The sequence below is a fragment of the Labeo rohita genome, chromosome 19, assembly GCF_022985175.1.
Source record: "Labeo rohita strain BAU-BD-2019 chromosome 19, IGBB_LRoh.1.0, whole genome shotgun sequence".
Lineage (NCBI taxonomy): Eukaryota > Metazoa > Chordata > Actinopteri > Cypriniformes > Cyprinidae > Labeo > Labeo rohita.
In genome coordinates, this window is record NC_066887.1 from 21,935,822 (window position 1) to 21,991,806 (window position 55,985).

At 35.1% G+C, this 55,985-nt stretch overlaps 3 protein-coding genes across 6 annotated transcripts in view; 1 reads left to right on the top strand and 2 right to left on the bottom strand.

Annotated features, from left to right (window-relative positions):
• The first annotated feature begins 7,707 nt into the window (after nucleotides 1–7,707).
• Nucleotides 7,708–11,584, top strand: cckb (cholecystokinin b). Its single transcript, XM_051136162.1, has 3 exons — nucleotides 7,708–7,741; nucleotides 8,999–9,249; nucleotides 11,136–11,584. The coding sequence occupies exons 2-3, from the start codon at nucleotides 9,000–9,002 to the stop codon at nucleotides 11,264–11,266; spliced, it is 381 nt and encodes a 126-aa protein (XP_050992119.1). The 5' UTR covers nucleotides 7,708–7,741; nucleotide 8,999; the 3' UTR covers nucleotides 11,267–11,584.
• A 3,756-nt stretch (nucleotides 11,585–15,340) lies between these two features.
• trak1b (trafficking protein, kinesin binding 1b) lies at nucleotides 15,341–35,900 on the bottom strand. Of its 2 annotated transcripts, XM_051137211.1 has the most exons (16): nucleotides 35,735–35,900; nucleotides 35,454–35,648; nucleotides 29,710–29,786; nucleotides 28,515–28,631; nucleotides 28,207–28,304; nucleotides 27,850–27,958; nucleotides 25,614–25,692; nucleotides 25,391–25,521; nucleotides 25,218–25,292; nucleotides 24,955–25,092; nucleotides 23,009–23,085; nucleotides 22,713–22,919; nucleotides 20,503–20,756; nucleotides 19,332–19,619; nucleotides 17,616–17,718; nucleotides 15,342–17,541 (listed from the first exon to the last, which is right to left on the bottom strand). In XM_051137211.1, exons 3-16 carry the CDS (start codon nucleotides 29,758–29,760, stop codon nucleotides 16,764–16,766), a joined length of 2,505 nt encoding a protein of 834 aa, XP_050993168.1. In that variant the 5' UTR covers nucleotides 29,761–29,786; nucleotides 35,454–35,648; nucleotides 35,735–35,900; the 3' UTR covers nucleotides 15,342–16,763. The 2 variants fall into 2 exon arrangements, with proteins under 2 accessions (XP_050993166.1, XP_050993168.1); XM_051137209.1 differs by lacking the exons at nucleotides 35,454–35,648; nucleotides 35,735–35,900 and adding an exon at nucleotides 30,708–30,889 and having other exon boundaries at nucleotides 15,341–17,541.
• Nucleotides 35,901–39,125: 3,225 nt separating this feature from the next.
• Nucleotides 39,126–55,985, bottom strand: part of LOC127182420 (cilia- and flagella-associated protein 44) — a 20,019-nt gene continuing 3,159 nt past the window's right edge. Inside the window, exons 6-33 of one of the 3 annotated variants that reach the window (XM_051137725.1) lie at nucleotides 55,206–55,320; nucleotides 54,942–55,106; nucleotides 54,703–54,858; nucleotides 54,563–54,610; nucleotides 53,016–53,115; nucleotides 52,819–52,913; nucleotides 52,234–52,443; nucleotides 52,041–52,151; nucleotides 50,900–51,052; nucleotides 50,300–50,536; nucleotides 49,520–49,662; nucleotides 49,137–49,416; nucleotides 49,002–49,057; nucleotides 47,764–47,926; nucleotides 47,535–47,665; nucleotides 47,213–47,418; nucleotides 46,958–47,117; nucleotides 46,710–46,887; nucleotides 44,388–44,855; nucleotides 44,103–44,306; nucleotides 43,833–44,028; nucleotides 43,173–43,301; nucleotides 41,606–41,736; nucleotides 41,393–41,509; nucleotides 41,089–41,290; nucleotides 40,837–40,997; nucleotides 39,699–39,833; nucleotides 39,126–39,495 (exon numbers count right to left, since the gene is read on the bottom strand). In XM_051137725.1, the coding sequence (XP_050993682.1) occupies nucleotides 39,247–39,495; nucleotides 39,699–39,833; nucleotides 40,837–40,997; nucleotides 41,089–41,290; nucleotides 41,393–41,509; nucleotides 41,606–41,736; nucleotides 43,173–43,301; nucleotides 43,833–44,028; nucleotides 44,103–44,306; nucleotides 44,388–44,855; nucleotides 46,710–46,887; nucleotides 46,958–47,117; nucleotides 47,213–47,418; nucleotides 47,535–47,665; nucleotides 47,764–47,926; nucleotides 49,002–49,057; nucleotides 49,137–49,416; nucleotides 49,520–49,662; nucleotides 50,300–50,536; nucleotides 50,900–51,052; nucleotides 52,041–52,151; nucleotides 52,234–52,443; nucleotides 52,819–52,913; nucleotides 53,016–53,115; nucleotides 54,563–54,610; nucleotides 54,703–54,858; nucleotides 54,942–55,106; nucleotides 55,206–55,320 (4,699 nt within the window). In that variant the 3' untranslated portion in view covers nucleotides 39,126–39,246. Of the gene's footprint in view, nucleotides 39,496–39,698; nucleotides 39,834–40,836; nucleotides 40,998–41,088; nucleotides 41,291–41,392; nucleotides 41,510–41,605; nucleotides 41,737–43,172; nucleotides 43,302–43,832; nucleotides 44,029–44,102; nucleotides 44,307–44,387; nucleotides 44,856–46,709; nucleotides 46,888–46,957; nucleotides 47,121–47,212; nucleotides 47,419–47,534; nucleotides 47,666–47,763; nucleotides 47,927–49,001; nucleotides 49,058–49,136; nucleotides 49,417–49,519; nucleotides 49,663–50,299; nucleotides 50,537–50,899; nucleotides 51,053–52,040; nucleotides 52,152–52,233; nucleotides 52,444–52,818; nucleotides 52,914–53,015; nucleotides 53,116–54,562; nucleotides 54,611–54,702; nucleotides 54,859–54,941; nucleotides 55,107–55,205; nucleotides 55,321–55,985 lie in introns of all 3 variants that reach the window. The other 2 variants (XM_051137726.1, XM_051137724.1) reach the window with 2 other exon arrangements.

Consider the following 55,985-nt stretch of genomic DNA (forward strand, 5'->3'; position numbering starts at 1 on the left):
CCAGAGGCTTCAATCAATATCATTGACTTCCTGCACCTGTTAAAGATGACTTAACACATATTAGCACCTCCTAAGATAATGGTTTTAATTAGATTCAGCCGACATCCTAACAATATATAAAACATACAGGCTGAGTGATAAGGAGAAAAATCTTTAAAGAAATGCTCTTTGCAGAGAAGGGAAAATCTGTAACGTGTTTTGTATGGGTGGTGGTGCTCAGCATTATTAAATATTCATAGATTGATAGATAGGGATACTTTATGAATCCCTTAAGGCAAACTCATGCAACCTTTCAGCTGGATAGGAAAACAAAGAGTAATAGTCATTGCAGAGATTTGTCATTATTCTCAACTCAAAAAAACTAGCAAAAGATATGAATTCAACCACGGCGAGTTCATAAAAAAGGTTTGTAAAAGGCCAGTGAAGTTCAAACTGCCTTTATGAGCTTTGAGATTTAAAGGTATCAGTGCTGTTTTTGATGTTTTAAAGGGATAGTTCACCCAAAAATGAAATATTTTGTAATTTGTCATTTGTCGTTTCAAACTTGTTAGACCTTCGTTCATAGTCCATGCGACATCAGTGGTTCAACCGTAATTTTATGAAGCTACAAGAATACTTTTTGTATGCAAAGAAAACAAAAATAAGAACTTTATTCAGCCATTTCCGTCTCAGTCTTCGGCGTGTTCAAGAAAGTAACATGACCCATGCGTCTGGGCCTTAAACGTGTCAGTTGCATTGCTGTCTATGCAGAGTCAGAAAGCTCTTGGATTACATCAAAAATAACTTAATTTGTGTTCCGAAGATGAACAAAGGTCTCAAAGGTTTGGAACGACATGAGGGTGAGTAATTAATGACAGAATTTTCATTTTGGGGTGAACTATCCCTTTAATGTTAACTTTGAAAAGTAAAGATAATAAAATAATACCCTCCCCCCACGAAGTCAGTACTCTTCTTACCAAAAATACAGCCAATACACGCAAGCAGCCTCGTGGGGACCCGATTTGATAATTGTCAATCTATCCTCTCGTTAACTTGCTCTTTGCAATGCCGATGAGGAGGAGGACAGGTGCCTCTTTCAGCACAACCCAGCTGGCTCTTCAGTCCTAATTCATCCTGCTTCAAGTGTTATTGGCCAAGCTAGAGGTAAATCACAGAATAAAACACTGCAAAATAGGATGCCGTTCCTTATACAGCACCCTACACAAAGATAATAACAGTGGTGTCACAGTAATGCTGGGGCGATTCCCATTGGACCAAAATGGTGATTGGAGACAAAAGTGAACTAAATGAGATTGTTCCTATTATCAGTGCAGACTTCATTATCACAAGCACGTGCTTTGACCATTTAAAAATTAAAGATGAATGAAGCACAGCCGCCATGAAGTATCATGACAATCAAGGAATTCGTAGGGTCCGTAAACAGAAAGGTGATATATTTTTCTCATTTAAATCTCAGTGGGATTGTAAAGGTGACAGAGAGCTGCACATAAAACATACATTTGTTTAGTTGTGAATTATTTAGTGTTTACCAAAAGACGTTGTTTATGGTTTATCACTGTGGCATCTGGCAGTGTGTGTGTTTCATTGTCATATTAAACTGTCATATTAAACTTCCACAATGCAGTTTAAATGCAGCTTCAAATGATCCCAAATGCGGTTGTAAGCCGAGGAAGAAGGGTCTTATCTAGCGAAAGAATCGGTTATTTTCATTAAAAAAAAAAAAAATATATATATATATATATATATATATATACAATTCAAGTACTTTTTAATCTCAAATGCTCATTTTGTCTTGTTCTGCCTGAACTCTGTTCTGGCTCAAGATAGTTAGGGTATGTCGAAAAACTCCAATCGTATTTTCTCCCTCAACTTCAAAAATCATTTCAAAATCATCCTACATCACTGCAGAAGTACCGACCCAGTCTATGCAATGTGAACATGCAAAGAAGATCAAACACCCTTAACAAAAAAGGTACACAGCGATATAGGGCGATTTTGAAGTTGAGGGAAAACTATGGGAGTTTTTTGACATACCCTAACGGTCATGAACCAGAAAAAAAGTCCAGGTAGCGTAAGACGAGACAAGCGTTTGAGATTAAAAAGTATATAAATTCAATTATTTGTATAAAAATAATCAATAGATAAGACCCTTCTTCCTTGGCTGGGATCGTTTACAGCCACATTTAAACTGCATTTTGGAAGTTCAAACTCGGGGGGAACCATAGAAGTCCACTATATGGAGAAAAATGCTTAATTTTTTTCCTCAAAAAACAATTTCTATACCATTGAAGAAAGAAAGACATGAACATCTTGGATAACAAGGAGGTGAGTACATTATCTGTAAATCTTTGTTCTGGAACTTCTACTTTAATTCTGAACACACTGGTTTGTAGTGCAAATAGTTTTAAGGTTTACTGCAGGTTTTTCTCATTTTTACTCTATAGCGGCTAATGAACCGGAACTCTCGTCCACATGCTTACTTCCGCATTGAATATTAAGGTGGATATACAAAGACGGTGCACTCATATTACTTATAAAAGGGGGCGAAAGTGCAACACGCAGTATGGTGGAATAGTCCCACTTTCAAAATAATCTGTAAAGTCATCGTGTCACTCCACCAGCCGTTAAAAGCTCCGTTTGCTTATAGCGTTCTGAAACGCGCGCTTAAGACTGCACATGCGCATTGGCCGGTCTAGCCTGAAAAACAAGCTTTTTAACGCTATTTAAGCATAAGAAACGAAATTCATGAGACAGTTGTTGTCAGACTTCATTAATGATTTTAAAAATGACTTTTAATCTTAAACTTAGTGAACTGTTTTGGATAATTTGATGTTTCCCCATTCAAAGAGATAGAAGCTGTACTTACATGACTGAAATTTCAATGATGACCACGGATTAAATGACTTGCCTTAAAAGAACTTTGATGTTTTTTAGATAAAAGCATCTGCTGAGTCAGTGGATTACTTTCTTTTTGTTTATTAATGTCTCCATAGTCACACTTGAAAACACGAATAACCCATTAAATGCCTTGAGGAGCACAGTTTTCTTTCTTGTATTAATGTATTCCATGTTGGAACAGGATATTTAGGAGGGATATGAAAGAACTTGTCATAAACAAAAGCCAAAACACTTTGTATTTCACTGCCATTACGTGCTACTGCTAGTTAGAAGTAGATGGGATAGTGGGTTTGCACTTATATCACAATTTGGTCACGTACCTGGATGCATGGTCATATTGGCAATACTCAGATGTAAACAACAGCATTGACTGCACGGTTAATGTACAACTGAATACATTGTTCTGCTAATTTATGTTGTCTAAACCATGGAAAAATGTGTGGAAGCTGCTAAATAATGTAGAGAAGAACTTAGACAAACCAAAGTTAACAGGTGGTAAAGATAAGTATGTGCGGTATTAATTAAGATAGTAGCCTAATATTTCACCTGCCTGACCAGAAATGATAAGAACACACATAAATGTTGTCAAGATTCTTGCCCTGGAAATCTGGTTCAGTTTGGCCAACGACAAAAACACATTTGTTCGTCAGACACATCGTGAAAACACTATTGAGGAAGGGACTTTCCCATTCTGTTTGTATTTGACTGGACAATTCTAAATGAGAGTGCTACAGTCAGCAATATTTTTGGTCCATTTTCACTGAGAGGAAAGAATGTAGATGTTAAATCTGCTAGATGTTCATTTAGTTAACTTTCAGGAGTACACTAGCATATGTATGCTTACCAAACTCTTTGATTTCATAAGGTCTTGCATAAGACATAAGTCTGTCAATTTTACTTGGTCTCCTCCCTTTCCAGCTACCATCTGTAAGTAACATGGACATTTTACTTGGTCTTTTCTGGTCTGAAATGTGGTAATTAAGTGTCATTAATTGACATGCCCCCCCAGTATGTAATTACAGACAGAAAGAGGGACAGCAGCAGCAAAGAGAGAAACAGCTTTAAATGACTCATTCATGTGTGCAGTGGAAAGTTTAGCCGTCTTGTAAGAAGCATAGATTTACATAGGTCATCCTCAATTACTCTGGAATGATCTTTGGTAATGGCGCTGGTTTCATTTCTTTCCAGAAGACTGTGAGGTGAGCACAATTACATCTGCCGTTTAACCTCCTAGCCCTCGATTTAGAGTTGACCCTGTCATGACAGACACCGATCGGAATAAAACACGATGAGCATCAGTTAATGCGACAGGCGGAATTTCTGCATGGACTGCGGTAATTGTTGCAAACGAGCCCGTTCGGAGAGAGATTGAAGTAATGATTTGCATAGCGCTTAGTTTGACACGACTTTTTGGCAAGATTTTTTAACATTCTTATGTATGTTTTTTTTTTTTTTTTTTTTTTTTTTTTTTAAAATAAGTGTTATGCTCTAAAAGGTAACATTTGCTTGATCAAATATACAGTAAAAACTGAAAACTGAAATTTTATTACAATTTAAAATAACTGTTTTCTACTTTAACATACACTACCAGTCAAAAGTTTTTGAACAGCAAGATTTTTACTTTTTTAAAGAAGTCTCTTCTGCTCACCAAGCCTGCATTTATTTGATCCAAAGTACAGCAAAAACAGTAAAAATTTGAACTATTTTTACAATTCAAAATAACTGTTTTAGATTTTAATATATTTTAAAATGTAATTTATACCTGTGATCAAAGCTAGATTTTCAGCATCATTACTCCAGTCTTCAGTGTCACATGATCCTTCAGAAATCATTCTAATATGCTGTTCAATGTTTTTTGAGCAGCAAATCAGAATATTAGAATGATTTCTGAAGGATCACATGACTGGAGTGAAGATGCTAAAAATTCAGCTTTGAAATCACAGGAATAAATTACATTTTGAAATATATTCAAATAGAAAACAGTTATTTTAAATAGTAAAAATATTTCAACATTTTACAGCTTTTGCTGCACTTTGAATCAAATAAATGCAGGCTTGATGAGCAGAAGAGACTTCTTTAAAAAACATGATAAATCTTACTGTTCAAAAACCTTTGACTGGTAGTATTTTTGTTACGTCATTTATTCCTGTGATGGCAAAGCTAATTATCCACCAGTCTTCAAGTGTCACATGATGAACATGAAGATTTCCTATTACCAATAATTATAATATTAAAATATTGTGTGTGATTAAGATTAACCATTTCTGGATTCACTAAATGTTTTATTGCCTGTTGATTGAACAATTTTAACCATTTTGCCATTTTTCTAAAGAGAAGAATAAAAATAGAACAGGAAATGTAGGTGAAAGAGAGGTGAATGGAAAATGTTGCAAGCCAGATTCAAACTTTAGCCACCTCTAATCAGTAATGAAACCTCGTGAGCCTCAACTCAACTGTTATGTAAGGTGATGGAAGTGTCAGTACACTTGATGAACTTTGCTATAATAATCTCCTCATCAAACACGGTTTGCGAGTGGATCTCATGTGTGACCATCCTTCACACCTGGAGTAAAGAAGTCAAGCAAATTGAAGTGCAGGTTGCCTTCACACTACGACGGGCTCCAATCACACAAACACCTCCCACACGCCAGCCAATCAATTCTCATGCTTCACAGCACCTCCCACGCAAGTGTTCCCACACCGACCACGCAAATGTTACACCCCGATAACCATGAGAAGGAGAGAGGAATGGAGAGAGGGAGCAAGAATGAGAGACAGGTGGACAGACAGAGAGATGTATTTATTCACAGCTGTTTTCTGTGAAAACATATTAAAGTACCCCATGAGTACTTAAATCGTCACCTCATAAAAGCTTTGAAAAAAGATGTCAAATATGAAGAAAGCAATAAAAAGGATGGGATAGACAGCCAAGAATAAGAGGGACGACAGACGAGATGTACTGCACACAGCCAGGGTTTTATCTCATGTTTTTTGGCCACGCTTTTGTATAATAAGAGTGTATGAGCACTGGAGCTATCAAGGTCTATCAATCTCCAAAATAACAAAACTAACAGCATAAAATGATACTTAAGCTGATTCGTATACAGTCGCAGTCAAAAGTTTATATACATCTTGCAGAAAATACAAAATGCATGTTATTTTTTATTTAGTACTGACCTGAACATGTGAAGATATTTCACAATAAAGACGTTACGTATAGTCCACAATATATATTAATAATTGAATTTTTAAAAATGACCCCGTTCAAAAGTTTACATATGCTTGATTCTTAATACCATGTTGTTACCTGAATGATCCACAGCTGTGTTTTTTTGTTTAGTGACAGTTGTTCATGAGTCCCTTGTTTGTCCTAAACAGTTAAACTGCCTGCTATTCTTCAGAAAAATCCTCCAGTTCCCACAAATTATTTGGTTTTTCAGCATTTTTGTGTATTTCAACCCCTTTCTAACAATGACTGTATCGTTTTAAGATCCATCTTTTCACACTGAGGGTCTCATATGCAACTATTACAGAAGGAAACACAATGCATTAAGTGCGAGGGGGTGAAAACTTTTGAAATTCGAAGATCTGTACATTTTTTTTTATTTTGTCTTCTGCGGAACATGTAAGTATGTTCTGTAGCTTCTGAAGGGCAGTACTAAATTTAAAAAAATATGATATTTAGGCGAAATAAGAAATTCCTCATTCCTTTCAAAAGTTTCTTAAGGCTCTTAATGCATTGTTTTTGTTTCTGAAGCATCAGTGAGAATTTGAACCTCGAGAAAGTCATATGAAGCAATGTGAGAGTGACTAAATGATGACACAGTTTTCAATTCTGGGTAAACCATTCCTCAAAGTTCATGCGGGAAACACTGTTAGAGCTCCACAGATCAACTCTGATAACTCTGTCTTTCCATTACCATGCAAATGACAGGGATCAATTGTTATTGATCATGTAGGTTATCTCAAAATTAATCTGTTTGATTTTTTTTTTGTCAGTGTTCTGTGTGCAAGGGTTTATAAAAGCAGTGTGACTGCAGAAGATAAAGAACTCATAGAAGAATGACTTTGAAGAAAGGGAAAGCAGACACAGCAAATGGCCTTGAGGCCTTATTGTTTAAATCACGGTATGTGTAAAAGTACTGGTGCCGAAACACTTCCACAAAGTTATATACGTAAAGCTGTAAGTTACATAAAGACTTATATAAGGCCTGTATAAAGACAACCGTTTTTATCAATGACTCAACATTTTCTACAACAATTAGATTTAGACACTTGTGTGTTTACTTTGACCCATACCTGGGCCTCCAGAGAGTACAGGTGTGGCTGGTGCCATGATGGCGTCCACTCACTTACACAGCAAGAGCTGAAATGGCAGCATACTCAACACACAAAAGTGGCATTAAAAAAAGACCAATACACAGATTTAATTAGCTTCCAGTCCATTTCCCTTGATGTTTGACCCTTAGCTGTTGCAGCTGTGACTTCACTCACTGTCTTTGTCTGCGTTATTGAGTTTGGATTAAAGTACCACCAACTTTAGAATGAATGACACTTAAAATGGTTTAATCATAATTTAATAACTTAAATTAAAAAAGCACATATCTCTCCTTTTTGTAGAACAATTCTGTAATTCTAAGAAAAAGCAGATACAAAAATAGCATGAAGTGCATATGTGTATGCTTAAACACTTTCCATGTGCGTGCATGTCTGTGTAAGTGTGTGAGTGAATGCATGTGTGTGCGTGTGTGTGCACGTCACAGCTGGGTATATAAGTGCCTCTCTCCCTCCTTCCTGAGAATACCCACTTTCATTCTCCTCCAAGCTCACAGAACAGAATAAGGTAAGAGATCCTATATATATCTTCTGTCTATCTGTCATTTAACTACTCAAGGATTTAATATTCTGTCAGTATTGTATGAAATGCACATAGAAATATCAAACATTAGAGTAACAGATGATAATTGCAAATGGTGCTTGATAACTGTCTTTTTAAAAATAATTTACTCAAACTATACTTTATCTATTATACAGACTTAGAATTGTCTTTAATCTTTTACACCTAATTGACAAAAAGTCTTTCAGTAGCTAATCTGTTACATCATATAACTGTATTTTCCTTGTTATTTTCTATTATAGCCATATAAATTTGGTTATTACCGATTTAAATTTAAGGACAAATCAGATTTTTTTTTTCACTTAAGTACTTAAAATAAAATTTTGCGTAATTAAAAGCAAATTAGAATAAGAACGAAATGTAAAATTAATAGTAAAATCAATAATGAAAAAGTAAACTGTATATCAGTAATAACTAAATATACACTAACTACTATATATATACACAGATTTAATATTAATAATAATAAACAATAAAAAAAATTCAATTGCATGGCAGTACAAACAAAAAAACAATATGTACATAAATTTACTATTAATAATAATAAATATAATAACATTTAAGAAAATGGCAAAATGAACAAATATAAGCACTAACATTTAACATTAAAAACACTACAATTAATAATAAAAAAAATATAAAAAAGAAATAAACATGGAATTTTATGGCAATAAAAACAAAAATGCACATACACTTAAAACTAATAAAAATAAAAAATAATGACATTTAAAAAAAAATAAAACAAACGTAATTAAATGGCAAAATGAACAAATATTAAGCGCTTACAATAAATAATACTACAACTAATAATAAGAATGGCAGTAAAAACTAAAATATGCACATACATATAATGTTAATAATGATAACATTTAAAATAAAATTTAAAAATGAAATGAACATGAAATTTCATGGCAGTAAAAAAAATGCACATACATTTAAAATGAATAAAAATATATAAAAATAATGACATTTAAAAAAAAAAAAAAAAAAAAAAAAAAAAAAGGCTAAGCACTTACAATTTATAATACTACAATTAATAATAAAAAAGAAATAAATGTGACATTTTATGACAATAAAAACAAAAAATATGAACAATATTTACAAAGAAACAGCATAATATTATATGCCAGCAAAATAAGACTTAAAATATCTTTCTTTAACATGCTTGCCTCTCTCTGCGTCTCCTCTCGTCCACGTTTGCAGGATGAACAGCGGGGTGTGCGTGTGTGTGATCCTGGCTGCGCTTTCTGCCTCCTGTTTGGGTCGGCCCCGCTCCTCTTCCCCTGACACTGATGACAGCCCTCTCCCCTCGCAGCTGGACACCAGTTTAAGCGGGCACCGCCGGGTCGTCCGCTCCACCAGCCTCACCCTCAAACAGCAGCCGGCAGGTGACACAGACCCAGACACCCGTGCCAACCTCAGCGAACTGCTGGCCAAACTCATCTCCAAAAAAGGTGAGAGACACTTGAACAACCAAACACACGACGAGGAACCAACAATGAGACCACAATTGTCTTGAAAACCAAAAAAACGTAGTTTCAGCAAATGCTTGGTGATTTACATACAGTAATGGACAACAGGAAGAGCTGTTGAGAACTCTTGTTGTCTCCTTTTCATGCAATTTTTTCTTAACATATGTCCTTGTGTATGATTGCAGTGTTTCTTTTAGCCATAATAATAAACAAAAAATTGCATAAACATTTAATTGCATGGCAGTAAAAACAAAAAATGTGTACATACATTTAATATTAATAATACTACAATTAATAATAACAACATTTAAAATAAAATAAATGATCATGAAATTTTATGGCAGTAAAAACAAAAAATGCAAATACATTTAAAATTAATAATAATAATAAAAATAAAAATAACAATGTCAAAATGAACAAATATGAAGAATTTATAATTAATAATACTACAATTAATATTTTAAAAAAGAAATTACCATGAAGTTTTATGGCAGTAAAAAGAAAAAAAACATGCATATACATGTAATAATAATTAATAATAATGAGCTCAGCATTTTATTTTAAAAATGTTACTTTTTTATATAAATGCTAAAAAAATCTAAACTACAAATTGGCTTCTTTTTCAATACATACAAACACAAAAATACTCAAAAAAAAGTGCTACACATATTCGAGCGACCTCATTTTTGGGAGAACAACAACTGGAGAGTAAAACAACAAACAAGTAGGTAAAATCATTACAAGAAACTACAGGTGTCCGGATAATGAAACGGAACCTTTGTCACGCACTATACAGTAGCTCCAGGTTAGCGTTGCTGGGCACTGATAAACACAAACACAGCCAAGCGAAGTGTGTTTATGCCCGAGGTGTACGAGGGGTGGATATTTTTGGGTCAGGTGTGCACCATTAAATTGCACAACTGCTTATTAGGGCGTCTCCTATTCAAAGGGGATCTAACTATTATCATTCCTAATCGCAGGAACAGGGAATTGCACCTTTGAACATGCAAGCTCAGTGTGACATGACATTTTTAATCAAACGTTTGTAAACAAAAAGCACCTGTAATGTGTAGTTGTGTACGTGGATCAGGTTTTTCCCACATTACAGTGACCAAATATCCCCAAAAGGATTTTTAATGAAAAACAATTGTGAGCTGTATGATCTCCAAATGGAGAATACTTGACAAATATTGTCTAAAACAACAAATGTGTGTGTACGTGATTCAGTGTGTGCTGGGAACTAACTGATCCCATTAATGAGACTCCTAGTTTCTCACTAAGGTCAGCTCTTGTGAGTAGGAGGTGCAAGCTTCACACATGTTAGCATGTCACAACAAGTCTACAACTATCAAAGATAGTATGTATAGTCTGTTGTAAGTCTCCCATCTGTTGCAAACAGTATCACACCCTTGACAACAGATTGAATGACACCTAACATGCTGTATGGAGCTGAAACGTTGCCCAAACATTGCCACACACGCTAGCACGGCACTCAATCAAAGTTCTTTTCCAATCACTAATAAAAATAATTATTATAATTCACAGCAAGTCAAGAGAATCCTGTCTGTTTAAACACCATTTTGACAAAAAGACTTCACACTGACATCTTTTTGAAACTCTGAACCATTTGTGTTGCTGTTAACATCATAAATGACTTGCTTAAGCAAGATTTATGTTTGGAAATTGAACACTGTGCCAACTTTGACAGTCTGCCATTTAGAAAAAGATTTTATGTAAGAGATGTTATAAAAATGAAGATTGACAGACAAATGATTTATACTTTAAATGTTTGGACTGAACTAAATCTGGTTATATATTTAGGACGTTTTTCAATTTTGCATTCATTTCTTCCTTTCTTTCAATCACAGGCTCTGTTCGTCGCAACTCCTCTATGAACAATAGAGCAAACAGCATTAACCATCGGATAAAAGATCGGGATTACGTCGGCTGGATGGATTTTGGCCGCCGGAGTGCTGAGGAATATGAATACTCGTCATAAAATCCATATATATCATCTGGTTCCTCATCTACAAATAAAGAGTATATTTATTACTACTATTGTTATTATTATTCTAATGTACATTTGTTAAGAAACCAGTATAATGCAATATACACATATGCCTAATTTTGCAAAAAAAGAAAAAAAAGTTTCAAAGTATTGTTGTTGTTTTTCAGTCTTGTCTTTTAGTTGACTTTATCTGTCACATATGCAGTGGTTTTTGCATAAAGGAAAACCATTACGCTGATGTGCTTGTCAGATTCATGAAACCACAGTTTTCAATAAATCAGGTCAGCATTCAACTTTGGCCTTAAATCCTACAGACTCCGGCAGTTTGTCCATCAAAACAACTCTTGCAACCACAAGAGCTCGCTTTTAATGGAAGGAAGTTGTTTAACATGTATTTGCGGCTTGAACTGCATTGTCACAAAGTCTCTTTGCTTGACGAGAAAGTGAAAAATCAATAAATGAGTAAATGAATTAATGGAGGAAATGCTTTGAAGCACCATTAAGTGGGAGAATTTCTGGTTAAAAAGAGCATTTGAATTATTCAGATGCTCTAAGACAAAGACAGTGGAAAGACAGAGGGTTGAAGGTTTATACTTCGAGGTGGGCTCAAGGGACTTATTGAGCTTGATACGCTGTCCAGGGGTAAAGATTTCCATTTGACAGGCGCGTAGAGACGGAAATAGACCAGAAGACAGACAAATGCAATAGACCTTTCTATATAATAGCAGGCCAACCATCAAGATGTGTTGGATATTGCATATGTCTTTCAAACTAGTCATCCGTCATACACATATCTGTTAAAATTAGGCAATATTTAGAGCTGGACAGAACTGTCATATTCCAAAATAAAACACCTTTTTCGTCCACTGACCCTTAATAAAGGTGAAATGCTACTGAGCTGTAATCAAATACAGGCCAATATGAATAAATGTTAATCACATCAAACCCTCAATTATAGATCTAATGCAACATCGAAGACATATTACATCACATTAGACCACCAGTGGATTGGATTCAGTTTAGTCAAATGCGAACAGAGTTATTGGAATCAGAGCTGTTGCTTGGCAGGAACATTAAACACTTGGGACACCAAGGTAAAACTTTTCATTGGGTTCACTGGCGACATGTTTTAGCTTAACTTCCTGCCCAATGAGCAATTGCTTGTGTTATTTTGTGTCTGGTTGGATGACGCAAATGGACGAACCAAACCATGGCTACTTATTTGTGACCAGAGATTAACATTCTTTCTGGACATCTCAAGATATAATTGCAGAGTTTTAGATTGATGAAACATCTCGGCGATTTATCAAACATTAATGGATTTGCCCACAAGCTGATGGAAAAGTCATTGCAATGCATAAAATGTTTATGTCATATGTTTATAAGTCTGACCTAAGAAATGATGTCCCACCTGCTTCAGGATCATATTAAATGCTGCTGCTTGGGCTGATTCATCTTTGTGGCTTATAAGAAATACTCGAGCGCAACTAATTCCAGTCCTGTTCCCATGGCAATTACCATGAAAACCCAGGCCTTTTCTTGTTTTTTTTTTTCTTTGGACACTTAATTTGGAGAGCATGTCTCAAGTAGGCAAGGACTGGAATTAGGTTAGTCGCCATCCTGTCTGGGATAACAAATTGCTCCCTTTTATTTTTGTCTTGTACTTCTTCAAACAACCTGTGTTATCCACCTTATTTTTTCATTTAAGGGCATGGCCATTTGTACATTTTATGGGTCCAGCTTCCGATCTCATTCACGTCCAGCTATTTTTAGCAGTACAAAACAGCTTGTTTTGCTGCTTGATATTGCAAATTGGTGTGTCTTACCATATTATTTGAATTTTTAAAACTTGGTTTGTAGTGCAAACTGTTTTACTGTTTACTACGCATTGTTATTCTTTTGGTTATTTCCCTACAGTGACTAATGAACCAGAAATCACGCCAATGTTTACTTTCGCGTTAAAGAATAAGGTGGATAGAAGAAATGCAACACATTCACAGTTCAAACAAAGCCAACAGAAGGGCAAGCTTAGCAAACTAAGCTTAAACAAGCTTCCGGTTTGGGAAAGAAGACCAGAGGCCGTTTTCTTTGAATGGATGTCAATATAGGAGAGGCTTCACTATCAGTAAACGGTGATTATGTGTCACACTCACTGAAATTCAATGACGTCACGGCTGCAAAGTGATTGGTTATCAAGGCACACGTGATCTAAGTTGAGCGTTTCGCTTTCTCCAATAGTAAAGATGCGTTCACGCCACGTCGTAATTCTGAGATGAGAACACGTGACATTCTACCAGAGCTGAATTATGTGTTTCTATGGCAGAACTATCAACGGCAAAGCCCTCATGCGTTCCTGAACTTGTAATTTCGCCTTGTAAATCAAAATGTTTTGAGAGTTACGACTTGGTCGAGTTACAGCTGTACCACATGACCGCCGTCAGGTTCATTTTGGTGCTACTTAGGCGATATCTCTATACTGAGTCTGAGAACATGGAAAGCTATGAGTAAAATGTCACATGTTGTCATCTCAGAATTTCTCCAATTGCAACATGGCATGTACGCAGTATTAGTAATAAAGACCCTCTCAACTTCCAATCCACCTTTTCTTGAATACAAAAGTCTCGCCCGACTGAAATGGCACTTTACATTTCCTGTCTCTGGTGTTTCTAGTCCAGGGATAGGCAGCGTCGATACTTGAGTGCCGCTGTCCTGCAGAGTTTAGCTCCAACCCTAAAAAAAAAAAAAAAAAAAAAAAAAACTCACCTGCCTGTAGCCCTAGTAATTCTGAAGACCTTGATTATCTTATTCAGGTGTTTGATTAGGGTTGGAGCTAAACTCTGCAGGACAGCGGCACTCAAGTATCGACGCTGCCTATCCCTGTTCTAGTCAATTTACCGTATTTTCCGAGCCGATAATATAACATTAAACCATGAAAATGGTTTCAAAGAGCACATGGTGCCACAGTTTAATCACTTCACAGTGTCGCAATGACCGTCTTTTTGCAGTAACTCACCTGTCATAGTTTAAGAAGTGGGTAGATGACATGACACAAGGAGCTGCATTGAAAACAGGTAAGGGCATATATATAGCTCCCGATGTGAGGTGAAGTTTGCGGGATTTTGTCCACAAAATAAGAGCAAACATTATTTTATTATTTCACACACTGTATTTTAAGAGCTGCAAGCCATGCTCGTTTTCTTTTGTCATTGTTTATTGCAAGGCATAAAGTGCATGGTAGGCAGTACAGTACAGTAAATCCTTAACCTTATTGCTGTTACAGCCAATAACAACACAGCTTAACCCTGCACACATTTTTATATATTTAATTATATTAAAAAAAAGATTCTGCTTAATTTATTAGAACGTTATTTTTTTAACCCCGTTTTACCATGGATTTCTATGGAGACCGTAACACGAGAGCACCCAAATAGAAGTTGGAATCCATCATGGCGCGCTCATTAGTTGCTCAAGAAAAAACGTGGATAGTAAGAAAATCTCTGGTTTAAATGAGGGAGGAAATATTCTGACTGACCAAAACTACAAAACCAAGTCAAAATTATACAATGATGAAACAGCACAAATTTAAGTTCTAAACAAATGTTTTGAAAGGCACGACCAAAACACAACGCCAGAAAACACACAGATAAACGACTCCAAACTTTAAAACTAAGCCCAAATCATGCATAATATGAATAAACACCAATGCAATTCCAAACACAACGCTAGAAAATGTACATGTAAACCAGTGCTTACCTCATTCCTGCAACAATTCTTCGCGCCATTTTGAAAAACGCGCCAAATCAGTTTACCTTGCTTTTATTTACGGTTGGTTTAGCATGTTAAGTCCTGAAACGAAAGTAGAAATTAACGCAGTTACCAAAATGTTAAACAAAACTATCTTAGAAGTAAGCTTATTTAAAGCAAAATTGTTTTATATGTAGTTATACATTTTATGATGTATAACAAAAATGAAATGAAACATTAAAAGCTTTTTTTTTAATCAAGAGAAACATACACAAAGTCAAGAAACTCCAAACTGGTACTAGTAATGGCTATCGGCGGGAAGTGCAAGAGAAGGAAACAAATGAGAGGACACACTGCCCTCTAGTGAAACTTATGGCCATCAACAGACAAGCAACATCAATTTTATTTATCTGCATTTATTTTTATTTGAAAATAAAAGAATTCAAACGAACATTATTGCGTAGTCACTAATCTAAAAGCTTTTCCCTTGTACGACCATTACCTGAGAGCAACTAAATCTCAAAAAACGTTATGAAACAGGAGGTGTTAAACAGCACAGTATAACTCAGTGCACATTTCAAAAACATGAATAAATGAAGAGAATAAAATCACAATTAAACACAAGTGCTCCGTGCTCATTCTAGTGTACAGTGCTCTTTAGCTTCGCAAACATTTTCCAGTCATTCAGTAAAAACTGACATGACAGATGACTAAAATACAGGCACTCGCTTTTTAACAGAAAACCAGCATGACAGCAGCACTTTCCGAAATCAGTCCATGTAGCCAACCCTCAATTCATCCACTCATCACATGAAAAGGTACAGTTGTCACGTCATTATTAAAGACTTGTCTTTTAAAAAAGGTACAGAGATAAGAGAATAATGGAGGAAAAGAGAGTTGGTTGAGGTGCGTGATTAGGCTAAACCTGTGCTACACATCCTCTCTGCCAGCATCAATACATCAACTTAAATGCCACCCTTCAAAACCAGCAGGCAACTGGGGAAAATACATTTTTATAGTTGCCGAAAGCAGGAACAGAACACCATTGATTCCAGATCAATACACTTTCATATATCCTGGAAATGCCCTCAGCTTGAAAACTACACATCAAGTGTGATAACTGAACTTCATAGTGATCGAACCATACACGTGACTGTAGATTTCCCAGTTCATTTGGTTTTTGATGATTTATTCCTTCCTGCATGTGCACTGGGAAGTCAAAGTGAGGTCAAAGGTTACATACAATCAGCACCATCCGTACAGGATACATATCACATTAGATTGTACAGGGCAAATTGGGGAGTTATAGTGAAAAACAGACAGATCAGCATGAATTAAAATAACACTTTAAACTTCCATCTGCATATGTATATGTGTTTTTATAAGGATAAAAATGAGAATTCCTAATCCTAAATTTTCCTTATTTGTTTCCTCTACAGTTTCAGTTCCCATTGATTTCCATTGTATTTTGTTTTTGTATTTTTGATTGTTTGTTTTTTGGCCATACGATTAAAGTCAATAGCGTCCAATCATTTTGAAATATTCTTCAAAATACTGTCTTCTGTAAAGGCATAAAGGTTTAAAATGACATGAGGGTTAGTAAATGACCGATTTTTCTTTAGGTGAATTATTTAAGTGAGAGTGTGTTTTTAGTGTATATTACAAGGTATGACTTGAATTCTGTGTTAGCAAGTTAGTGAGGTACAATCCACTGATTGTGTGATTCATTACTATGCATAACTCATTATTTGAGACTTGTTTGCTTGTGTATTTTAGGAGCCAGTAGCATTTCGTCCCCTTGAGGGCCGGGTCCCTTCATTGCCATACTGGCCCCAACCATAGCAGGATAACTCCGATTCCTCCTCATACCTTCGTTTAGTGGACTGAAGGGCGACCCTGCCCTCCGAAGCCCACCCAGAGGACCTATAAGTGGGCTTGGCCTTGGAATCCCTCCCCCTGTTGCCCCAGAAGCCCCAGGGCTTGCCAACCCCAATCTTTTCAGCTTATCAACCAAGTTGAGATTATACATACTGACATCAGTTTGGCTCTCACAGTCTTTAGCCTGAGCCCCAGACACCCCTGCCACCTCTTTCAAAATAGACCTTGCTGGTTTGGAAGCCAAAAAGTTTTCATAGGACGGGCTCTTGAAAGAGAAAGGTGTGGAGGTGTCTGCGTCAGAAACCGCTGAACCTGGGCTGGGAGTGTGACGGGTGGGGGAATTGGGTGGGGTGGTGGGACGATTCGGGTCGGGAGGCGGAGGAGGAAGAACTGAGGTGGAGAAGAGGACTCCTCCGCTTCCTCTGTCCCAGCTTTGAGGCTGGTACACGGCAGCTGAGATGCCCCTCTCCTGCAGGAGGCGCACCAGACCCAAAGATGTGCTGAAGGTTTTGGTGGAGTCCCGCAGGTTGGTGAAGGACTGAGACTGGGACAGACTCATTCGACGAGGAGTACACGGCGTGGCGGCTGGTGTTGAGCGCAGACTGCTTGACATCACGCAGGAAGAGGTGGGGACAGGGTTTAAACTGGACAGAAAAGGAGAAAATTATATGCTGATTGGCTAATTGGTTATTGTCTCAGTTACAGGACAGTACGTTACCTGGGTGTCACCCTTGTGAGCTCATCAGATGGATGGAGAATTTTGCAGGTGGTGAAGGTGTAGGTTGAACTTGTATGAGCCATGCATTTGCCCGGGAAATACACTGGAAAACACACAAAAGCTGAGAGTTGTCAAAACAAATATAGAGTTTCATTTATTTTTATTGAAATTAATAATTTATGAAATTTATGAAAAGTGTATGAAATAAAATGAAATACAATAAAATTGGCTAATAATTACATGGATTTTAAATATTGATTTAAGAAATTTGTAAATTTGAAATTCTAAATAAAAAAATTTAAATAAATAAATACATTTTATATTTGTTTTAGTTACTAAGGTCACATTATTTCATATAAAATCAAATATCACAGCAAATATGTAGTTTAATTAATCATTTTGTTTATGAATATTTACCAAATACATAGTTACATTTTTAATCTAATTAAACATATTAATAGCACATCAAATGTGACACTTTACAATAAGGTGTCATTTGTTAACATTAGTTAACGTATTAACATATACGAACAATGAACAATACATTTATTATTATTTATTAATCTTTGTTCATGTTAATTAATAAAAATACAGCCATTCATTGTTTATGCTAGCTCTCAGTGCATTAACTAATGTTACCAACACGACTTGTGATTTTAATAATGCAGTAGTAAATGCTGAAAGTAACATTAGCTAAGATTAATAAATGCTACAGAAGTATTGTTCATTCATAGTTCATGTTAACTAATGTAGTTAACTAATGAACCTTATTGTAAAGTGTTACCGAAATTAGCCACAAAAGATAATCTAAGAAAAGCATTTGTTCAGACAAATCCTTTAAGTCACACAAATTCTTTGGTTTTTCAGCATTTTTGTGTATTTGAACCCTTTCCAACAATGACTGTATGATTTTGAGATCACTGAAGGGCAACCGAGGGACTCCTATGCAACTTTTACAGAAGGTTTAAACACTGATGCTTCAGAAGGAAACACAAGAGCCAGGGGGTGTAAACTTTTGAACAGAATGAAGATGTGTACATTTTTCTTATTTTTCCCAAATATCTTTTTTTAATGATTAGTACTGCCCTTCAGAAGCTACAGAAGATACTTACATGTTTCCCAGAAGACAAAATAAGTTAAATTTACAGTGATCTTCAAATTCAAAAAGTTTTTACCCCCGGCTCTTAATGCACTGTGTTCTGGAGCATCAGTGAACGTTTCAACCTTCTGTAATAGTTGTAAATGAGTCTCTCAGTAGTCCTCAGTGCGAAAAGATAGATCTCAAAATCATACAGTCATTTTTGGAAAGGGTTCAGGACGAACAAAGGACTCATGAACAAATATCACTAAACAAAACAAACAAAAAAAAACAGCTGTGGATCATTCAGGTAACAACACAGTATTAAGAATCAAGTGTATGTAAACTTTTGAACAGGCTCATTTTTATAAATTCAACTGTTATTTTCTCTTGTGGACTATATGTAAACGTCATATGTGAAATATCTTATTCAAGTCAGTACTAAAAAAAAAAAAAAAAAAAAAAACATTTTTTTGGTGTATCTAAACTTTTGATCTTAACTGTATATATATTTACACAATGTATGTTCATATTATACATACAAGAAAAAGTTTTCTTAACAACATATTATTATAATATCAATCTTTGCATCACATTTTCAAACTTTTGAGTATAGAACACAAAACAGACTGACTTACTTGAAAACTCAATGGAAGCGTGACCTGTGCTGAGACATGGTGACGGGGAGGCTGAGGGGGCGAGGCTATGGGCAGGAGGGACACTGGAACTGGATGTGGTTGTGGTGGGAAGGTTCTGGAAGTACTGCTCTCCAGGCTCATCTTCCTCATAGTCGGCATAGTGATACACTTCCTCCAGGTCCAGCTCCAAGGGACGGAAGCCTTTCGGGACCACGCCAGGTCGAGCATCCAGGATACCACCCAGATTAGGCTGAGCCAACTGCTGCCAGTGCTGAAGGGTAGCCGAGCCTAGGAAAAGGACAAGACACAAGGGATGCTGAGGAGGAGAACTCTGTGAATATATAAACTAATTTACACAGGTCAGTGTAAAAACACACAATGGTGCAATGATGTGATAATGAAAAACAAAAAATGAATGAAAGAAAGAATGGAGAATATAAAGGAATAAGATGAAGTGACTTTATTGAAGATATACTAAATGAAAGCGCAGAACACAGAATTTAAACAAAACGGAAGGTGAAAAACTATAAGAAAGAAAAGTAAAGAAATACAGAAACAGAAAATATGCATGAAGAGTAAGACAAACAATAGTGAAAATGTCCATTTTTCAATTTTCGTCTTGAGGTGGCAGTATTAAAATACAAAACAGAACTTCTTCCTCCAAGAACTTTAACAACTAACTTTATAATCAGTATGTCAATCACTATTTCATGCAGCTTAAAGACTACACTGTATTACATCACAACACTAGAATTTATATCACTGATCAAACATTTTCAGAACTCACATACTTGTTTCTCTATAGATAAAACACTGCTTTTTTCCTCATATTGGTGTTAATGAATATGCATAACAGTAACAGCATAAGCAAAATCATTTGCATCAGCCAAGTGATACAGAAGAAAATGAGCATTTATTTGAAATTAAAAATGCTAGATAAGAGAATATGACTTTTTTGTGAAATATTCCTTACATATATCCATTTTCCAAAATTTGTCATAATCTGATCGCTAGTGTAAATGTATCCAGGAGCGGGACTCTCTGAAGTATGAGTGTTTGCGGGGATGCATTAGCCCCCACAGTGAATTGAAAAGCATCATAGTGGGTGGACGTGGCCTGGAACGGTAACGCAGGAATGTCTTAGGATAGACATTTTGTGTATTTCGGTCACCTTCCAGAGGTTTGACAATCTGGAGCTTGTCGGGAAGATAGGGCCGGCTGGCCCAAGCGCCCAGGGACATGATGCTCTCGCTGTGCACCATCCTGTTTGAGTAATCTCCACTGTCGACTGGCTCTCGATTACGCCTCTCCCGCTCCCCCTCGAAGAAGAGACGCTCGCTCAGACAGTTCTGCCGTCGCAGAGACAGTCGCCGCAGAGCGAGTTTGAGCTCCTCTGAGCCAGATCGTTTCTCAGGGGCATCCACACTGCAGTCAGAAAACAAGGAAAGTCATATAAGTGAAAACAAGAGTCATTCGAGAGGTTTCATTTAAGAGGATGCTGAAATTAGTCACATTATTTGATACCTTTGACTTTGTTTATTGTCTAATGCAAAATTACAATTATTTTATTCTTAGATGTATGATTTTCCATTAGGAATGTCTGCCAATTTGCCAGTCCCCAATAATCACTAAATTATAAAAGTGTGACTTTGATTAAACATTTAAACACTGAATTTTGGATTTGATTTAAATTAAATAACATGTTTTTACTATTAAGTTTTATCTAAAAAATACATTTTATGATAAAAATGCTGAATTTGTCTTTGTATTTTTTACTTAAATTGATCTGAAGAATGAAGTCAAAGTTACAAGAATAAAGTCAAAATGTTTTGAGAATAAAGCCAAAAATTCTGAGAATAAAGTTGAAATATTTCAAGAATAAAGTTGAAATTACGAAAATAAAGTAAAAATTCAGAGAATAACGTTGAAATATTTTAAGAACTAACTTGAAATTATGAGAATAAAGTCGAAATTATTTGAATAAAGTTGAAATATTTCAAGAATACAGTCGAAATTACAAGAATAAAGTCAAAATATTTTGAGAATTAAATTAAAATTCAGAGAATAAAGTTGAAATATGCTGAGAATTAACTTGAAATTACAAGAATAAAGTTGAAATTATGAGAATAAAGTCTAAACATTTCAAGAATAAAGTTGAAATTATGAGAATAAAGTTGAAATATTTTGAGAATAAAGTTGAAATTACGAGAATAAAGTCAAAATATTTTAAGAATTAAAATGAAATTACGAGAATTAAATCAAAATAATTCAAGAATAAAGTAACTACGAGAAACTACGAGAATAAAGTTGAAATATTTTCATGAATTAAACTAAAATTACGAGAATATAGTTTAAATATTTTGATAATTAAATTTAAATTACGAGAATAAAGTTTAAATATTTTGAGAATTAAGTCGAAATTACAAGAATAAAGTTAAAATACTTTGAGAACTGAGTCGAAATTACGGGAATAAAGTTGAAACATCTTGAGAATAAAGTTAATATTTTGATTTTATTCTCAAAATATTTCGACTTTATTCTCAAAATATTTTATTCTCAAAATATTACTGCTTTAATCTCGTAATTTTTTTTTTTTTTTAATGTGGCACTAAAGCACTGTCGTAAAAATTAAATGTTCACATGATAACACAAATCATATTCTCACAATAGCTGCTTAAATAAAAAATGCTTAAATGTGATTTCATTTCTTCATTTTGGACTGGCAACAAAAATGATCAATCCAGTATAAACCAGTCATAATTAAAACTATAATTCAGTACTCCAATGATTAAAAAATAAGTCTACTCAAAGAAGCAATTCAACCGATGAATCAAATGTCCAAACCAACATCGCAAATGGGAAACCAAATGGTCAAACTGACATTGTGAATAGCTATTCAAAAGACCAAACTGATTTTCAACCTTGTAACATTAAATCTCAAAACATTTGTAAAGTTACGATTGACAATTTTGAAAGAGACATTTTTTGATCAATCATAATGTGTGATTTATCACATCTGAATGACAGTGCTAGAATTTAGGCCATTTATTCAAATGATAAGAACGTAAACTGTAATCGAGTTGAAATAAGTGTGGGTAGAAAAAATATGATTTTCTGACCTTTTAAAATAAAATAATAATTAAAAAAAAAATATATATATTTCCCTGAAATTTTCTAGTACAAATGCCATTGATTCCTGAGAATGAACCACACATTTATCATTCAAGTGTGCCAGAACCAGTGGCCTTTCAGTGCCATGAACATTTAACATACATATATTGTTTCTCCAGAAAAGCAACAACTACATTATGACTCAACTAAAGGTCAATTTAAAGTTATTAGATTACAGCCCCGGTAAACACAGCCTCATAATAGACTCACGCAGCATCTGAAGAGCCGGTCTCCTGCAGCATGCTCTGTGTACGGTTATCAGGCGCTGCACTGATGCTATTGCTCTCAGAGAGGGCGGAGCTAAGGGAAGAGAGCGTCTGATTGGACCCAGGGATGTTGGTAGCAGAGTTAGCAGGTCGCTGTCTGACAGACTGGTTGATGTTCTTCACGGTCTCAAACACACGCTTATGACGTACCCTATGAGACACAAGCTAGATACTGAAAGATACTGAACTAACTTATAACAATGAAAGAAAATGTGCTGGACAGGAAGAAAAATTTCAAACCTCTGTTCTTCATTGTCAGGATTATCCAGACTCAATTCCTTCCTCATGCTTCCCTCAATTTCAGCAGCCAGGGAGTCCTAAACACACATGCACGCATACACACACGTTTACTATCTACAGGGGACATTTCTATTAATACAGCTTGTTATAAATCCTCGCCCACACCCTAAACCTAACAGGAAACGTTCAGCATTTTTGCAATATAAAAACCTTTACTTATATTTTACACAGTTTTTTTTTTTTTCAAATGTGGGCATCACCAAAAGAAGGTTTTGTCAGATTTAGCTTCATTTTAGAAGTTTTGAAAGATTAAATTTGCCATAATTTTTCTATTTTGGGCTTGTTCTTCACTCAGACTTTTTAAAGCCCCCTTTCAGTGTATAAAATATCTGTAAAATATGGAAGAATCGTGGAAATTCTATTTTGTACTATGACATTTTTGATTAATTTGGTATTGACAGGCAGGCACATCTCTAGCAGAACAAAACAACAGAAATGTCATTAGAAATTTCACTAATTAAGTTGGCTTGACCAATCAAGTTTAAACCAGCTATTTTCAGATTAAATTTAAGACTTAAGATTTTATTTGCTAAAACAGTTGGTTTTAAGCCTTTGTTTTACTTTACCAGCTGGTTTTACTTTTTTTTTTTTTGTATAAAACAGCTGGTTTTAGCTGTTTATATTCTGAATCGGCTGGTTTTAAGGTGTTTTTTTGGTTTTAAGGTGTTTTTTTTTTTTGCTAAAACAACTGTTTTTTGCTGGTTTTAACTGGTCCTTAACCTTTTTTTTGAACAGCTGGATTTAGCAGTTTATTTTCTTAAACGGCTGGTTTTAGCTGGGTTTTAAGATGTTTTTTTTTTTTTTTTTTTAACTAAATCAGCTGGTTTTACTTGGTTTCAATAACCAAGTATCCAGTTTTTAGCTGGATTCTTTCATCCATGTTAGCTATATGTTAGATCTCAATAAAATATGCTTATCATGCCAGAAACATGTTAATCATGTTAAAAAAAAACTTCCCTGATGAAAAAACTGCTAAAATAGTCTGGATGGCTGGTCTTAGCCGGTTTAAGATGAAAGTAGCTGGTTTTAGCTGGTCTCCCAGCCTAGCTAGGCTGGTTGTTTGCACTGATCACTGTATGATATCAAAATTGATCATTGTATGATATCAAAGTACCATTGCATGATATCAAAGTATTGATCATCGCATGATATCTCATGGTACTTTGATGTCATACAACGATCGATTGGCACAGCGCAAACAACCAACATCTGGTTATTTTAGGCAATTTAGAAATCCTGTGCAGAACGTGTCCCTGGGAAGTGGCACGTCTGGTCACCTTATGCTAAAAACATGATAGCAACATCCTAATCATGTTAGAAACATGTTAGCAACATCTTAATAATGCTAACAACATGCTAATTGTGTTAAAATATGTTAGCAACCTTGCTAATCATGCTAAAATTATGCTTGTAACATCTTAACAACATCTCTCTAATCTATGCATGTAAACTTTAAAACTTCAAGCCTTTACAATTTCTTCAAACTTTCAGGCTAGGCTTTCTCCAGCCAACTTCAAAGTTTGTTCTTAAACTTTACTCGTCTAGTTTAAGAATTATTACATCAAGATATCATACGTAGCTTTCTTTACCAAGATAAATGTCAATACCAAACCAGTAAGAATTTAAAAATGTTAATTCTGTTTTTATTCATATAGCTTCAAGTACACTGTCAACTTTGGCGATGACAAGATCCTGAAGGCTGCATTAAATAAATAAAAATTTAGTAAAAACAGTAATATTGTAAAAGAAAAAAAAAAGAACTGTTCACTATTTTAATATATTTTAAAATATATTATATTCCTGTGATGGCAAAGCTGAGTTTTAGAGCAGTGGCCTAGCATGAGTTATATTACTCTGTGTTTGTGTGTGTGTGTGTATGCGTTTACCATGGGAAAAAGTCCCAGAGGGTGATAGCGTCGAGGAGTTCCTGCGGACACACTGCGGTTCCGTAGGTTCTTGAGCTCCTCTTGAGCCTCATGGAGCATTTCAATGCACTCAGAGTATTTCTCTTCGAGCTCCTGCAGCTGTGTGTGTGTGTGAGGAACCAACAATAACATTCACACAGAATGAACCAATTAATATATTGTGAAAGTATTTTTGTAAGATCAAAAATGGGAAATATTGATTTATGCTGTCTGAATTAAAGTACCTCGGCTGTGAGCTGTCTTTGTGCATCTTTAGCTGCCGAAAGGTGCTGAGAAAGTTCTTCATTCTCGACGGCAAACTATCAAAAACATACACAAACACAAATCTCTGCACATATTTATCTCATGTATTTTACAATTCCTTCACCAATGAAGTGAAAGACGAATCGATTCTCACAGTTTTGGCTTTTTTCTGCAGGTCCACTATCTGAGAGAGTAGGTGTGTGATTTCCTCCTGTTGTCGAGAGGCATCTTCTGTTTTTTTAGCCAGTTCCTCTGCTATACTGGAGATCTGGATGCTGGACTGCCCTGTATGAGGAGAAAGGGTGGACTTATTTTTGTTTTGTCAAAATATAGAGCTCTACACCTCCACTTAAGCCTTGAATCAATGTTTCACCCACTTAGCTCTCTGACGCAGTCATTCACCAGCTGCTGTTCCTTCTCCTCATATGACTCTGTCTCAGACTTCAGCTGACTCGCCTAGAGACAGAAAGAGAGACAGGTACTAAAACATCAAGTGTGTCATTCTTTAAAAGTTAATATATAAATAAGTAAAATAGTTTCTTTCTGGTCTGTGTAATTTCTAAGAGCCTTCAATCAAATGTTTTCTAAATACAAGACAACTAACAAAAGCAAAACGATTGCAATCTTTGTATGGTGGAATCAATAAACCTCCAGAAATATGAAATACCATCCATAAGCATAACAAATACTAATTGTTGGACTAATCTGCTGGTAGTCCACTGTGAGTTCAGAATGACTCTGACTAACAGGGGTTATAGATATTCGGTAAGATTCACAATCTACTGTGATCCCGGCATGCATGTACGCACAATAGAGATCAATGATTTTTGGAAACTGGGTAGAGGCACACACATTGCTCCAGGCCAAAATGTCTCCTTTCTCTTTTGCTTAGTTTTGCCAGTTAATGTTCCCCGCACATTTATATATATACAGTAGTGATGCGCGGATGGCGGTTAATCCGGGGGTCGGGTGGGTCGGGTAATAAAAAATGCATTCTGATTATTTGCGGGTGGGTCGCGGGTGAATGAAATAAATCAATAATGGCGCAAATATTAAGTACATTTTCTAAAATATGAACCTGTTTTAAATACTTTTTTCATCAGGCAAACGATTTCATTTTTGTGTGTGTGTCCATTTGTGACAGAAAAGGTGATATTCCAGATAAAGTTTGAAGGGAGCTACGCCTGTGTTAATGCTATTGAGTAGGGTAATATGCAGTGGTGCAGTGCAGAATCTGCGTATACCCATTTCTTTATCAGTCGGAATTGCATATACCCACTTCTAAATCCCCTCTGATGCGCATTATTCAGTAGTGTCCTGCATTAGCCAAAATCATGACAGGCCACCATTTCTAATTCAATCGTATGTGAATAAATGCAAATATTCGCTCAAAACACGCAGTAAAGACGGTAAGGACCGTGGCCCGCTCCGTCCGCGCCTGCACCAGATTTGCTGCCTGTCAAGGGAGTAGTAAAATGAATAATTATTATTGATTACTAATTTAAATCAGTACATTATAACAAAACCAATACCTTAAAAAAGAAAAGAATTACATTTTTACGATCAGAAATTTCTTAAACTTGGTGAATCCCTGTAAACTTTTTTTCCAGTAGATGTTCAGTAGATGTTCAAAGTCACCCATTATTCTTTTTTGATTTGGCTTAAAACATTGATTAAGCTTATGTAAGTGTGCAGCGAGAGATCAAAAATGAACCAGATTCATCATATCATCATCCAAAACTAAGAATTAGAATAACTAAATGACATTAGTGTGGTTAGCTAAAACAGAGAAAAATATTGTGGGTGGGTGGCGGGCGGATAGCTTATTTGAAGCTGCGCATCTCTAATATACAGACACTACCATTCGAATGTTTGGTTTAATTATTTTTTTGTGAAATTATTTTATTCAGCAAGGACCCATTAAATTAATCAAAAAAGAAATTAATCAAGTAAATGTACAAAAGATTTCCATCTCAAGTTGTTCTTCTATGCAGGCCTGTTTCCACCACTGAATTAAAAAAAAAAAAAAAAAAAAAATGTAATTGCGACTTTTTTTCTCACAATTGCAAATTTACATTAGCAATTGTGACTTTTTTTCTCAGAATTGTTAGATATAAACTTGCAATTGCGAGTTATAAAGTCAAAATTGCAATATAAAGTCACAATTCTGAGAAATGAAGTCAAAATTGTGATTTCACCATTCTTTTTTCTTGCAAATGCAAGCTTGCACCTTGCAATTTTGACTTTGTAACTGGCAGTTGCGATTTACATGTCACAAATTTGAGAAAAAAAGTCAGAATTGCGAGTTTGTGTCATGCAAATCTGAGAAAAAAAGTCGATTTTTTTTTTTTTATTTTTTATTCAGTGACGGGCTTCCACAGTACTTCTGAAATGTCTGTCCTTTCAAAGAATTCATGCTTACCATCAAAGCAATAAATTAAAATAATTACATTCAAAATATACTAAAATAGAAAACAAAATGATACTAATAAAACGATAAAATTGCAATAAAAATTCACTACATTACTGTTTGTACCCACCCCAAATTTTTGAATGGTAATGTGTTTATAAATATATATACATTTATTTTTTGTTTTTCACATGTGCGTGTACCTCTGATCTGAGAGACAGATTTTCTTCCTCCAGGTCTCGAAGTTTTTGCTGCAGAATGTCCAGAGAGGAACCGCTCCGGGCAGAAGCTCCTGCCCTTCCCTGTTGACTCCTGACCCCGAAACAAAAGACTTAATGACTAAGAAATCAATCCTAATATGGGTACATTGAAATATGACAATTCTGCTTTCTTTATTTTCATCAGAGAACTACTGTACTGTTGTACATTAGTTATCTTATAAATTAAACTACAGCTAAAACACCTGAGCTAATAATATCCTGACTGAAGCCAACAGAACCGGCTCCACTGGCCTTGAGCTATAGATAAAAGAGAACAGCGTTATAAAACAGTGGACTGACGTGGGCGATCCAGACCCCTCTTCACTCTCCTCCACTGCATTAGTGTAGAACTGCAGAAGCTCGTCTTTTAGATTCAACTCATGGTGCAGCTGAGCCACCTGTGTATAATAACATGAACACAATTTAAACAACAAATTGCTCACGCTTCATTGCTAATTATCATTACTCATATTTTTACTAATAGTTTAACAGACTTCTGAAATTTACTAAGACGTTGCAACACTTTTGCACAGTATATCAGCTGGAACAATTTGTTTTTAGTGAATTCCCATCAGAGAGTAAACTTTGTAATGAATCTGTTCATGTACCTCCTCCCTGATGGTGCCCACTTGTTCCTCCAGGTATTCATTCTGCTCTGACAGAACACGGTTCTTCTTCAGGAGGGACTGACCGATGCGGGCAGCGAGCTCCAGATCCCGCTCTTTCTGTAGAGTCGAGAAAATTATTAAAACATCCACTACCATTTAAAAGTGTGGGGTTGGTAAGATAGTCTCTTATATTCACCAAGGCTGCATTTATGTAATCAAAAATACAGTAAAAATGTGAAATGTTATTACAGTTTTAAAAAAAAAGTTTTCTATTTGAATAGATTTTAAAACGTAATTTATTGCACTAATGCCAAAGCTGATTTTTTAGCAGCCATTACTTCACAAGGTCCTTCAGAAATAATTCTAATACACTACCAGTCAAAAGTTTTTAAGATTTTTAATGGTTTTTAAAGAAGTCTCTTCTGCTTACCAAGCCTGCATTTATTTGATCCCAAATGCAGCAAAAATAGTCAAATTCTGAAATATTTTTACTATTTAAAATAACTGTTTTCTATTGAATTTTTTTAATGTAATTTATTTGTAATTTATTCTATTCAAAAGCTTGGATTTTTTTTATTTTTTATTTTTATTTCTTTTTTTTTTTGGCAATTACTTTTATTGAGCAGTGATGCTTTAAATTGATCAAAAGTGATGATAAAGAAATTTATACTGTTACAAAATATTTCTATTTCAGTTAAATGCTTTTCTTCTGAACTTTCTATTCATCAAAGAAAAAATCCTACTTCTGCTGTTTTCAATATTATAATATTGAAATATTTAATTATAATATATTTTAAAATTTAGTTATTTTAAATAGCAAAAATATTTCAACATTCTACTGTTTTTGCTGTGTTTTGGATCAAGCAGAACAGACATCTTTAAAAACATTAAAAATCTTACTGTTCAAAAACTTTTGACTGGTAATGTATGCTGATTTTCTCATTATTATTTCTTTTTAATGTGCTGCATAATTTTTTAGTGAAAACCAGGATTTATTTTTTCAGGGTTCTTTGATGAATTGAAAGTTCAAAAAAACAACACTAAAACAGAATTCTTTTGTTACATTATAAATATCTTTAGTGTTACTTTTAACCAATTCAATGCATCCTTGTTGAAGGAAAGTATTCAGTTGTTTAAAAAATAAAAGTCTTACTGATCCCAGACTTTAAAATCATAGTTTCTTATTAAACTTCACCTCCTCCAGAAGTCTTGTGACAGCGTCGATGTCATTGTAGGTCTTAGTCATCTGGCCCACTCGCTCAGCACATAGTACTGAAACACAGACCGAAAAGCACTTGAGTACGTCAGACCAGCTCAAACAATTTTACTTTAAAAGAATTCAGTACAGTGAGGCAAAACTCTTACCTAGCCCTGACCTTAAAAATGATCCTGACATAAGATCTTACACGCTTACAGACACTGGCTTGCTGACCTCGCACCATCACGCTCTTACAATAACATCAATGACAAACCATGCATGACTGCCCCGGCGACTGTTTCCATGGTGCTGTTACTCAGCAACCCCATCCACAGTCAGCCAGAATCAGATCAGCCACAATTACTGTTATATCACACACTCATACAGTCACATAGAAACACGCACACAAGTATGCACAACAACAAAAAGTAATAAGAGATAAAATAAAACATTTTCCGGCATCTTTTTACTGAAACATTTGATACCAAATTCAACGTACAGATTGTGAGCAGGAGGAATATACAATAAAGTCTTCAAAAGACAAAAAATTAACTTTATCCCTGCTTACATCATGTCTTATTAATGCAGCTGAGTTTCTAAACTGCTTTAATGAGGTCTGTAAATCTAAAATCAGAGCTCAGCCTGTAAAAATATTAAATGCTTCCAACGAGAACGAGAAAGAAAAGTTTTATGAGGACACACTGTCAGAAAAGGAAATGACTCTGGACAGAGCAAACAATAAGCAACCATGCCATCCTCTCTCATACACACACACGCATATAAAGACATCCAAAGGCCTCAGGCTACACTCAGAAAGGACAAAGAAAGTATAAAATAGAATGTGATTAGCTTTAAAGCACCTCTGAATCTCATCCAAACATTTTCAGATATACCTAGCCTACAACATGCATTCAAAAACACCTCTGATAGTGAGAAATCAAAGCAGAAAGTACTCTAGCAGTGCATTAAAAACACAAACACACACACGACTTTACCATCGGCATACTGCTCATAGCACCACTCCAGCTCAAAGTCTTCTGCTCCCATGATCTTGTGCATCCTTTCACTCCCTCTTCAATAAGATGAGAGGAGAGGACCAGAGCAAACCAAAGCAAACGTGAACGCTACACTTCCTTCCTCCCGTAACGATACAGAGTGATGCTGAGAGTGTGGTCAGTTACAGCAACAAGAGTAGAGTGACTATATTTAACACTATGATGAGAGAGAGAGAGGCTGTGGGAGGGAGGAAATGAGACTGAATGAGAGAGAAAGAGAGATAGAGGTTGTGATGGTGGGGGGATGCAGGACATGTTGGTAATGTGGATATCACAAGGTCAAATGTAAAGGCTACACACAGGCTATGTATAATCTAAAGTGTGAACTAGTGGGTCACTCATACTACTCAGTGTATTTTCATATCTCTCATATGTGACCTTGCACCACAAAACCAGTCTTAAGTAGCACAGATATATTTGTAGCAATAGCCAAAAATACATTTGATGGGTCAAAATGATTGATTTTTCTTTTATGCCAAAAATCATTAGGATATGGTATAAAGATCACGTTCCATAAAGATATTTTGTAAATGTCCATCTGTATATCAAAACGTAATTTTTGATTAGTAATTATGCATTGCTAAGAACTTGCATTTGGCAACTTTAAAGGTGATTTTCAATATTTAGATTTTTTGCACCCTCAGACTCCAGATTTTTAAGTAGTTGTATCTCAGGCCAAATATTGTCCTATTCTAACAAACCATACATCAATGGAAGGCTTTTTTATTCAGCTTTTAGATGATGTATAAATGTCGATTTCAAAAAAATTGACCCTTATAACTGGTTTTGTGGTCCAGAGTCACATATGACTATGCAATATTATCCATGATTATCATAAGATTATTTAATAAAATATTATTTGTAAAGATGGAAATCATATTTGTTTGTTCTTGTCACATTAACACAGTTAAGTCAATTAAATCAGGTTATTTTGGAAATGTATTTAGTAACAATAATTTATCATTTTAGCTATATTTTTAAAGAAAATGTCTACTTATTATATTATTGAGCAAGGATGCATTAATTCGATTTAAAATGACAATAAAGAAGTTCATAGTGTTACTAAAGATTTGTATTTCAAATAAATGCTGTTCTTTTAAACTTTCTATTTATCAGAGAATCCTGAAGAAAAAAAAAGTATTCTGGTTCACATACAAATATTAGACAGCACAAATGTTTTTTTAACATTGATAAATCAGCATATTATGATTCTGAAAATCTGACTGAAAATGGAACAAAATTTTTTAATATATTACAATAGAAAATTAGTTTAAAGGTTAGTAATATTTCACAGTATCAGATAAATGCATCCGTTGTTCTGTGAATTTTTTCAAAAACTTTAACTGATCTCAAACCTTTAAATGTTAGGTAGCATGGGTATATTTGCAGCAATAGCCAAAAACACATTGTATGGGTCAGAATTATCCAATTTTCTTTTATGCTAAAAATCATTAGGATATTAAGTAAAGATTATGTTGCATGAAGATATTTTGTAAATTTCCTACCGTAAATATATCAAAACTTCATTTTTGATTACTAATACGCAATGCTAAGAACTTCATAAGGCGATTTTCTCAGTATTTAGCTTTTTTTTTTTTTTTTTTGCATCCTCAGATTCCAGATTTTCCAGTGGTTGTATCTCGGCCAAATGTTGTCCTTACATCAATGGAAAGCTTTTTTATTCAGCTTACAGATGATGTAGAAATCTCAATAAAAAAAATTCACTGGTTTTGTGGTCCAGGGTCACATATTTTGTTGTAATTATAGTGTTGTAAGTATAGTAAGGCTATAATGTTTTCAGTATGATAATATCTATATTTTAAAAGACAATTTAAAAATTGAACGCACACACACAGACACAAATCCAAAATATTAAACTTAAAAATGACAAATAATCAAATAACCTAACTGTCAATCCCCTACTGGTTAACTTACTTGCTTAAAAAAAGAATAGGCACTGAATAGCAGAAACGACCTAAGTATTAGGATTAATTAAATGTCATTTTCCATTGGACTGGAATAATTCCTTAACCATCCAGCAACTGAAATATAATACTGCTGCAGAGTCAGAAAAAGAAAATGAACCAATTATTACATTATCAGTCATTATGGCTATATACTGTCTGCACAGAAAGCTGATACAAGGCATGATTCAGACAGTAAACATGACTCAGTAGGAGCTATTCAGATGGGCTTGTACACAAATATCCAAATGAATATCCAACATTTAACAGTTAAATTAAAAAGTGGGTCAGCTTATTATTGCTCTTCCACACTGGCACATGCAGCAGCCAATCAGAGAAACTTTAGAATCGTGCATTAAAGTCCTTTTTACACTGATGCATGTGCGTCAGACTCTCCAATATGTCTGATACCCCGGAGCAGAAATCGATAAGAGTTATGTAACCAGAACCACTTAAAAAAAAAATGAAGGCTGCAGAAAGGTTAATTACACAAATTCTCAGAATTGCTAATGAAAAGTGTCACTGTTTACAAGTTAAGTGCAAATAAATGAGAGAAATATGTGTTGTTATACATAAACAAATAGGGAAAAACTATTTACGCTACTGTTCAACAGGGTCAGTATAATTTTTTAAATAAATACTTCATTCTTTTTAACTAATTCACTTTAAGGATGCATTAAATTTATTAAAAGTAACAGTAAAGACTTATGAATGGAAAGGTCATTCTTTTGATCTTTCTATTCTTAATGGAAAGAAAAAAATGTATCAGGTTTCCACATAAATATAAAGCAGAACAAAAGTTTTCAGAACTGAAAATAAAATAAAATGTTTCTTCAGCAGCGAATCAGCATATTCGATTTCTAAAGGGTTGTGTGATACTACAGACTTTAGTAATAGCTGCTTAAAATTTAGCTTTGCATCACAGGAATAAATTACATTTTAAAATATATTAAAATAGAAAACAGTTATTTTAAATGCTAACAATATTTCACAATATTAATGTTTTTTTCCTGTGTTTTAGATGAAAAATGCAGCCTTAGTGAGCACAAGAGACTTCTTTAAAAAACATTACTGACCCCAAACGTTGAACAGAAGGTAATCTTTTACTATGCAGAATTCTACATTAATCTGTGGCACTGTTCTATGATTTATATGTTTTAACTTACAATACAGTTCACAGGTCACATTAATGGCAAATGGCAGTTTAGGAATCTGAGAAAACAACAACAAATTCACAGAGGCCTGTATAACAGTAATTAAAATCTCTAACGGTGACGTATATTGCTTACATAATATAATGGGCTAAGCATAAAATATGGGCTTACATCAGACCACTATATTTTAAACTCTGTAACCAGTGCAAGAGAACAGAGGAAACAGAAGAAACCAGCACCATCTACTGGCTGAACTATGTCAGTGACAACACAGTTCACTTTTCACAATGACTTTGATTTATCTTCGCCACATATTCTGTTACATCTAGGTCCTTTGAAAACTGAAAAATCAGCAATATCATACGACAAGAAAAAAAGGTTTTATTATCATAACTCAAATAACACAACTCACTCCATCAGATAAAAGGTAGACGAATCTGCAGACTCCAGTCTAGCATTAATTTTGGTAAATCCAAAAGTTTTAAAAGCAATGTTTTCTTTGCCAACTGTCCCACAAAATTATAACTTATAACCAGTTTCCTTAACAATTTTTAAAAAAATATATTTTCAATTTTAATTAATGCTTCTTAAACTAGCACAATGAAAAAAATGCACAAGATCAAGAACTGTAAGATCAAAAATTACAACTAATTAAGTTAGAGATCAAACGTATGTGCAAATGTGGAAAGATTTATAAATCAAGATACCAAAATGACATAAGAAATCTTGTTTTCTGAGAAATTGGTCAAAATGAGTTTATGATTAAAATGAGAAAAGAACTGCCAATGGTCTTAAAAACGATTTAATTTAAAGTGAAAACAAGTTTTCATACCCCAATCACAGATGTTTGTTCTTGTTTTAAACATAATCTCAATTTTGTTCCAATTTGGATCTCAAGTAAATGTTAAAAAATTTTGATTTAAGGATGTTCAGATATTTGCATTGAAAAGCAAAACAAAAATACTGAGGAAGATATTTTTGCACTGCATGCAATATTTATGAATTTGAAAGGATAGTTCACCCAAAAATTAAAATTCTGTCATTGACTACTCACACTAATGTTGTTCCAAATCCGTAAAACCTTCGCTCATATTCACAACACAAATTAAGATATTTTTGATGAAATCCGAGAGCTTTCTGACCCTGCATAGATGGCAACGCAACTGATGTGTTCAAGGCCCCAGAAGGTAGTAAGGACATTGAAAAAATAGTCCATGTGACATCAGTAGTTCAATGAGAGATACCTTACCGGGCCTTTAATGTGGTAGTTGCATTGCTGTCTGTGCAGGGTCAGAAAGCTCTCGGATTTCATCAAAAATATCTTAATTTGTGTTTCGAAGATGAACGAAGGTCCAAGAGGTTTGGAACGACATGAGGGTGAGTAACTGACAGAATTTTCATTTTTGGGTGAACTATCCCTTTAAGACTTTCTACTCTGATTTAAGACCTTTTGAAGGCCTTAATTTGAGGGAAGGCTAGATTAAGGCTTTTTAAGACCTTTTTAAGACCTGCAGAACCCCTGTTAGTAATAAAATCCTTTCTAATAAAAACAAGCCTCTTTCACTCACAAAAGTAGTTGAGGGTCTCCTCAATCTGCTCAGAGGTGAGGTCTATGCGTGTGTCGGGCGAGATGAGAGGCGTGTGGATCCAGTCGTCGTGCTCATAGCCGTACACACAGTCTGCCCTCAGCCTGTAGACCGGCAACTGCTCCTCCAACAGACTGATAATCTCCACCTCAGGGAGCTCTGTGCTGTTACAAACATCTACAACAGAGACAGAAATGTGAAAATCAACATCAGTACATCTCGTGCATCTTGTAACGACATGACACAATCATACATGTTCTAACCTGTGATTGTTTCTGCGTCCCTGTAGCGGGTGTGTAGCGCTAGAGGCACTGGTTCCTCAATTCCTTCGGCTACATACTGCTCTTCTGGGATGGGTCCAAGGTGTATGGGTTCTGTATGGTCTGTTCTCGAGCACTCAGAACTGGACTTGTCCAGCTTGACAGCTTCTCAGTGAGATTCTAGAACATGTCCAGATTTGTCCCTCTGTAAACAACACAGACCAGTGAGACTGAATATTTTAATACACAGAAATCAAAAGCATACCCTGTTTCAGGTCTGATTCAGTACTAAGAATCTTGCAGATTAATTATTTCATCAACAACCACAAATGTGACCTTGGACCAGAAACCAGTCATAAGGGTCAATTTTTTGAAATTGAGATTTATACATCATCTGAAAGCTGAATAAATAAGCTTTCCACTGATGTATGGTTTGTTATGATATGACAATATCTGGCCCGAGATACAACTAATTGAAAATCTGAAATCTGAGGGGGCAAAAAAAATCAAAATACTGAGAAAATCACCTTTAAAGTTTTTCAAAAGTTCTTAGCAATGCATATTACTAATCAAAAAATAAGTTTTGATATGTTTACGGTAGGAAATTGACAAATATTTTTATGGAACATGATCTTTACTTAATATCCTAATGATTTTTTGCCATAAAAGCCATACAGTGTATTTTTTGGCTATTGCTACAAATATACCCATGCTACTTAAGACTGGTTTTGTAGTCCAGGGTCACAAATGTACAAACCAGTTTGTAATTGCTGCAGTTATCAAGGTTTATTGTTGAGAAATCGATTTTCATAGTTCTTGATAGTTAGACCACCAGGCGCAGCAAAGAGGTTCCTTTAACGTTTATACATTATCTAACAGTGCATGGAAAAAAATACAGTCTATAATGTAAATATGCTAAGTAAAATAGTGTATTAATAATAATTTCCTTTTGCCTTTTAGTAGAATGACAATAGAAAAGTCAGTTATTTAATTTTGCAAATAACACTGCCTTTATAATATCATACTGCTTACTATATATACACATTTTAAATGACAAAAATAGTATTTGATATAACATGCTGTGCATACAAATACCATAGATCACACAATCCCTGTAGAATGAAACTCATGAATCACCTTAATCATAGAGAACATCCCAAACGTACATTCATCGTGTTATCGTAAATATAGTACATGAATTGTAAAACATGATATCACGTGGTTTGTTTTTGTAATGGGCGTGTCTACGCATGTGTCGTCATGACGTTCCTCCCCATCTTCTGCGGTACCTACACCTTGCGTAAACAAACTGATTTTAAGTCATTAAAAATGAACATCTGTATTTCATTATAGCTCACCTTGTAGCTACCAGTATCAATTATCAAACAAGATAATGTCATGACTGTGATAGTGTCTAATTTATATAAACGAATGTGCTTACTTACAAGTAATGTAACTCCAGTCAGTGTGGAAATCATTTAACCGTCGTCTGGATGACAGGCGTATCACAGATTAACTAATTTCTTCAAATGAACGGCGTTAGTCACGACAACTATTAAGCACAGACTTCAATTTTGCTTTTGTCTCTAAAAAGCCGAGAACCTAGATTGTCGGATTGTTTTACTACCGGGATTGTTACAGATGTCTTCAACAGCAGGCGTCGAATCTCCCAAACCATTCAACCTTAATCCTCAGTTCCTTTTAGTGGACTTATTTTGCCCATCCTATACATCATCCTCTCCTCCTGTATCACCTCCTTTTCATTCTCAATCTGAGAGCGCCGCAATGCCCGTGACGTCACACGTCAAACGTTGATGTCCGCGCATGCCTCGCGCTCCTGCAGCAGCTCACAACACAAGAATGTCACACAAAGGACGTGACACAGTTTCTCTGAATACGTTTACTGGACTGCATTTGGTAGCTTTCATCGTTTACTTTAATTTATGTGTTTATTCAGTGATAGTAGAAACAGGAGAAGGTATATTTGGGAATGACAGTCTGTAGACAAATCTTTATATTTTTAGAATTTAGATTATGTAAATATTTCTTTTAATATTATTCTTAATGTTAAAATATTAAACATTTTTTTACCTTTCACTTTTTTACTAAGTTTACTTAAGTAGGTGTGTGGAGCTATAAGTTAATATGATTTCACAAAAAAAGTAAAACGTGTTTAAAGGTTTAGTTCACGCAAAAATGAAAATTCTGTCATTAATTACTCACCCTCATGTCGTTCTAAACCCGTAAGAACTTTGTTCATCTTCAGAACACGTTAAGATATTTTTTATGAAATCCGAGAGCTTTCTGACCATGCGATAGCAACGTAACTACCACGTTTAAGGCCAAGAAAGGTAGTAAAGACATCGTTAAAATGTTATGAAGCTATGAAAATACTTTTTATCTACAAAGAAAACAAAAATAACGCCTTTATTCAGCAATTTTTTTCTCTTTTGTGTTACTCTTCCACAACGCGTTGAGGTTGAGTAATTAATGACAGAATTTTCATATTTTGGGTGAACTATCCCTTGAAGTATTTTGGACATAGCATGTCACCCAATAGAGGGTTTGCACTTACGTCTTGGTTTGATCACTTACCTGGATGCGTGGCCATATTGGAGATACTTGGATGTAAACAACAGCATGGATTGCACGGTTAATGTGCTACTGAATATGTTGTTCTGCTAATTTATGCTTTTTAAACCACTGAAAAGCGTGAGGAAGCTGCTAAATCATATAGAGAATGACAGTAAGAAAAGGGTGCAATATTTTGACAATCTAAAGTTAACAGGTGGTAAAGATACGTACAAGCAATATTAATTTAAGATATTAGCCTAATATTTCACCTACCTGATCGGAAATGATAAGAACAAACACAATGTTGTCAAGATTCTTGCCCTGGAAATCCTGGTTCAGTTTGGCCAACCACAAACGCCTTTTGTTCCTAAGACAGTTTTTGCACTCTTCTCCCTGATTTGTCATAACTTTTGGCAGTCTATAGTACTCCAAATGTTTTTCCTGGTCCGACCAATTAGTACAGCCCAAAACATGACAATAATTGACCATTTTCAGCAGCAATAAGCAGCAGAATATGTGAGTTTAGTTCGGTTCAGTTGCATTGTTTACGTTCAGTGCCGCCGATAAGGCCAACTGATGATGCGTCGTGAAAACACCTTATAGCATAATTGTGTCACATATAAACTGCTCATGTACAGATAATGTCTTTTTTTATACTTCTCTGATATGGTAGTGTGAGTAGTGTTTTGACATTATAGATTTGAAACTTGCCTAATTAACATGATAAAATAATGAAAAAACCTCTCTGAGGTTACACAGCATTTTCTGAAATGGTAAATCTGGGCAGAAGAAGACACATTACACATTAAAATCACCAAGGAAAGAATTTATTACAGTTAGACCATTGCATATTTAGCCTGTTGTATATGTCTACAGGAACAGATTGATAGCTTGTGTGCTAACGTGCTGATTTTGCACTTAGGGTAAAAGTGTGTATGGATCTATTTCACAGCTTTGCTGCTGAGGTTGAATTTCCTTTGCACACCAGAATTGCTTGTTGTGTGTCTGTGGGGCAGGGTGGGAATGGGAGGCAGGACAGGTTCGAGCGGAGGGAGAACATGGCCGTCTTTGCGTGAAAGAGCACGGATCTCATCACTGAGAGCCTCGATGTCCTGTGCTTGAGCCGCTACCAGCTGCTGCAGCCTCTGCAGTTCTTGTTTCTCAACCAGACGGCCTCGGAACTGACCCACCTTAAACAAACACACACACGCTTTGAATGTCTAAGGAGTGTCCTGCATATCACAACAGGAGCTGCTACTGCTTCATTTGTGAATAAACTGCAGTAAATACTGCAGCGATTCAAGATAGGTAAACCAAAACATGTCAGATGCTTGGCTTTATCAACAACAGTTTAAATATGTGATAAAATGTGAATCATTTAAGAACAGAATACCGTCTTCTGCTGTCTGGCATTGAGTTGTTCATCCAGTACTTTTTTCTGGCTGAGCAAGCTGTTTATTTTACGTAGTCTCTCTGTGTTCTCTTTCGTGATTTCTGTCAGTGCCTCTTTTGCTCCTATAACTTTTGCCTGGTACACACATATGAACAGTTGCTCTAAATTTGGCATACAGTCTTAATTCATTACATACAGTTGAGGTCAAAAGTTTACATGTACCTTGCAGGATCTGTAAAATGTTAATTATTTTACCAAAATAAGAGGGATCATATTTCACATCACTTTTAAAAAAAAAAGACGTTTACATATAGTCCACAAGAGAAAATGATAGTTGAATTTATAAAAATGAAAGTTTACATCCCTTTACAGCTGTTTTTTTTTATTTTGTTTAGTGATCATTGTTCATGAGTCACTTGTTTGTCCTGAACAGTTAAACTGTCTGCTGTTCTTCAGAAAAAATCCTTCAGATCCCACAAATTCTTTGTTTTTTTTAGCAATTCTGTGTATTTGAATCCTTTCCAAAAATGACTGTATATTTTGAGATCCACCTTTTTACACTGAGGACAACTGAGGGACTCATATGCAACTATTACAGAAGGTTCAAACACTCACTGATGCTCCGGGAAGGGGGGGGGGGGGACTTTTGAAAACTTTTGAACAGAATAAAGAGCAGAATTTCTCTAAGTTTGCCCAAATATTATATTTTTTATTTAGTACTGCCCTTCAAAAGCTACAGGAGATACTTACATGTTTTCCAAAAGACAAAATAAGTTCAATTTACCCTTATCTTCAAATTCAAAAAGTTTTCACCCCATGCATTGTGTTTCCTTCTGAAGCATCAGTAAGTGTTTGAACCCTCTGTAGTAGTTGCATATGAGTCCCTCAGTTGTCTTCATTGTGAAAAGATGGATCTCAAAATCATAGTCACTGTTGGAAAGGGTCACTTTTATAAATGTAGCTATTACTTTCTCCTGTGGACTATATGTAAACGTCTTTTATGAGAAATATCTTATTCAGTACTAAATAAAAAATAACATGCATTTTGTATGATCCCTCTTATTTTGGTAAAATAATTAACATTTTGTTCAAAAGTTTTTTAACCTAAAGTTAGTGTAAAGTTAGTGTGTCAATGTACCTCCCAGTGTTTCAGCTCCTTTGTGTACTTAGCGTCTTGTTCTCTGATCTCCTGTCTCATCTCCTCTACTCTCCTGTTGCCTGAAAGAGTCTGCAGAACTTCAAGGTCAACCAGCTTTCCGAACTTCTTGAGCATCAGCTGCTCGCATCGTGTTTCTGACCCTACAAAGAAATATATTTAATGTAACACTTTACTCACTTAAACTCACTCCTTAAGTTTAAGGAAATGTCATATCTTGAAATAGTCTTTGACCCTTTATTCTGGCCTCCATGTCTTTAAGGTCATGTCTGAGCTGTACGTGTTGTTGCTTGGCGTGTTTATAGAGCTCTCGCTGTTCGATCTTCTCCTGCTGCAGCTCTTCAATACGCTTCTGCAGACGCTGGAGATCAGCTGTGTTCAGGACCAATGCTGAGTCAAGCTTACCCGGCAACAAACCATTATTCACATATTCAATCTGTTCGGAGAGTGAGAAAGAGAGAGAGATGTGATACTGGATGTAAATTACACTTTAGCAAAGGCTAAGATGGTAAATGAGTACATCTAATTATGTTCACACCTGATGCAGTCTGAGTGGCACCACCACATCCACTTCATTCAGCTTCTGCTGCTTTTCTCGGTTAATGAGCTCCAGATCTCCCTCTGCTGCTTTACGGTTGTTCTGCACAATCTTCTCCTACAGAAACAAAGGTACTGTCTCTTTAGATTGTACTGTTGAAAAAGAAATCATAGAAAGAAAGGAGAGAGGAGTACAAAGAACTATTTCTCTCACTTTCTTGGTCAGTGTGTCACACTCCTTCTTTAAACTGTCGACATTTTTTATCTCCTCTTGCAGCTGCTCTTCCACATCCAGACGATGTTCACGCAGCTTCAGTGTGTTCTCAAAAAGCTCAGGATCACAGTCTGAAACACACACAGGACATATATTATATATTACATAATTTCTACACATATACACTACCAGCCAAAAGTTTTTGAACAGTAAGATTTTTAATGTTTTTCAAAGAAGTCTCTTCTGCTCACCAAGCCTGCATTTATTTGATCCCAAGTACAGCAAAAACAATAACATTTTTAAATATTTGTACTATTTAAAACAACTGTTTTCTATTTGAATATATTTTAAAATGCAATTTATTCCTGTGATTTCAAAGCTGATTTTTAAGCATCATTACTCCAGTCACATGATCCTTCAGAAATCTTTTTAATATTCTTATTTGCTGCTTAAAAAAAAAACATTTATTATTAATATTATGTTGAAAACAGCTGAGTAGTATTTTTTCAGGTTTTTTTGCAGAATAGAAAGTTCAGAAGAATGGCATTTATCTGAAATAGAAATATTTTTTAACATTATAAATGTCTTTATCATCACTTTTGATCAATGTAAAGCATCCTTGCTAAATAAAAGTATTATTTTCTATAATTTATTTTACAAAAACAATTATATTGACTCCAATCTTTAGAATGGTACAAGGTATAATGTTACAAAGGCTTTTTATTTCAGATAAATGCTGATTTTTGTATCTTTCTATCCGTCAAAGAATCACGAAAAAATGTGCTCAGCTGTTTTAAATATTGATAAATAATAATAATAATAATGATAATGTTTCCTGAACAGCAAATGAGCATATTAAAATGATTTCTGAAGGATCATGTGACACTGAAGACTGGAGTAATGATGCTGAAAATTTAGCTTTGATCACAGAAATAAATTGCATTTTAAAATATATTCAAATATTTAGCAGTTATTTTAAATAGTAAAAATATTTCACAATATTACTGCTTTTGCTGTATTTTGGATCAAATAAATACAGACTTGGTGAGAAGAAGAGACTTCTGTAAAAAAAAAAAAAAAAAAAAAAAAATCTTAAACGTTAAAAATAAAAAACTTTTGACTGGTAGTGCATTTTAAATGTTTTTGAAAGTCTGAATTTATTTGTTTAAAAATACGGTTGAAATTAAATTGCATTAATATTAAAAAATAATTCAATTAATAATAAAAAATTTAAATAACTATAATTTTCAGCAGCCTTTAGTTCAATTTTTTAGTGTCACATGGTCCTTAAGAAACATTTCTTATTGTTATCAATGTTGAATTTTTTTTTTTATAAACAGTGATACTTTTTTTTCAGGATTCTTTGATTAATTTTATTTATTTGAAACATTAAAAACATTGTTTTTACTGTCACAACAGTTTAATGTGTCCTTGCTTAATAAAATAATTTTTTACATAATGTAATGTATGTTATATATTATATATTATATATTATATATTATGTACAATGCACAAGTCAACAACACACAAGATATTTGCTCTCTGGGGAGCTGGTTGTTGATCTTACTTGGTGGACACACGCTGTCATCCAGAGGAACTCCAGTCTCAGAGTCATCATAATCTTCATCATTATCCCCATCTGATTCTTCATCCGAGTCTTCATCGCTGTCATCTTCCTCCTCTGTCACATCATCGCCTGATGGAAGGAGGAAAAAACAAAAATTACATTTAATGAACAAAAACTTGACTAAAATAAATCTATTACAAACATTTTGTTAACTGAAATAAATCTGAATTAAAACAAACATTAGATTAAAAACTAAAATTAAGAAGCACTAAAATTACTAACTGGAAATAAATAAAAACTCAGTTAAAAAATCATACATTTAAAAAGATCAAAAAATAAAATAAATGCAAATATGATTAAAGCAAAAACTACAAATATAAAATAAAGTCTAATTCAAAGTAATAACTTTAATGAATTATTAATTAATTAATTATATATATATATATATATATATATATATTTTTTTTTTTTAAATAGGAAGACAATTATCAGACATACGTTTTCAATATACAGCAATTTTCATATATATAATCAAGGGTCCTAACACATTTCCTTTATGCAAAATATGACTTCTTTGTATTAGTTTTGGGGTGAAATGTGACTTTAAGACCGCTTGTGTGAGATTCACCTAGTGAAGTACGTAGAAACCTTCCAGCTCACCTTCACGTCCATGCGTTTCTTTCTTCTTTGTACGCTTGATCTTTTTCTTAAACACTCTGGTGAGGAACTCCTCAAACTTGTTGTTCTCCCCTAGTGAGGCCTGAAAAGTGGCAGCGATTGTTTTTTCCTTTCCTTGGAGCCTAAGGATGTCTCTCTTCTTCAGCTCCATCTGCTTCTTACAGTCGTGCATCTTGGCCTGACACCAACAAAATGCTAAATATGAGAACTATTCAGTTCTAGATCATAACGTGCAAACGAAAACAAACCCACCCTGATCTCTTCCTCTTCCTGTATATAGGTGGTCAGCCGCTCCTGTAGTATGTCCTCCCTCTTCTCAAACTCCTTCAGAAGCAGCAGCTCCTCAAAAAGCGTCACATGTCTCAGATCAGCCAGTTTCATGTACACATCCAACTCCAGCTTCTCGTGACGAAGTACGCGCAACTCAGCATCGAAACGCCACACTGCCTCCTCCATCTACATACAGAAAGACTGAAATAAGGATGGTTTGACGGATTGTGATGAATAAATCCCCCTTGATGTTCACACCAAACTCACCTGTTTAAAAAGCTGGTCTTGCTGGCACAGGTTTCTGATCTCCTCAACTTCTCTCATCTCTTTCTCTAGCTCTGTGAGCTTCTCTTCCTGCTTCTGAGAGTGTGTTTCCTCACCTTCATTCTCTATGTGTGTGTCCTGAGCCTTAGTGTGGGTGTCTTGCATCTCTTGTTCAAGCAGCTCCAGGATGTTCTGCCCATCCTGCTGTTCTTCCAGGCCAGTGGAAGTCATCTTGTCCCTTAGAGTTGCGTAACGCTCCAAGGTGGCCCGTGTGTATCTATGCTTCCTCTCTGGCATCTCTTCTGGCATTAAGACAGGCACAGCCGGCAATGGACAACGTTTCTCGGGTGGAAGTTGCTGCTGGATCACCTGTAGCTGCTCCATTTGGGCATGGAGCTGAGACACGATCTCTACCTTACTGTCCCTAAGAGCCATCACACGGGAGTTCATCTCAGACTTCTTCTCAAAGATCTGTAACATATAAAAAATTCATAGACCACCACATGAAAACATCTGTAAACAAGTCATTTATTAGATCACAAGAACTGCTTGTCACCCCACATAAAAGTGGGGTGGGGTAAGCAGAGCTTATTAGCATTTAAAGGGGCATGCACTGAAATGGGTCACTGTGAACAGAGCTCTTTTTAAAAAGGTAAAAAGGGTGTTGTTTTACCACTGAGAAATTTTAACCAAAGTATGTTATAGACTTTTTATGAAAACCTTAATAAATCATATTAACTTGTGGAAAATGGGCATCCGATGACCGCTTTAAAACGCTAAAGAATCATTTAGGTTATCATAACTATTTTTGTTGTTGTTGTTAGACACACTTACTTAAAAGTAGTACAGCTTTTAGTTTTTTTCTCTGAACCAAAAATCGTAATTAAGTTTTTCATTTCATTTTAATGAATTTCAAACATACTCTCACTAAAACGGCTTTTTTAATGAAAATAACAATATTGTTGACAAAAATACACAAAAAGGAGAAAATGTACTCTACTGTTCAAACATTTAGGGTTAGTAAGATTTTTTAACAAAATCAGTACTTTTATTTAGCAAATGTGCATTAAATTGATCAAATTTAAAATCTTACTAAATATTTATTTTTCAGATAAATGCTTTTCATTTGAACTTTCTATTTATTAAAAGATGTGTCATGGTTTCTACAAATATATTAAGCAGCACAGCTGTTTTCAACAACAATAATAATAATAAGAAATGTTCATGCATTGAATCAGTAAATTAGAATGATTTCTGAAGGATCATATGACACTAAAGACTGCAGAAATGGGCGCAGAATATTAAAGTTATAATAATTTATTATTATTATTATTTATTTAATTATTTTTAATATTATAGTAATTTTGCTTGTATTTTTAAACAAATAAATTCAGACTTTCAAACAGAAAATCACAGGAATAAATTACAATCATATATTAAAACTGTTGATTGTAAATTGTAATAATATTTCACAATTTTACTGTTTTAACTGTATTTTTATTCAAATAAATGCAGCCTTCTTTCAAAAACTATAAAAAATCTTACAGACCCTGAAACTTTTGAACAGTAGTGTAGACCAGCTCAAACTTTAATTTTGAAATATGTATAAAGATTTTTTTATTAAAAATTTATCAGCACATATTCTAATTGTCAGTGTTGGGAAGGTTACTTTAGAAGTGTAATAGTTTACAGATTACAAGTTACCCTATTTAAATGTAATAAGTAAACTATTTCAATTACTTTATTAAAGTAACGTAACTGATTACATTTAATTACTTTTTGATTGCTTTTCTAAATTTACATTTAAATTACATTACATTTAGACATTTAGTAGACGCTTTTATCCAAAGCGACTTACAAATGCGGATGATATAAACAATCAAACCAACTTTCAAAATCCTTCATCTCTTGAATTAAAATGATAATAATTTAATTTTAAAGTGCATCCACCACAAAATCAGACTTTAGCACCTTTTTTTCCTTTGAGATCATTCTGAGGTTAACTAGAAGTTCAAAATCATAACAAGACAGTAAAAATTAATACAAGAAGTATTCAGATGTAACCCTTTGCAATCGCTAACATTTTCATAAGTAACTGTAATTCAATTTTTAACATTTTTACTGTTAAATTTATTTTGTAATTAAATTTCGTAATGCCGTTGTAACTAGTTACTCCCCAACACAATTATGTATTCTGACTGTTACATAGTTCAAGTACACTGTGTAAAATATATTACATTTACAATATTACTATAATGTTGTGGAAAGTTTATGTTTACGGTTAAAGAAAGTATCATTTTGTGCTGATACATTTGTGTCGTTCACCTTTTTTTCCAGTTCCACCAACTGCACTCTCTTCTTCTCCACGTTCATCCTCAGGTGTTCAGGAACAGTAAAGTCTTTCGCTGACTTCAGCTTAAAGTCGCCCATTCTCTCCTTAGCCAATCGGATCGCTTCCACATCCTTAGGATCCTCATAGTCCTCACTAGGCTTAGAGGCATAGCTGAGGAAGCATTAACAATGTTACACACACATGAACACAGACAGAAATACACACACACACTGGTACTTACAGTTCTGCCCACTCTTTTTTCCTCTTCTCTATCATGGCTCTGGCTTTCTCTGCCTTTTCGGCAGCCTTGCGGAGTTTCTCTGCCTCTCTGCTGGCCAGTTTACGCCCTGACTGCATCCTTCCTGACTGCATCAACGGATCTGTTACCAGCTCATCCTGCACTGCTTTGAAAGAGAGAAGGAGAACGATAATTGCACACACACATACATACTCCTATAAGTCTAAATGTTAATTTAACACACTAATCCTGTCTCACGTGAAATGTTGCTGGCTTTTTTGCCAGGCTGGGGTTTGCTCTGCCAGTGATTCTGTTCCACGGCTCCACTATGAGATGCCGCTGTGCCATGCTGGTGCAAGTGCATTTGTATGGCAGACAGAGCCAGCAGCCTGTAGTTGGAGACCTTATGTCCACTCTTAAACGCATGGACCGTGACCGTGTCCTCCACCACGGACTCCCAGAACCTATAGAGCCAACAGCAATATGAAAGAATAAACAAAAGCAGTGATTCTCAATGGTTACTTCCTACAATTCAATAAGAATTCAATTAGAGAAGTGGCTCTGGATGGATGTGTAGTACATAGTCTGTAGTTTGTTAAGGCCGATGCGGTGTTTCTCCTCCTCCCAGGCCAGTTCTTTCCTGACTTCCATCACTGTTTCTTCTGTCTGTCTTTCAGTCTCCTCACGGAAGCTCGGGTCCAGTTCAAACTCCTACAAACACCGTAAAATATAATGTTAGATCATTGTGTCTATGTAATCATTACACTGAAATAGTTGAGTGAGCGAGGAGGTGTGTGAGATCTGTGCACCGAGCGATGGAGGCGGATGTGTTCAGGAAGGCTCTGGTTCTGCTCCAGTAAAGCTTGAAATTGACTCTGCAGTTTTGCCAGCTTCTTACGCCGCTCCTGTTTCCTCTGTTCTGCTTCTTTATGCATGCGGTCCAGCTCCAGCTTCTGTTTAGCTGTTTCTATGCTGCACAAATTATATATATACAATACCAGTCAAAAGTTTTTGAATAGTAAGATTTATAATGTTTTTTAAAGAAGTCTTTTCTGCTCAGTAAGCCTGCATTTATTTGATCCAAAGTACAGCAAAAACAGTAACAGTAACATTTTAAAATATTTTTACTATTTAAAATAATTGTTTTCTATTTGAATATATTTTAAAATGTAATTTATTCCTGTGATCAAAGCTACATTTTCAGCATCATTACTTCAGTGTCACGTGATCCTTCAGAAATCATTCTAATATGTTGATTTACGGTTCAAGAAATATTTTTATTATTATTATCAATATTTAAAACAGTTGAGTCCAAAGGTCCAAAGGTCAGCATTTATTTGAAATAAAAAGCTTTTGTATCATTACACGCTATACCAGAGAAATTATATATATATATATAGATATAGATATAGATAGATAGATATAGATAGATAGATAGCAAGGATGCTTTAAATTGATCAAAAGTATTGATGATGACATTTATAATGTTACAAAAGATTTCTATTTCAGATAAATGCTGTTTTTCTGAACTTTCTATTCATCAAATTAACCTGTAAAAATTCTGCTTAGCTGTTTTCAACATAATAATAATAATACTAAACATTTTTTGAGCAGCAATTTAGAATATTAGAATGATTTCTGAAGGATCGTGTGACTAGCGTAATGACATTAAAAATTCAATTTTGAAAATATATTCAAATAGAAAACAGTTATTTTAAATAGTAAAAATATTTCAAAATCTTACTGTTTTTTCTGAATTTGGATCAAATAAATGCAGGCTTGGTGAACAAAGAGACTTCTTTAAAAACACTAAAAAAAATTTGACTCGTAGTGTGTATATATATTTAGGGGTGAACTTGTGGCCACACATTAGGATGCACAATCAATAGTAAATAGGTCTATTAAAATATTAATATTATAAAAAGATTTTTTTTACATTTACAGCCCTTTTGCAGTACATCTGTAGCCCACTGGGGGGCCGTGGCACACAGGTAGAAAGAAACTCGCCTTAACCCTTATTACTTGCTTTATTTAAATGCACAGTCACCTGTAAGCAGATGGATCCTCTATGTCCTGAGCTGCTTTCTCCATCTCCAGCCCAACCTGTTTTCATGAGTAAAATGGTAGACTTGAAACACAGAAGTACACAATTGCCCACTCGCAAGTGAACACATACACTAACCCGTGGAGAGGGAACTTTGGCGTGTTTGAGCTGCATAGCCTTCTGGAGCTCCTCTTCTGGCAAACAGCTGAAAGAGAAGATGTTGCCATCTTCTCCTGCGCTCAGGACAAATGTGTCATCAAAGCTAAAGCGGATGTGGCGCACATGGCCGTAATGGTTATCATGGACACTGAGAGCCCAGTACGCCTGCATAGATCTGAGCTGATGGTCCGAGGCCTGTACAGGGTACGCCCGAATACTACCATCCTTCATGCCACATAATAACAACTGCCTGCTGGAACTAAGACAAGAGTAAGAAGTTAGGTATGGTAAAAATCAACTAATTATTGACTAAAAACATTGACTTTCAAATCAGGAAAGTAATTATGATTACTGAATCTCACTTGAAGGTTATGGTGAGAATGGGGTTGTGGTCTGCATCATGCACAGGTATGAAGGAAAAGGGCTCATCTTTTCTCTCTAATGGATCTTCACTCTGCTGTTCGGAGAACTTGCAGTGGTACAAATACCCTGAGTCATAGCCACCCTAAAAGAGAGAGAGTCAGGCATTTTAGTGACACATGTACTACACAACTGCGAGTTACATTTCTTGTTCAAAAGTTTGGGATAAGTAAGATTTTGTAATGGGCTTAAAAGGAAAGTTCACCCAAAAATGAAAATTCTGTCATTAATCACTCTGTCATTACTCACCCTCGTGTCATTCCAAACCCGCAAGATGAGAATAGTTTTTGTGCGCAAAGTAAGTTGTTATTTTTGTTTTCTTTGTGCACAAAAAGTATTTCATAGCTTCATAACATTGCAGTTGAACCACTGATATCACATGGACTATTTTAACAATGTCCTTACTACCTTTCTGGGTCTTGAACCTGGTAGTTGCATTGCTGTTTATGGAGGGTCAGAAAGCTCTAGCATTTCATCAAAAATATCTTAATTTGTGTTCTGAAGATGGACGAAGCTCTTACGGGTTTGGAATGACACGAGGGTAAGTAATTAATGACAGTAAGTAATTCATTTGATTTAAAATACAGTTAAAACAGCAATATTATGAAATATTATTACAATGTAAAATCTCTCTTTTCTTTTTTAATATATTTCAAAATATCATGTATTCCTGATTAATTCCTAATTTTTTAAATGTAATGTATGCCTGTGAGTGCATGTACCATAGAAAGCCAGAATGATCCTGGTGTTGAGTAAAAGCCACAGTGTAGAGGACTGGGTGGAGATGGAATGTAAAGAGGAGGCAGTTCCTCTTCCTCCTCATCTTCCTCTTCCAGTTCTCCCAGTAGTTCCTCCTCTGTGGCATCTGGCTTTTGCTCCTTCAGTTTCTTCAAGTGTTTCTCCCTCCTCTTCTTCTTCTCCTCTTTTCTGGCCTGCCTGAGTGCTACCTCTGCATCTCTCTGCAAACACACATGCATCCATGTGTGGCAGAACATTAAACAATATAGTCTTTACAGACCATTGTGGTGATTTTAACTGTATTTGTATCATCATAGTGGATATTAAAAATCAATTTTATTAATACAAATGCCAATCAACAGAATTATAATTTATAATTTAATCTAATTTATTTAACCTATTTAATAGGTTTTATTTTGAAACAATACATTTAAACAAAGCAAAAAAAATAATTAAAAATTAAATATAAAATATTAAAATAAAACATTAAAATAAAACATTAAAATAAAATAAAATAAAATAAAAAAATAAAATAAAGGTTCAGGAGAACTAGAGAGAGAAAGTCAAAGAAATAAGATGATAACCTTAATTCGGGACTTGATGCTGCTGAAGCAGAAATGCATTGTCGGAAGATCTGAGAGCTGAAAGGTGTTTCCACCAGTCTGAGCCCCAGGATCAGGGCACTGAACTTCCACCACGTGACCATTTTGACAGAAGATCAGCAGAGTGTTTTTCTCCTTTAAACACATTCACAAACCTTCAGTGTGCTTCATTAAAGGGATAGTTCACCCAAAAATGAAAATTACCCCATGAAGTACTCACACTCAAACCAACCTAGGTCTACATAGCTTCCTTCTTTAATGTTCTAGCTCTTCCAAGCTTAATAATGGCATTAAATGGGGTTTAAGATAAAGTTGGATGGATGAAGTCCAATAAAAGTGCATTAATCCATTATAAAACATACTCCACATGGCTCCGGGGGCTTAATAAAGGCCTTCTGAAGCGAATAGATGCATTTGTCTAAGATAAATATCCATATTTAAAACTTTAGAAACCGTAATCTATAGTTTCTGCTGAGTGTCGTACATCCATTCACAAGAGAGTGGCATTTCAGCGGATGACGTAGGACGTACGCAAACACGGTGACGAACACCAAAGCACAGTGGAGAAAGCAAAACAAAAAAACAGTCACAAATAAGAAGTGCAAAATTTCAATCTAAACCAAGAGGAGACTGGTTTTCCTTTGCTGTAAACAAAACTTGCTTCTCATGAGAAGCATATTGTCACCAGCGCTTACGATACGTCTACGTCCTATATGTCATCTGCTGGAACGCCACTCTTTCGTGAACACATGTACGACAGTTATCAGAAGATTACGGCCTATAACTTTTTAAATATGGATAGTTTTCTTACAAAAACACATCGGTTTACTTTATAAGGCCTTTATTATCCTCCTGGAGCCATGTGGAGCACTTTTTATGATGGATGGATGCAATTTATTGGACTTCAAAATCTCAACAGCCATTCACTGCCATTATAAAGCTTGGAAGAGCCAAGATATTTTTAATACAACTATGATTGTATTCATCTGAAAGAAGAAAGTCATATACACCTAGGATGGCTTGAGGGTGAGTAAATCATGGGGTAATTTTTATTTTTGGGTGAACTATCTTTATAAAATATATATGATAACATTTAAGCTAACTGCAAACAGTCATCACTCACATGTGACTGAGGTGACCACTCCAGGCCTTGCACAGGGCCTGGGACAGTAACAAACCCTATTGGTGTATATCTTTCTCCCACCGTGAAGAAGAAAACACTGCTGTCTGTGCTCTAAAAAGAGAGTGAGCAAGAGAATATCATGGTAACATAGCAGAATATTTTGACAAATCATACTCACTCACTCAACGCCTACCCCAGTAGCCATGATCTTTCTAGTTCTCTCATAAGCGACGGCGGTCACAGGTGCATTGTGGGGCTTGAGAGCTTGTCTAAGGCGGAGTTCAGCATCGGCAGAGCGTGTGCGTCCTGCAACCGTGTGCAGACTCTGAGTGTTATACAGCTCCAAGAGACGTACCACACCGTCATCAAAACCCACAACCAGCAGACCCCCGGCGGTGTTCACCTGTAGAGACACAAACAACAAGCACACATGGGGATGCACAAAATATTGGTACAATATTGGTTATCATGTGATTTTAGAGATTACTGCATTTATCAGCCTTGTTTGATATTGGATATTTATTTTTATTTCATTGTATTTTTTAGATTTAGATTACATTTGCTGTCATCTAACTTTCACTTATTTGTGAGTGTGTTTATTTGAGACTGTTTAATTATTAGTGTTTTTAAATAAATAATATATTATAAATTAATATTAATTTAATAATGAATTAATTATTTAATAAATTAATATTAGCCATTAGCCATTTTTCATACTGTACATATAACAGTTTATTTTGTTTTATTTAATTATTCATTTGATGTTCATTTACATTACCATGTCTGAAGCCCATGTGAGCGTTGTCCCTCCCTGTTTGAAGCGGCTTATCGTGAGTTCTTTCTTTGAAAGAAAGTCAAACACCCTGACTGAGGCTGGAAAAGATAAAAAGTTATTTGTCAGTGTTTATATAAAGCACATCACAGCAGGTCTGTGTATGTGGGTGTATGTTTGGTTAGTGTTAATTTTTCTCTTACAGTCCAAGGCTGTAGTGGCCATGAGGTGGCTGCTTTCAGAAACATCCATGCCCTGAATGGCACCAGCATGAAATGAGAAGAGACACTCTGGATCTTGGGTCTGCAAAACAGAAATCATGCTTGCCAGATTTCAAACAAGAACTTAGCTACAAGCGGTGATTACCGGGATTCAGGCGCTTTAAGGAATTACATTACATATTATTTAGCAAGCCTGTAACCACCTAAATCAATAATTTAAAAAAGCATGTTTGGCAAATGCATGTACATTTACTATAGAAATATGATGTTCCTAATGTGTATGACTGTTATAGTGCCAGATATGGTTTGATCTCCCTAAATCTTTGCAAGCTTGTTTAGAACCACCTGTCGCATGTGCTCACCGGATTTTGTTTGGGCTTTTATAGGCTTTGGGGTATATTTGGACAGGCCAAAGTGACCCAGTTATAGCTGCCCAAAGGGTAAATAATTTTTTTTTTTGGATAGTTATGGACCTAGAGAGTCCAGAGAATTGTACTGGAGTGTTTTTTTTTTTTTCAGACTGAGCAAAAAAACCTAGGACTAGCTTGCAAAAGTATGTTTTTTTACATATTCTCAGTCATTTAACAAACAATTTGATTGACAGCAGTGGTTCTAGAGGCAAAGCTGATACAAAGTATGATACAAATATCATCTGTATGTGTGAAAAACCGCAATATACACTCGTTTACGCCCTTGAATAATGCAATATCACCCTGAGTGGCCAATTTCTTTCAAATTTCTCACAGACCCTTTAGAGCCATGAGTCAAACAGGCCCACCGAGTTTTGTTCGACACAACCTCCGTAAACCTTGTCTCAAAATTTATCGGCCAATGATGGCCCTGTTTTTTGAGATATGCAAATTTCCTTATAGACACTTGTGGCACATTGGACAAACAGTTGCTATAGTTATAGTAATTTTATTTTTATCCCTTATAGCACCACCAAGTGGCCAATCTCCACAATTTCTGTTAATGTGACCTCAGATTCAGCCCTTACATATGTGTTCTAAGTTTGGTGAAGATATCTTATTCTGTTATAGTCATTTTAGTAAATGCGGCCCTGCCCCCTTTTGAACGTTTTGGGATCCCTTTGCAATGGTAAGTCAAAGTTCAACTTTTTTTTTGATAATTATCAATATTCACTCTCTAGATAATCTTTCTGCACTGGTTTGGTTCTGATTAAGGCGAAAAACCTAGGACTAGTTCGCAAAAGTAGGTTTTTCAAAAAATCCAAAATACTTGAAAATTTTGCAGAAAATGCGACAAATGGTTTAGGAGTTGTTAGCCATTTCATACTTTAAATCACTGTAGCGCCCCTGTCAGGCTGACTGGGGCAAGCCTAGGTGATGTTATAGACTGTGTGAGCACTACCATACTTCCAAGTTTCAGTTCCCTGCGACTTACGGTTCGGTCTGCCCAATCAGTTTTACATAGACATTGTTGGTCCTTGGCCATTCTAACAATTACAATAAGGTTTCAGTGCTACGTGCTTGAACCCCTATTTAAGCACCTGTTTAACACTGACTCACAATGTTGGAGAATGAGAGATCCAGTTTCCAAATACAGCCATTTGAATCCTGTTAAAATCAAACAAAAAATATTCAGACTAGGCCTTAAAAACATTTACTTAAAAACACTGTCAAAAAAGAAAAAGAAAAAGGTTGTATACCTGAGCAAACCAGATGGAGGTTTCTGGAATGGAGCTCTTGACCATAGAATGCAAGCTGACATTACGGCCTATTATTAACTCATTCATGGGTTCAATCTCAAACAGGCCGCTGTCGTCAACTGCATCTGCGGTGTCTATGGTCTCCAAGTTCCAGCTCTGAGAAAACAATAGAGAAATCAATTTTTGCTTCAAATAAGGTTATACTAATTTGGTCTCACTAATAACCAACCAGTACTTACTCTGACTGCTCCATCAGATCCTATGGTCATTAGTTCTCCCTCATCTAGGTTAAACTGGTAAATGGTTCCACTATGACACGTGCGTCCACCTTTACGACAAAATTCCACCTTTATCAGACCCCCCTCCCAAAGGAGCATGTTCCCCCACTCTGATCCTGACACAACCTGAGAGAGAAATAGGATTTGTTTTTTCAATAACTTGTTTATTTAAAAAGTGTATAGGTTTGTGTGTGTAAATATGCAAAATGTAAAAGGGTGCTGAACCTTTCCATCAGGAAGCTCCACATATCCTTCTATATCCGTAACTGTTGTTTTTCCAAAACTTCCCAGCAGTCCTTGCAACTTTAAACCAGTGAAGGTATTGGCCATTTTCCAGAATCTAAAAAAATGAACACTCTCAGCACTCTCTCATACACTACCATTCAAAAGGGTCAGTAAGATTTTATAATGTTTTTGAAAGACGTTATGTTCACCAATGATATATTTATTTGATCAAAACTATAGTAAAATAGTGATACTGTGGAAATATTATTACAAATTATATTATTACAAACAAAAAAGGTGTTTTACTTAGATTTTTGTCTTGTTTTCAGCCAAAATATCTAAAAATTCTTAAATCAAGAAGGATTTTCTAGACTAGTAAAAATTATTGTCTTGCTTACAGAAAAAAAGAAGTAAAAAATAAGTGATTTTTTTTCTTGAAACAAGCAAAATAATCTGCCAAAGAGGTAAGCAAAATAATCTTGTTTTCTGCTTGAAATAAAATTATATTAGCAGATTATTTTGCTTGTTCTAAGCAAAAACGTAAAACTTAGTTTTGACTTCTTTTTCTGAAAACAAGACAATAATTTTTGCATGTCTAAAAAATCCTTCTTGATTTAAGAATTTTTAGATATTTTGGCTGGAAACAAGAAAACTCTAAGTAAGAAAAGCATTTTTGCAGTGTAAAATGTATTAACTGATATTCTGTAAACATTTTTTAAACATTGACAATTTTTTTTAACATTTTTTACCTGAATAAAAAGTACTAATTTTTTTTTTTTT

What these genes read in the sequence shown, in the direction of transcription:
- cckb (XM_051136162.1), top strand. Translation starts at nt 9,000, where the DNA reads ATGAACAGCGGGGTGTGCGTGTGTGTGATCCTGGCTGCGCTTTCTGCC. An exon ending in CAAACTCATCTCCAAAAAAG is followed by an intron (nt 9,250 to 11,135) that starts GTGAGAGACACT and finishes TTTCAATCACAG; the next exon opens with GCTCTGTTCGTCGCAACTCC.
- trak1b (XM_051137209.1), bottom strand. Translation starts at nt 30,771, where the DNA reads ATGCACAAGATCATGGGAGCAGAAGACTTTGAGCTGGAGTGGTGCTAT. An exon ending in TCACAAGACTTCTGGAGGAG is followed by an intron (nt 28,632 to 29,709) that starts GTGAAGTTTAAT and finishes TCGACTCTACAG; the next exon opens with AAAGAGCGGGATCTGGAGCT. An exon ending in CTCTGGGACTTTTTCCCATG is followed by an intron (nt 23,086 to 24,954) that starts GTAAACGCATAC and finishes ATGTGTGTTTAG; the next exon opens with GACTCCCTGGCTGCTGAAAT.